The 72,089-nt window shown below is 42.3% G+C and overlaps 1 protein-coding gene and 1 long non-coding RNA gene across 5 annotated transcripts; both read right to left on the bottom strand.

The window, feature by feature from the left end:
• Positions 1-34,643: 34,643 nt before the first annotated feature.
• Positions 34,644-56,755, bottom strand: elac2 (elaC ribonuclease Z 2). 4 transcript variants are annotated; one of them, XM_083779444.1, is made up of 26 exons: positions 56,653-56,753; positions 56,324-56,447; positions 54,532-54,620; positions 53,843-53,893; positions 53,564-53,634; positions 52,578-52,642; positions 52,380-52,437; positions 52,208-52,276; positions 51,425-51,547; positions 50,492-50,547; positions 47,872-47,930; positions 47,704-47,776; positions 46,920-47,032; positions 46,606-46,704; positions 46,233-46,371; positions 45,858-45,943; positions 45,306-45,427; positions 44,754-44,850; positions 44,437-44,575; positions 44,282-44,320; positions 43,595-43,704; positions 41,487-41,583; positions 40,957-41,077; positions 40,005-40,083; positions 38,369-38,513; positions 34,644-36,276 (listed from the first exon to the last, which is right to left on the bottom strand). In XM_083779444.1, the coding sequence occupies exons 2-26, from the start codon at positions 56,441-56,443 to the stop codon at positions 36,025-36,027; spliced, it is 2,472 nt and encodes an 823-aa protein (XP_083635570.1). In that variant the 5' UTR covers positions 56,444-56,447; positions 56,653-56,753; the 3' UTR covers positions 34,644-36,024. The 4 variants fall into 4 exon arrangements, with proteins under 4 accessions (XP_083635570.1, XP_083635567.1, XP_083635568.1 ...); XM_083779441.1 differs by having other exon boundaries at positions 56,324-56,755; XM_083779442.1 differs by having other exon boundaries at positions 54,532-54,593; positions 56,324-56,755.
• A 10,318-nt stretch (positions 56,756-67,073) lies between these two features.
• Positions 67,074-68,182, bottom strand: LOC310869142. The gene is made up of 3 exons (XR_014570131.1): positions 68,083-68,182; positions 67,701-67,760; positions 67,074-67,141 (listed from the first exon to the last, which is right to left on the bottom strand). It is a non-coding gene; the product is annotated as an uncharacterized lncRNA (long non-coding RNA).
• Positions 68,183-72,089: the final 3,907 nt, after the last annotated feature.

Raw genomic sequence — 72,089 nt, 5'->3', positions numbered from 1 at the left:
TCGCCGTTGTCAGCGGTTGGAGAGTCGTCCGAGCAAGCCGTGGTGCTTCCTACAGTGAAAAATACAACTGTTAAGAGAGCTGCTGGTTGTACCTAGCCGCAATTTGCAACACTAGATGCATTTATAATGGGATTAATCTGGAGTTGCAATACCATCCAGTGACAGCCAATTGATGCAAATCGAATTTCCGTTCCGCTTGTATTAAACGACGTTAAACTCACAAACATTGCAGCTGTAGGGCAAGCTATATCCTCTTTCTATCTGGACGAGAGCTTACATACTCCAACCCTTCAAAAAATATAATATATTCACCTGCACAGAATTTCTTTATGAAACAAACGCTTTGCAGATTGATCACTCAAGCTTTCCCGACAGCTGCCATGTTGGTGAGTTTAAGCAGACCGGAAATTCAATTTGGATCAATGGGCAGTCATTGGAGGGTATTGCAAATCTAGATTAATACCATTTAAAAGAAATACAAATAAATCTAGTGTTGCAAATTGCAGCTAGGTTGAACCACCTCAGTGACAATGTCCAAGAGAGCTCGCTGAGACCAAACTACTTTGTATTATTCTATGCCAAATTGTATTTAGCCCATGATGTGTTACTTACAATGAACATAATTTTTTGCGACCCAAGTAAAATCTCCTCCGGAGTCAATTTGTTTGCAGTTGGGGTCATGGAGTCCTCCAAGCAAGTGCCACCTACAGTACAGTGAAAAAGAACACACACACACACACACAATTATGAAATGTAGCCTAGCCATTTTAATAGCTATGAATGAAAAATGTGGTAATAAAAATCAACAAGCCACTCTAAATAGCCGATCTACAAGCTCAGTGTTGTGTGAGCTGCCAGGGTGGTCCCCAAAAAACATGTTTAGCATAAAAATCAGCTACTTTAGGTGAAAATGGCTTGTAGACAATTGTAGATTTTATTATTATATTTGTCTAGCATGGACACTGTTAGCCACAGCACACAAGCACACAACTTAGCATATTACAAAATCTCAGGTTGATCTAATTAACATTCCTCTGTGATCAACAACTCACCAGAACACCAGACATTAAAAACGTTTGCATTGCCAATTTGCTATGCCAAGAAACTGCTCTATTAGAGGTGTAGCCTCTATGTAGCCTCTGTGTAGGCCTATAGGATAGCTAACATTGGTGCCAAAAAGAAGGAAAAAAACCAGGTCAATCTAGACACACAATGTTACATGAGTTTATAATGTTGAGACACACAAAGTTACATGAGTTTATATTGTTGATGTGGTCAACAAGGCACCTCCTTACATGCTCTGCACTCTGTTGCTATGCTGCTAGCAGTTAGCAGTTAGCCTGTGTGCACTGTGTAGCAGCAGCACACATCATTTGCTGGAGAAAGACTAAATGAGTCATGACAGCACAACTAGTTATCAGTAAGGTGGAGGGAACCAAGAGGGTGACTTACCGTATCAGAGCAAAGTTATGAACTTCACATGACTTCATAACTTCATAACTTCATCTTCACAGTCATTTCACTGCTTTTCCCTCTCAAAATGGATGTCATTTTGCGCCCAATCCCACAATGCAGCACTTACAGTAATTTATTGTGATGTCACAGAGGCTGTTGTGATTTCACAGTAACATTACTGAATACAGTATGTTATTGTGAGATGATTGTAAAGTGTTGTGAAATCCTGGTAACAAGTTACAGTAGGCCTACAGTAATTTGTTGTGATATCACAGAGGATGGTGTGATTTCACAGTAACATTCTGAACACAGTATTTTATTGTGAAATAATAATGTAAGGTAGGAAGGCATCCACACCCCCATTTCCATCAAAGGGTCATCTGTCGACATAGTTGATAACTTTAAATTCCTGGGCATACACATCACAGACACATTCACATGGTCACTCAACAACGAGTACATCCTCAAGAAGGCGCAGCAGCGACTGTACTTTCTGAGACAAAAGGACTAGTGAACTTTTATCGCTGTATAATTGAAAGTGTCTTAACTGGCTGTATCACAGTGTGGTACGGTAACACGACCGCTCAGGATTGCAAGAGGTTGCAGAGGACCATTAAAACAGCAGCTAAAATCATCGGCACTACAGAATTACCCAGTCTCCATAACATCTACACCACTCGCTGTATGAAAAAAGCCCATAACATCATGGAAGACACCAGCCACCCCGCTAATACCCTGTTCAAACTACTCCCCTCCAAAAAACGCTACCAGAGCATCAAATCTCGTACCACCCGTCTCAGTAACAGTTTTTACCCCCAGGCAGTCAGGCTGCTGAACAGCTGACCTTGAACTGTATTGCACTTCACTTCACTTGCACTTTTCTTTTCCTGTTTTTTTGTCTTTTCTTGCACTATAGATGTTTGTTTATGTCCTGTGTATGTAAGACGGAGAGTGCTCTGAGCAAAATAAATTTCATTGTATGTATACTCTGTATCTATACAAATGACAAATAAACCTGAACCTGAACCTGAACCTGAGGTATTGTGAAATCCTGGTTAAATTTAACAGTATCCGGAAGCACTTAACGGTGAATGCTGAACAAATGGTACAAATATCTTTGAGTGGTGCAACCACTCCCTGACGGAGCTATGTGTGTGGGTGGGTCTGTACAGTAGAGGGACCACACGTTAACTCTGTCATTTCTCAACCGTTTCGGACGTGGGGCATCAACAACAACCTGCATCCACAACAACCTGCATCCACAACAACCTGCATCCACAACAACCTGCATCCACGGTGGTCTTGTAGATCTTGTTTGATGCGTGCATCAAGTATAAACCGAGCTTATTGAGGCATGAGAAGCTCGCTGAGTTCTCAACCAATTTACAAGCGGTTTGGTTCGTATGATACAGGATTAAGAATGTTTACTTTCTTAAATGGTTGCGTAGATTGTAAAAACGAATACAGCCTAACATATAAAAGAGAACAACCTTTTGTCATTACAGTGAATGGATATGGATCAGCATTTATTATTAGCGTATAAAAATATGTAGTAGTACTTAATTTTTACTCATGCCATTAGTTGTATGTCTTTCACAAATAAACTAAACTAGTGTGATAACATAGTACATGCTATCAGCTTAATTTGTGGTGTAACACTACATGGGGGGGAAATCCACCAGATGCCACTGGCAAACATGTTCACATTATGATTAAAAGCAAGGGTAAGGAAGTGGGTTTTGAGCCGGGATTTAAAAACCTCAGTGGACTGTGCTGATCTAATTGGAAGGGGCAGACTATTCCAGAGCCTGGGGCCAGCAGCAGCAAAAGCGCGGTCACCCTACATTTTACTCCAGAGGCCATTGTGGTGTCTGTGTATATTTGTCTAGGGGTTTAAAACCACTTTAACCCTGGACTCCCTATTTTGATCATGTCATTTATAAGGGAACATGTTCACAAATTCTCTAAAAAGATTTTTTTGTGAAGTACATAAATAGCCTACTGTAAGTGCTTAACAGCAAAAGCTGGGAGATTGCCTTAATTCAGCCTCTCCTTGAGCGAAGCCTTGAGAGACTGACTTGTGTGAGTCTTTTAATTCACTTCAGACTTATTTTTACCATTATGGCATCTCTCGCTTGCCTTTATTCTCTTTGTCAGTGGGGTACAGTTTTCAGCGTCAGTCAGTGCTTTGCTGCATGACACATATAAAATAATCAATGCTTGTTCATCCGCTTGTCACACATCACGGCTCACTTCCTGTAAACGCACTCCTACAGTCTTACAAGGCTGTGTCCTCCTTTTGTCTTTAAGCTCTGGTGTCTGCAACCAAACAGACAACATTTTGTTTGTTTTTATGAGTGAATATAAGAATGCTTTGTTTACGGCTGAAAAACAAATGGTGAAAAGTACTTCTATGACCACTTATTCTCTGGTGTCTGCATGCCACGATTCACGAAGCAGCCAGTTAGTTTGTTTACATCGGACGACTTGTCGTGAATAAAATAATGCATTGTTTCTGGCCGAAAACCCCTAGTTTATTTACATGAAGAGCCAGGTTGTGTGCTAGCACTTGTCAAAGCCTCCAGACATGTCTTAATGTATAGACCAGTCTCAGGTAGAGTAGAGCGATGTCTGACCCTGGCAGTAGATTAGGCTACTGTGTGAATACAAATATCCTCTGGTCGTAAACAAACACAGACCCTTACAACAGCCCCATGTACACAGACCCTTACAACAGCCCCCACACCATGTACACAGACCCTTACAACAGCCCCCACACCATGTACACAGACCCTTACAACAGCCCCCACCCCATGTACACAGACCCTTACAACAACCCCATGTACACAGACCCTTACAACAATCCCATGTACACAGACCCTTACAACAGCCCCCACCCCATGTACACAGACCCTTACAACAACCCCATGTACACAGACCCTTACAACAACCCCATGTACACAGACCCTTACAACAGCCCCCACCCCATGTACACAGACCCTTAGAACAACCCCATGTACACAGACCCTTACAACAATCCCATGTACACAGACCCTTACAACAGCCCCCACCCCATGTACACAGACCCTTACAACAACCCCATGTACACAGACCCTTACAACAACCCCATGTACACAGACCCTTACAACAATCCCATGTACACAGACCCTTACAACAGCCCCCACCCCATGTACACAGACCCTTACAACAGCCCCCACCCCATGTACACAGACCCTTACAACAGCCCCCACCCCATGTACACAGACCCTTACAACTGCCCCCACCCCTATCCGCAATTTGCAACTCTAGATTTTTATATAATGGGATGAATCTAGAGTTGCAATACACTCCATTGACTCCCCACTGCGATCTGCTTGTCTTAAACGACGTTAAACTCATCAACATTGCAGCTGTAGTCCAAGCTTGAATTATCCTCATTATCATAAAAATCCACCGTAGAGATGTTATGAGATACTTTCTGTCAAGACATCCTCTGCAGGTGATTCTTTTTCTAAGTGTTGCAGTTTGGAAGCACTCGTTTTTGTTAACGGGTCGCGCTGCTGCCTCCTGCATTATGTGCAAATTCGAAACAGGTGGTAAGCAGGGACGTTCAGTGACATACGACGAGTGCTTCCAAACTCCAGCACTTAGAAAAATAATCACCAGCACAGAATTTCTTGACAGAAAGTATCTCATAACATGTCTACGGTTGATTTTTATGAAAAACAAGCTCAGCAGATTGAAAGAGGATAATTCGGCCCAGGCCGTAGCGTAACGGTCTGGGCACCGGACTGGTAATCCAGTCGCAGTGTGCCGCGGGTTCGACTCCCGGACCCGACACGGCCTTTACTGCATGTCATCCCCCCATCTCTCTCCCGTTTCCTGTCAGCCTACTGTCTGTCCCTTCAAAAATCAATAAAAGGCGTAAGCCGCAAAAAAATATATAAAAAAAAAGAAGAAAAAAAAGAAAGAGGATAATTCAAGCTTGGACTACAGCTGCAATGTTTGTGAGTTTAACGTCGTTTAAGACAAGCAGATCGCAAACCAAATTGGATGAGTGGGGAGTCAATGGAGGGTATTGCAACTCTAGATTCATCCCATTATAAAAGAATCTAGTGTTGCAAATTGCGGCTACCCCCACCCCATGTACACAGACCCTTACAACAGCCCCCACCCCATGTACACATACCCTTACAACAGCCCCCACCCCATGTACACAGACCCTTACAACAGCCCCCACCCCATGTACACAGACCCTTACAACAGCCCCCACCCCATGTACACAGACCCTTACAACAGCCCCCACCCCATGTACACAGACACTTACAACAGCCCCCACCCCATGTACACAGACCCTTACAACAGCCCCCACCCCATGTACATGTACACAGACACTTACAACAGCCCCCACCCCATGTACACAGACCCTTACAACAGCCCCCACCCCATGTACACAGACCCTTACAACAGCCCCCACCCCATGTACATGTACACAGACCCTTACAACAGCCCCCACCCCATGTACACAGACTCTTACAACAGCCCCCACCCCATGTACACAGACCCTTACAACAACCCCCACCCAATGTACACAGACCCTTACAACAGCCCCCACCCCATGTACATGTACACAGACCCTTACAACAGCCCCCACCCCATGTACACAGACTCTTACAACAGCCCCCACCCCATGTACACAGACCCTTACAACAGCCCCCACCCAATGTACACAGACCCTTACAACAGCCCCCACCCCATGTACACAGACCCTTACAACAGCCCCCACCCCATGTACACAGACCCTTACAACAGCCCCCACCCCATGTACATGTACACAGACCCTTACAACAGCCCCCACCCCATGTACACAGACCCTTACAACAGCCCCCACCCCATGTACACAGACCCTGATTTCTGAGTTTGACACTGACCTTGACTTCTTGATCGATTTCAATCCTCCACAGGGTTCCATTTCTCCATATGGACATTGCTGAGATGACCACCTTTATCCTCTTCTAGATAGTGAGGTACACTTCATAGGCCTCTAAATAGACACTTTCCACAGATTTCCCCTATATCCCCTATTTCCACTTCAATGATTGCCCTTCCAAGTTTAATTTTTCCATACTTCAACCACATGGTTTGTTCCCCCAGCTTTGTCTCAGCTTCTTTTACAGTGCTTTCTATGTCGGCCTCTTGCTTTTTACCAAGAACTGCTTCCTCATCCTCAGCTAGGACAAATAAAGGAGGATAGAGCACGGAGGTGCGGCCCAGTCTCCTGCGGGAGGTTTGCACATGTGCAGTGTAAACAGGAACTGGTGCTAGAGGTGCATGAGAGTTGCTGACCCTGAACTGAAATAATAAAAAGGATATAAAAAAAAAAGAGAATGGTACAAAGTTGATTTTGTTTTTATTTTAAAAAGTATATCAATTGCATAACTGTGGAAAAAATGTTGTGTATAACAGACTGAAAGATAAAGGACAAGTACATTTACTAAATGTTAATTCTTCTTTCTTTTGTGGATTTTCCATATTCTTTAGTACATGTGTCAAACTTTTATTTTTGTGAAATGACAAAGAAACATGGATACTGTTCATTCAAGTGCTGTGGATGATATAAAACATTTGAAAAGGGAAGGGTGACTGCTGTTTAATTCTCAACTGTTCTGGATCTCATTATTTACATCGTGTGGTTACGTGGTAACCTATGTTCTCTGAGTGAAGAGACTATCTCTCCACCCAACATATTTCATATGTATGGGGAATGTCCCCACCTCACTTGTGACGTGGATACCTCTTTAAGACACACCAGTGCACTGGCACGCACGGGTATATAAGGCCCAGGTGGTGCGTGATTACACTGGTTTACTTGATCGACACCGCTTCTGAGCGACATCGAGGTGGAGAGATAGTCTCTTCACTCAGAGAACATAGGTTACCACGTAACCACACGTTCTCTATCGTATCAGAGACTATCTCTCCACCCAACATATTTCATATGTATGGGGAACTCTGTAAGACACCTCGTGAGGAAGCGAAGCAGTCCCAGAACCCCAAAGACAACACCAGTGGGCTTCGACCCAGCACATACTGAATTTGGAATGATTCATCATGTATGTTCAATGTAATGTATTTACAACCCCTGGAACGGCCGGACAGCCAGACGCCATCCGCCGCCAAATGCTCAGGCGCTAGGCGCCACCCAGAGCCCGGCCCTGCAAGACGCTAAGGCCAGAGACCACAGGGGTGAAGGGCCGCCCAAGCCAGCCCACTAGACGCAAGGCTGGCTTGACTGGTGAAGGTGACAATGACACCCACCGCTGAGTAGCATGCGAGACCAACTCCCCGAAGGGAGCGAATGCTGCATGTTCAGCCGGTATAACCGGGTGAATGTACATTAGACGGAGTAGACTATGTCGCCGCTGTGCAGGTCTGTCAGAGACGCACCTTTCCACAGCGTCCCCAGGTGGAGTGTGCCTGCCCTCCAGGCGGCACTGGTACTCCTACCTGTTTGTGTGCTGGATAACCTCTGTGATCCATGCACTCTCACTTGAAGCACTCAAAGAGCTGGTTCGTTACTCTGTGGGCCTTGTGTGGCCCTGGCATACGAATCTAATGCTCCAATAGGGCAGAGTGAGGACCGACTCCGTCTCTGTATGTCTACTGTCTGTATGACGATGGTAGGACAGAGCTCAATCACCTGATTGAGACGTGCCCTTTTGAAAACATTGGGGAGAAAGGCCGGTTTGGGGCAAGACTATACCATCATCCGGCATAGGCCTGCAGAGCTCATTATGGATTGACAGAGCTCGCAACTCCCCCATTTCTCCTTGCAGATGTGACACCGACAAGACTGCTGTCTTGAGCATGTCACGCTCACTGACTAAAGGTCGTAGAGCCTCCGGAGCTAACCCCAGATGGGCCTGATTGGGTCCCTAACCTGAGCTCCTCTGGGCCTCAGGGCACCCTTCAGGAAATGCTCTTCCTTTCTTTGTAACGAGGTTACTGCAGTCTGCAGGGCCTGCGCTCCCGCTCAAGTCAGCCTGCCGAACACTCGGTCAGCTGACTGTTGAAGCCCTGTTCTCTGAACCGGAATGATCCTTATGTCACATCACGGTTTTACAAGTAAAAAGTGGATGGCCTTCGTTTTTGTGCATAGTTCCCATCGCGTTTATGCTGCGGAGCTAAGCACACACCCAGTGAGAAGGGTGCTGGATGCCACACTGATACCACATAATGGTAGAACCTGATAAATGCTGACAGCCTCGATCAAGAGGCTGTCCCACAAAACTCAGATTGGAGGGCATCTCGCCGTAAACCCATGCGGCAGCGAGGCCTTGTGTGGAATGTGCACATGTTCCCGTTGGGGCTGGCCTGCCTGCCCACCTATATGCCTGCTGGATTGTTTCACAAGCCAATGAGTGAAGTCCAGTCTTGGAGACTATCTGCCTAAGACAGTTAGGCCCATTTACCCTGCTCCACCACCCTGCTTATAGGAGGGTGGGAAGGGTGAAAATCAATAGACTGACTGGCTCACACTCTGATCAGGCCGTAGGCAAAATGCAGGGATTGATGGCGACAACACCTAAGCATTGCCATGTAGGAAGCGGCAGCACCCCTCACTGACAGAGACATTCTTGTGGCTGACACTGCAGTGCTAACAGCAAGAATGCTGTCCTGTGAGAAGCCATTGCAGCCCAAGTCTCCACGGGCTTAATTGGCTCATGCCGTAAGGCAGACAATACCACTCCCCGAGGAGGGACTGCTGGCCTATTGTGTGAGGGATGAACGGTATGAGGACCAACTGGGTGACTATTGTGTCGCCCTTGTGTGGGACAGCGGCCCGCCATGTTGCCAGATCCCTGGCCTAGCCACACGATTACCTCTGGATGAGGAGGGAGCTCAACCGGTCTCCAACACACAGAATTACACCCAGGTGTTTAAACGGCCATGCCGTAGTACAACCTTATGGTGGTTCTGCTCACCCCTGACAGTCTCGTCACATTCTGCTGTGTGAACAGCAGTGTGAATTCGCTGGAACAACGTGGAACGTGTAAACTGACGCTGTCAACGATACGCCCACGTAGTGCATGACTGTGAATGACAGATAATGCACTGGCTGCATGTTCAGAAGAGCCGGAGGCACAAAGTGCACCATGATTGCCCTCAGCCCTAAGGGGCGGAGGCACAACCTGAGGGTGGCCCGACTCACTAGAGCAAGGGACAGAGTCCCTGCTTTGCCCTCTAACACATGCCGAGGAGCGCTGCGGACTGTGAGAGTTGACGCCTGCAAGGCCTCTTGTTGAGGTGCCGGCCTAGGTGCCCAAAGTGCTGCAGGTGCCTGGCCACGTTTTTGTGGCACTGCACCTCTGAGCGAGCACACACCATTCAGTTATCCAATTTAGGATGCAAAGGCCCTCCCGCCAAGGACTATGTCCAATCGGGGGGCTAGACATATGCCGAATGGGAGGACACGGGACTCGAAGGTTCTGTCATCTAAGACAAGCCGGTCAGTGCGTCAGACCCGGGATCTGAGAATAAGCATCCCCGGTCGAGCATGGCAAGCCAGTCGCCTTGGAGGATGGCCTGTAAGACCCTCAGCCCTTCCTTGCCGGGAGTGCTGTAAGCAGCACCCCACCCTCCCGAAGACATAGTGGAACCCACCCAGGGGTCCACCTGAATTGTCTTCCAGGACAACCGCTGTCCCGAGAGACAGCGGGTGGGGTCTGGGGCCTTAACTGTCAGGACTGAGGTATGGGCTTAGCCCGCCGAGCACATTTTAGCCATACCCTGCCGGTTGGCCTGTAACCGGACCCGTAGGTCCCTGGAACTGCCAAACCTGACTGGGGTTGCACAGCCTGAGGGGTGACCGAGGCAGGCTACTCATGGCCTTGCCGGAGCATTCCTGCACCTCCTGTGCACCTCCACAGCCTCCTTAGGATGCTGTAGCAAAGCACTGGCCTTTTGGCCAAACATGGCCGGTGGCTCAATAGGCAGCGTGGGGGAGCTTGTCCTCCTATCGCAGCTTGGCCTGGGGCTGCCACAGACGGCACCTCACCAAAGGGCATCAATAGCATGCCTGCTGCCACTGCCTGGGGAGCCTGAAAGCCAGTCGCTGCAGCTCCTCAATAAGGTCCGGGCCCTAATGGTCACATAAGTGCCACATATAAGCCGGTGCTGAAGCAGTGACAGAATAACCCTGTGTTGACTAGCTGTGCCTAGATAGCCATAGTGCATTCTCGGGATGAGAAGGAGCTTACTTTGTGGTTTCGAACCGGTAACCGGATTATACCATGCAAGTTTACACCTATAGGTGCGTGAACGGCCTTGCCGTGATACACCGTACAGAGTATTCCGCCCGACAGCCGCGGCACACTCGAGTTGCCAACATTGGCGAAACTACATCACGGACGCGTGAGCTGACACGGTCAGCAATACGCCGTATATACAGTAGTGTGCAAATGGCTGTGATTTCAGGGCTTGCTCCTGGCAGACTCAGCACGTCCTATACACTGTATAGTGCGCTACTACACCTGAACGCGGAAAGCTGACTGCCACGGCAGCCATACGCTCATCCTGTCTATGACAGAACCCACGGTTCGGAGGATGAGCTTGCTCCGTGGCGTCCCCCGTCGCACGGGTTCTACCACGCAGTCTACACCGGAGTGCGTGAACGGCTTTAGCCGCAATACACTCAAGTGAGCTCTCTCTCACGAGGCGAGGCAAAAACACGGCACTACAGATGCGGAAGTCGCCCCAGCGACAATACGCCTGTATAGTGCGTTTTAGTGCTATAGCCTGGCCGGGCTGTTGTTTTGATTGATTGATTTACTGATTTACTAACAGCTTGCAGAATTACAGTACATTTCGAGTACAACTCAATACAAATACTGTTAACAGAGAGTGGGCGATACCATAAAGCATTACACTTGTTTACAATAGGGCCCACCATCTTCAATTCATCAAAACATTTAGAGACGTACGAATATACACAACTATATTCACTGCGCACTCGCAGGTCCCCTCCAGCCCACAGAATATGCAGCATGGATGCGTGAATTGACGCCATGCCAATAATACACCCATATAGTGCGTTGTATTCCACTGCCTTTAAGGATTACCGGGCCACTGGTCCTGTCTGTGTCACTGCACTCAGATCGACAGACAGGCTACACCACAGGAGCGTAAACTGGCGCCCCGCCAGCAATACCCCTGTATAGTGTGTTATATGGCCGTCGGATTCCTTCATTCCTCCTAGCCTCAACTGGCAAGAGGAAGAAAACCATACAGGAGTCAGGATCTTCATGAGCTGCTATCAGCATGACCAGGGAACCCACAGGTCACCCACTGGTCATGGCCATCCTCTGTGGGCATATGTGCCCCACGCAGCCCCAGAGAAACCCCTGCTGTTTCCATTTAATTCAATACCTATATACACTATTATTTTAATATGTTATATTAAATATATACAAATTTAATTGCTTAAACATGCTCAAAAAACGGGGAGTATAGTAATGTGCTTGAGAAGTGAGGGCACAATTTACCCTATGTGCAATTTACACTGCTGTCTCTCAGTCACATATTGATATTCATGTGTTGTTGTTTTTTTTTTTCTCGGTAACATGTTTCATGTGGACCCCAAAGACTAGCTGACTGCCATGGCATCAGCTAATGGGGATCTTTCCAAATAGAAAAATAACTAAACAACAGCCAGCTGAGTTCTATAGTCTCTCTCTCTCTCTCTGGAGGAGGTTGCACCTGAATTTCCTAGCTGCACTGAGACACAGAGTGTTTGAGTTGGAGACAAACACTCTGCTCCAAACGTTTTGCATTATATAGTGTATATACGTATACCAATTTCCACTGTTTGGTCCACTAGAACAGGGATTTATGAGAGTCTCCCTCGACTTTCCAGGCAACAATTTACCCTACGATATATCACCGTGCACTGGAGACCAAACTTTGTTTGTTGTGGAATTAGCTCGTCCTGTCTATGACTGACAGGACCCACGGTTCGGAGGATAAGCTTGCTCCGTGGCTTCCCCCGTCCGTACGGGTTCTACCACGCAGTCTACACCAGGGTGTGTGAACGGCTTTAGCCGCAATACACCCCAGGGAGCTCTGTCTCTCACGAGGCGAAGCAAAAGAACACAGCACCAAAGACGCGGAAGCCGCCCCAGCGACAATACGCCTGTATACTATACACTAGTGTATAGTGTGCTGTGTTAAATGATAAGCCTATAGCGGGGCTGATGTTTCGCTGCGCCAACGCAGGTCCACTCCAGCCCACGGAATATGCATCACGGATGCGTTAACTGACACCAAGCCAGTGATACAAACGTATAGTGCGATTATTCCACTGCTTTACAGGATTACAGAGCCAATGATCCTATAGCGGGGCTGATGTTTCGCTGCGCCAACCGCAGGTCCACTCCAGCCCACGGAATATGCATCACGGATGCGTTAACTGACACCAAGCCAGTGATACAAACGTATAGTGCGATTATTCCGCTGCTTTACAGGATTACAGAGCCAATGGTCCTGTCTGTGTCCCTGCCCACAGGTCGACAGACAGGCTACACCACAGGACGCGTAAACTAACACTATGTCAGCAATACGCCTGTAACGGTGTTTTGGCTGGTGTTACCCTGTTTTTGTTTGCTATACCTACAAACGAGCTGTGTGACAGCAATCCAGAGAGGAGCGATCCACGCCAGCTCTCTAACCTGCCTCCAGCAGTGGATTAATCCGGCTGCCAGAACTCGTGAGTAGTTGCTTTTCAAAAAGTCTAAAAAATGCAGTTATTGTTGATAACTTGCTCTGCACTTCCGTTGAGGAGACCACGTCTTGGACTGCTCGGTGGAGATCAAAAAAGCAGTGTAATCACGCACCACCTGGGCCTTATATACCCGTGCGTGCCAGTGCACTGGTGTGTCTTAAAGAGGTATCCACGTCACAAGTGAGGTGGGGACATTCCCCATACATATGAAATATGTTGGGTGGAGAGATAGTCTCTGATACGATAGAGAACACAAGTTATGAGCTTTCTATCTAGCACCTCTGCTGGAACACTCCATCATCGCAGTTCCTCTTTACACTGAGCATGTGCAAACCTCTGTGCTCTTTCCTCTTTATTTGTCCTAGACACTCAGTCTTAATGTCAGCCATCTTGCTGCACTCTGGGAAGTGTAGTTGTGATGTTGACCATAATATTATGGAAGATGCCTAGCAAGAGCTCCACTACTGAGTTTTGACTCAACAATACTGACCATAATACTGACATGATATTTACATACTGACGTGATACTGACACGTCTAAAAGACACTTTTGAGAAACTAGAAGTATCAAGAGATTCAACAATCAAAATGTTTGATTGTTTGTATACTTATCGTTGGTAAATATGGCACGCGTCGCTGAGGAAGATGGTGAAGAAAATTGAGATCAGCCAGCACTCAAAATAGTTTTTTGAGGACCACTGTAAAAAAGCACCTTCACCAGGGGAGCAAACTGCATGCTTCAATTGGAGTTAATGGAGAAGTTCACAAAACTTTCAGACTGTTTCAGAATATTGCTGTGTGTGTGTGTGTGTGTGTGTGTGTGTGTGTGTGTGTGTGTGTGTGTGTGTGTGTGTGTGTGTGTGTGTGTGTGTGTGTGTGTGTGTGTGTGTGTGTGTGTGTGTGTGTGTGTGTGTGTGTGTGTGTGTGTGTGTGTGTGTGTGTGTGTGTGTACAGTATAAACACAGTCACCTCTCTCCCGGGGCCTTCCCGCACCATTAACCTTTTTGCACTTGTCCATTCACATTACCCAGCACTTGGATTCATGCTTTATTGTCTTTAGGTTTACAGAGAAAGCACAAAGACACTTCTTCAGCTCACAAATGTCACTTTTTTTGTAGTTTTTCTGCTTCTTAGAACACTTTCCTACCTAAACTGTATTCACACATTACACCACTGGTGTTGATGTGTACACAATGCATTGTACAATATTTATGTTTTAATCTTATGTACCAGCAAAGTACATGCTTGAACCTTAATTGACAGATATAACGGCCTAACTCTCCCTACCCTGTACCCCATTCTTGAAACCTTTTCTTCCAATTGATGCCAGCGATTGACCGAGTTATGGCTACCATGCAGACATATCATGGTCACGTGATCCTCCTGATCGGTGAACTAATAGGATCCACCAGCTGTTTTCGCTGGCTAATTCTAATCCATCCCTCTAGAGAGCAGACATCACACTGGCTGGGGCACTGGGGCAGGCTACTGACCTCCAGACCCTCCTGTCTGGCATCAGGGTCTCGAGCTCTGCAGCTCTGTGTTGTTAGCTCCGCTGCCTGTCATGCCGCAGTGTGTCTAAATAACATCATGTAGTAGGTGGTGCGCCTCTTTTCCATTCTGTCTACAGTATGCCTTGGGTTGGCTCCCACTGTGGCACAGCACTACACAGTTCTCTCTACACTCTATTAATGTGATTTCTTCATTGCCGTGTTCATTGATTATATAATTCATGCTTACTCGCTTATTTTGATCTCACACTTCACTCTGGATAATAGTGTCCGCCAAATTGTAAATTGTAAAGAAGATGGTAAAATCATTTTTACATGGAAGCTTCATTATAGTTTTCAAGAACGGGATGAAGGATCGAGATCAAAATAGAGGAGAAAAAAGGTAGGTAAAAAACACACAAAAAAATCAAATGTGAAAGGAGTTGAGCGGATTGCATAATTTCTGTGGCACTGAGGTGTGATCCTACCCAGACCATTACCATGTAGTAAGTTGAATGTCGTAATGGTCAGTATCACATCACTATTATGGTCTGTATTATGATCAGTATCATGTTGTCAGCATTATGGTCAGTATCGTGACATTATCATGTGTGTCAGTATCATGGTCAGTGTCATCGTGTCATGTCAGTATCGTTGTCAGTATCATGGTCAGTATGATGGTCAGTATCATGTCAGTATCATGGTCAGTAACATGGTCAGTATCATGGTCAGTGTATCATGTCAGTATCGTGGTCAGTGTCATGGTGTCATGTCAGTATCGTTGTCAGTATCATGGTCAGTATCATGGTCAGTATCATAGTCCGTATTATCATGGTCAGTATCATGGTCAGTATAGGTGAGATCCTTTTTTGTGTAAGCTCCATCATTTTGTAGTTTTCAGGAAAGGAAAGAAGGATAGAGACAGAGATTGAGGAAAGAGCAAGGTGAAAAAGCACTGAGTAGAAACAGGTCAAAAAGACAAAAAATAAACCGAAGCGGGCTGCATAATTGCCTGTGGCGCTGAGGTGTGATCCAGCCAGACCATGGAGGTGCGTATGATTGGAGCCGCGGGTCCCACATCGACCCGCTCCATTTCCGTCTGTCTCCCATCTTTAATGATCATTATACATGACGACAGTCACGTTTATGACAACACGTGCCACCGTTTGACAATGTTACATTTTTGTCTGTGGGATTCCAGACTGGAGGGTTGAATGTATAGGCTTGTAAAAAATAAATAAAGAGAGAATGCACTTGACTGGGGATCCATTGATATAGCCTCGTCAGTGCTGTCAGAGTGGTGAGTGTAGTAACATGAGGTCAGTAAAAGCTACCTTATCGTTGTTGTCAGGCAGAAACCACATGTCCATAACAGTTACTTTTCATTGGTTGAATACTCATAAAACCCAGGCACAGACACACTTTCACTCTCACTGTCAAAAATAGTGCATCTACAATTAAGCCCCCAACGTGTTGAGGCACATTGTGAGCTTGTAGATCAGCTGTTTTTGCTCATTTTGTGTGACACATAGTAGGATAAAGGGCAATAATTGAATAGTGGGGGGGGGCTTTAAAGGTTGAGATTCTGCCTGACGTACAGGTATGGTACTTATGCAACTAAACGACTTAACCCCAATAGCGTCCCTATTCTGGGGCAAACATTCTGTGAAAATAGCAGATCCACAAGCTATAGCAACGCATCGCAGCAGATCGGCTCATCTTCTTCCGGAAAATTCTCATCGCCACAGCGGATCGTCTGTTTCCATTGGTTTCATGTCTGCATGTCCCGTCTCTCACCGAATGCATAAACCTCCTCTATGGCCTTCCTGTTCTCCTCTTACCTGGCCCGGCAGCTCCATCTTCAGCATCCTTCTGCCAAAGTGCCCCTCATGCCCCTGTATGTCCGAACCATCTCAACCTCGCCTCTCTTGTCTCGTCCCTAAACTAACCGGAGCTGATCCATTTTAATCCTCGAACGGCTATTTTATAGATCGGCTATTTTCTGCAAAGAGATTAGTGTAGAGAAGAGATAAATAGTGGACTAAGGCTATCGCCCCGAGTACCTCAGTAAACTATAAGTAGGCTATAGTAACAGCATAACCTGTATAGTAGTACAACGGTGTCACTGCCGACAACGCATATGTGTCGGCAAGTGACACCGTCATGCGATGTAACGGCCCCTAATGGACTCCTGGCCCCAGGAGATTCATCTCAACTGCTTCACACTCCACATAATAGAGGTTACACTGTTAAAATCCTGAACTCCAATGAGTGTACAAATGGGTCCATTCGATTCCACTTGTATCTCCTCGGAGTTCAGGATTTACTGCGAAGTTGTTCAATGTGAGGTCCATCAGGGGTCCCCAGTGAAGTGATTTATATTTACTAGGCCTACTATCATTACATTTACAATGTAATGATTACACTTACAATGTAATGATTGCATTTAGTAAATGTAATCATTACATTGTAAATTATTTACAATTGGTTGGGGGGGGGGGGGGGGGGGGGGTCCACAGATTCTTACCCTATCTTTCTGATGGTCGACCATCAGAAAGATAGGGTAAGAATTTGTGGACATACATACTTTTTGTGTCAAAGATCTTTGACACAAAAAGTATGTATGTCAGCCTACACGTTATTTAATTAAACAGAACTTTAACATCAGAAGTTCTGATTCAGAACTAAAAAGTACTGTACTGTACAGCGGAGCTAATAAGTACTGTACTGTACTGTGAATTCTACACAAAAGGTTTAATTTGTACATGTGTAGCCTAATATGTATAAATATATGAAAACATTCATGTTTATATAATGTACTCAGAAATCTCAGAAAAATCTCATTCAATATGAAATGCATGATGACAGTCAGTCAGTCAGTCAGATCTAATGTCATGTACCGCAAGCTCTTCATTTAATCCTAGATGCTATTTATAGTGGACTGACCCTAATCATTGTAGCGGAGTTGGCAATTATGTGCCATTGGCCTCTGGAAGGGCTGAATCCCTTGGTTCTACGGTGTTGCTAACGGGCACACAGCATTCCTGATGCTGCTGCTCCCCCAAGTGGTAGAACGTTATAATGCATACACTATGTCATTATTTTAGTTATTTGGCCTCGTTCTCCCATTGAACCTTGAACCCTAGCATCACATTTGGTGTAGAGGGGAAAAGGAGCACACCTAGTAGCCTATAGAGCCCTCGGGGCCAACTGTATAGTTTTAAGAGGTTATAACACGACTGCTACACTGATATTACACAGACTGATTCTATGAGGCAAAAAAATTAAAGACTGCAACATTTGGTATTTTATTATATTGTTGATTATTACATGTCTGTCTTTCTTACCTGTTTTTATGTTTATTTGTCAGGGACAATAAAAAAAGAATGTATCAAGTTGTGAAAACATGAATGCATTGTATAAATAGCCGAGGCTAATTTGCGACCCCAGTCCCTGCATGTTTAGGCCTTTCTATACTCACAATCCTTTTAACGGCACTATTTTTTTTGACGCGCGATTAACGCACTGTGAAGTTTGACAGAATGGTTGAGAGACGCATGGCAATTTTACACTGAAGAGTTGAATAATTGTTAAACAGCTGCATTACTTAAGTTAATTTAAGTCTACACAATTAGAAAACGTAGAAAACATGTTATTTTGATCAACATGGCCTGTTATCTCTCGTAATGGTACCATTGGCCAACATCAATACAGTTCTTTAGTTTGGGTCTGGAAGGCTAAATGTCATCAAATGGTGGTCCGTGGCTCAAATGCAGAATAAATAATGGACCTTGATATGAAAAATCTTGAAAACCACTGATTTAAGGTATATTTAGAACGGATAAAAAATATGCGATTAATTTGCGATTAATCACAGTTAACTATGGACAATCATGTTATTTTATTTATTTATTTTTTTATATTTTTTTGCGGCTTACGCCTTTTATTGATTTTTGAAGGGACAGACAGTAGGCTGACAGGAAACGGGAGAGAGATGGGGGGATGACATTATGACATTATGACAGTAAAGGCCGTGTCGGGTCCGGGAGTCGAACCCGCGGCACACTGCGACTGGATTACCAGTCCGGTGCCCAGACCGTTACGCTACGGCCTGGGCCTGACAATCATGTTATTAATCAGATTAAATATTTTAATCGATTGACAGCCCTAGTTAAAACGTTTGCTGTGAAAGAATATATATTCAGATTTGCGCCACATTTTCACGATTTTTCAAAAATAGCAGATCTACTATTAATCGATAGCTAAAGTATAACATAATGCTGTTGGATGATGTTGTCCCGATCGGATCACATCATTTTCAAATGATCGGAATCGGATCAGGAACCAAAAAACGTGATCGGGACATCCCTATCAATATTGTATCCATGATATTAGACTGGATATTGTCTGTGATTTGGGATATTGTACTGTTGATATGGCATGAACGTGTTCTGTAAAATATAAACATCGGATCGGGAGAAATCGGTATAGGCAGATGCTCAAAATCAAATGATCGGATCGGGAGCAAAATTGATTGATTTATTGATTGATTGAATACTGTATTATAAATGCAAACAGTAACAGAGTAGGCCTACAGTCACTTGAAGAAGAAAGCAAAAGCAAGCACTTAGTTGAGTAATTCCACGTAATAGTGTAACGGCCTGGTGCACGGTTCTGGAAGATAAGACTACTTGTTTTATTTTGTTTCCAGCAGCAGCAAACAACGTACAGTGTGGACGTCTCGGCCCAGAGGCCTTCCTCAGCGTAGATCTAAACAGTGTACAGTATGCAGCACTGTTTAATGTGGCTTCAATGGGCTAATTAGTGTTTAGTATGTTCAACTTCTTCAGTTGAAGTAGGGAAAGAAAACATCAGTGTTGCCCTTTTTGTTTGAGAGTTGGGTTTCATTTATGTTTGAAAAGTTAAAATTACAAAAGAATAAGACCAAGTTAGAAATGTTAAAATTATTTAAGAATTTAAAAGACTACTACCTAAATTGTGGACAACTAATGATTCAGCATGTTAAAGGTTTAAAATGCCTAATTGAAAAAGAGCTGATCTATACAAGCTCAAGGATCGGCAATTTTTATTTTATTCCATTTAAATGTTGACTTTAATCATTTAATTTAAAATACTTAATTTAGGCATTTATTGTTTAAGAGGAACACTAATTATTTAAAAGACATTTGATTATTTAAAAATATATTTATACAAGAATGGTTAAAGAACTTATTGTTGTGGCTCTATTGTTGGTTCCAAACATTTCCACATTGCCAACAAACCCACTGACCCACACCCAGAGACTTTGGATGTACGCAGATCAAAGAAATAGATTGTCCACAGGTTAAATGTCATTTTTGGTTGCATTTACTGTCTGGTGAAAACCGTTTGTCCACCAGGTGCATGCCGCTTTCCAATCACCCAGGCCTACTTATACCCTCTGGCAAGTAATTAGACCTGGGGAGGCAGTGCCCCTGTTGTCCAAACAATAATTCAATTATAACCCGTCAAACAAAAGCCCAATAATGCCAAATAGCTACAACAATTGTGATGATAATAATAATAATAATAATAATAAATAGACATACAAAACAGTGAGGATGGCTTCTACACTTATTATCATTTGATTGTTTGGCATTGTTGCTAATCCTTGTTTTCGAAGGTTTTCAACCTGACTAAAGACCAACCAATCAACAAATGAATGATGATGAAGTTGGAAAATAAAAAAGTTGGATTGAGTTGGAAATTGGAGTTCGACTCCTTTGGAGTGGAACAGAGTTGAACTTTACACATACATATATTTATTTTCCAACAGGAGGCTTATATTAAAACAAGAAAAAGAAAATACAAAATACACACCATATATTGATACTTTTATAAGATCCATATTGGAAGCACTAAACACGCTGAGGAAGGCCTCTGGGCCAAAACATGCACACTGTTGTTTGCTGCTGGGGGAAACAAAATAAAACAACAATCCTATTGGATACAACGTGAGTGCTGGTATTCATTTCTATAGGCCTACAGTCAAACACACATACAGTAGCACCAAAGAATCTTGCGATCTTGTTTCCATTCGGGTCCTAGACCTATTCAATTAATAAACATGATATGAAAAATAACAACAAAATACAAAATTACAAAATATAAAAACACTGAATGTGGATGGATATTCTGTTTTAATTATCAGTGATTTCAATTCTTATGATCGCTCTTACAGTACGTTTTAACAGTGGGCGATAGCCAGACGAATTTTCCGGAAGTGCATTGTCAATGGGACCCGGCAACTACTGGCGATAGAGGCGATAGCTGACGATGGTCGAAAAGTGGGCGGAGGAACGTCAGCCGAAAAGATAAAAATAATTCATCTTTGGGCGACGTCGCCTGGCGATAGTGGCCGATTGGGCGATAGCCAATGACACTCAAGCGATGATCGCCGTTGGTTTCCCGCTGCGTACTGTTAGTGCTCTTAATTTCCAAAGAGAAAGATGTTAATGTCCAATGGGGCTGTGGCCGGCATCTCTGGACGTAGTCCCAAGAGGAGAATTGGCCCAAGATTAAACAGAAAGATTGTTCAAATGGCCCAGGAACAACCGGAAAACTTCCAAGCAGATCTAAGCTTATCTTCAAAGTTCAGGGCAAAACACTTTCAAGTTTCAAGCACCATTCGTCGTGGTCTGAATGACAATGGACTCCATGGTAGAAGACCCAGGAAGACCCCACTTGTAAAAGCAAGGCACAAAAAAAAGACAGACTGTGCTTTAACAAAATGTATGTCGACAGACTCGACAAGCTATAATCCATCTGGGAGAATAGTGTACTTGGATGTTCAGATGAAACAAAATGAGAGTTTCTTCGGTAAATCACACCAACTCAATGTACACAAATGGGGTCCGATTTATTATCTATGCCGGCTGGTAGGACGGCCCTTGAGGGGCCCGTGGGGGCCCTTGGTTCCAGGAGGTCCCCAGCTAAATGACTGATAGCTAGGAATAGGAACCAAATGGACCCTTACAGTACATGTCTGTAACTATGAGATGATCTAATCAAAACGGATTTACTGTAGGTGTGGTAGATCCACTTTGAGTCAAATCCTATGTTTACGAATAGGTTTATTGAGGAATCGCAGCTATGCAACCTCGAACTCGCACTAGTCTTTGTTGATTTCTCAAAGGCTTTTGATTCAGTGAACATAGCCAAAATGTTTGAAATTCTAAATCCGACGCCTTGCAGTGCGAGACGTTGAGTTTGTAGTTCGGCTATTTCGCAATATCTGTGGAACCGATTCAAACTAAATGTAATGACTACAATTTGTGCCAGTTCAAATATGATTAATTTGGGGGGTCACAGCCTGGGGGTGGGTGATCAAGTACAATACATCATGAAACTATACACAATTCAGAAATCATGAGTCATTTGACTGCAATGTTAATGGGGGGGGGGGAGTCTGGGATGAAATAACACACACACATACACACACCTCCCTCCAAGAGCACCTCAGCAGCCAACCAGGTGAAGCTCCTCTCACTAACGACGTCCACGCTGGTCCCTCTTCCTGAATGGAGACGAGAACAACAGTATGAGCATCACACAGCCAACACACCAACCAAACAATAAACTGTTGATTATGAGGTCATACGGTTGTGCCGTAGATGGTATCATGACATCATATGTATCCTGATTCATAGTGGCTGGTTGGAGGCTCTGATAGGTGGAGTCTGGGCCTGTGGTCTGGCACATGCAGTAGGGCGAAGAGAGAACAGGGAATGTTTCATTTAACCATCCTAACTGCCCAGTGTCGGTCAAATAACAATTAACTACCAGGTAAATCATCCCTAGGCTATATGATATGCATCCCATCACACTATGGACTGGCACTGAACTGCAGACACGCACATCAGGTTGCTGCATGAACAATGTAAATGACAATTTAGGGCATAGTGCCAAGTCCTTACTTCGTGAAGGACATGTACAGTACAGTGAGTATGGGTCAATGTGAATATGAAACTTACATTTCAAATTGCAATTGACTGTTAATACAAACATAATTGACACAAAATTAACAATCAACCTTTATTACATCTCTTCCCCACCCGTGCCGTTTCATACTGACGCACACACAAAGCTCTAAAACATTGTCATCAAGTGCTGTGATATATCACAAATAGATGGGAAAAATAATTACCTCATCACTGTTTGATGGCAGCCTGGTCATGTCGTAGAATAGAAGTGTTCAGTGTTCCTAGATAAAGCATGAAGTATGGGAAGAAGAAGCATGGGATTAAAAGGCGTTTTTGTCACATTCCTTAACCAATAATTTGATGACCTTCGGAGTTTCTACTCAAAGGTCTCCTGTTGACCGATGACCCAGTAATCACATTTTTGGCTCAGGAATGAAAAACAAACAAAAGAAAATCTCCATGAATTCAAGGCTTCATGGGTGTGTGATTGATACAAATTAAATTAAGTATTTTTTGGGGTGAATGAACTACAACTACTCCTTTAAAATGAAACCATGAGTAGACTAAATTCTTCATGATTAATATGGATATATTGTAGAGCAATGTTCTATGCTGGGAAGGTGGTGGGCAAGAAAAAGCTGCAAAATAGTTTTTATTTTATTTTTTTATCTAAATTGGTCTTTTCATGCGGTAAATTACAATGAACCACGCCAGAGCAGTATTCTCTCTACCTCGTTTAGTAGTCAAATACAAAATCAGCATTTTTATTAATCAAAAGAGAGCCATGAGAAACACAAAATAAACACATTATTATAATGTGTATAACGGGCCTTGTTTACCTTGTTTTCTGGGCCAAAGAAAGACAATCACGATAACGCAGCACACCAACAGTACCCCCTGTACAACCACTACAGTGACAAGTGGATCCAACTTCTGACCTGGAATCAGCAAAAATAATTATTGAAACTGTTCATGACTCAAAATATATCAGATCCTTATAACAAGTACACAAGATTACACACACACACACACACACACACACACACACACACACACACACACGTATATCATTTAAAAAACATATCTTACTAATCTCCAGTTTAGCTCCTTTGCCAAATAGAATCTCTCCGCATGCAGCCACAGCACAGTAGTACATCCCAGCATCAGAGGAGACTGTAGACTCCTTGTAGAGACCATAAACACATCTCTGTGGACCTGAACCATTCTCAGTTTCACATCCTCTGCTCCTGTGCCAGTGAGATGAAACCATGCCAGGAGGAGACTTGTTCGATCGGAACCAGAACACCTTGGATCCTGCAGAACACTGCGGTCACCATCTTCTCTACTCTCAGAGAGAACCCAGCACTGGAGGTTCACTGGGTCTCCAAGAGGTACCGATCCGGACACTGGTACCAAAGTCTGTTGGATGGTCCTGTTATGGTCAGACTCTGTGAAAGGAACATAATGTAATAGAATAGATTTTAGAGTGAAGAATTTCTGCGTTTTCTCTGACATTGTACTGTAACCCAGTACAGTACAATGGCACGAATATCAAAAGAAGACTGACACTGAATATGACTTACTTTATCTGTTACTACTAAATATGTGCCGCCTTCATACTTCATACTAACATCATGCATTCCTAATCCGCAGAAGTATGTTGCTTCGTCATCTTTGTGGATATTTCTGATGGTTAGATTAGAGTCAGCAGTGCTTGTGTTCACCGTGAAACGTGTGTTCATAAACGGTCCCTGTAGTTCTGTTCTCTCAAAATTGGAAGAAGACACTAGTTGTAGCGTGTGTCCCAGACTGTACTTGTACCAGTGAAGCAGAGTTGATTCTTTTCGCGGGCATTTTAGCATTACGGTTGCATCGATTTGGACAATTCTCAAAGAAATCTGCTGAGAAACTGGAATAATGGCTGAGGGTCAGATGGCGATGATCCCAGACAGCAAAGACAAAGGGAGAAAACAAATAGAATTAGAAAAAAGAAAAAAAAAAGATCAGGTAAAGCAAAGACTACAAAATAGACAAACACTGAACTGTCTAGTCTCTGGTGTCAGACACATTTCTTGTTGGAAATGCATTCTTCTAGCTTTTATGCTTTTTTTTTTACAAGATACTGTACATAATGCAGTGGGGTTAGCAGCAGGGAGTAGCAGATATACTTACACACTGCTGTAAGAAGAAGCAGAACGAAGATGATGTCTGTCATGGTGTTTTGACAGAAAGCCGATTCAAATGAAAGCTTTGGTCTGATGATCAGTTTACTGAAACACATGCGGGTGGGAGGTACATACAAGGTACGCTTCGCTTCCCGTGCCCTTTCGTATGTGAATGTATGCACCAAGGAAGGAAAAAAGAATACACACAGACTTCTATCTTGCTAGTAATATTCTCAGTGTGTGTAATGAGTATGTGTACCTGGTACCTGCTCAAGCAAATACACTGTCGCAAGTTCAGCATGTGTTCTGTACCTGTGAAAATCACACTTTTTAAGGCATATTGCACATCCTTGTATACTGCTCATTTGTGGTGTCGGTATAAGCAAGAGAGCATGAGAGAACTCAAGATGGCATATAATGATAGTATGAGGTCTGCTGCTAGGAGCTCCAAGAAGCTCCAGTGCTAGTTTGTAAGTGTCGGGTTCCAACTTGCCCTGAAGTTTTGAAGAAACTTGATTAAAAATGTATGTGTAGAGCAGGGGTCCTCAACTAGAAATGATGAAGGTCCACAAATATTTTTTTGAATAAGACAGAGGTCCGGTCCCATGCTCGGCGTCCATCGGAGAGCGGGGCTCTATGCCCGTTTAGTATGGTCAAGCCAAGCTTATACAAATCAGATCCCCTTCCACCCAACTAATAATGGGGTGCAGAGTGCAGGCCCGGAGTGGAACTCCAAATCAGGCCAGGAGTTATACGCCCTGGCAGGCCACACTGTGCGCGCGTAGCGCGCGCCAGATTTTTGGGGGCCCTTGGGGGACATTTTGGGGGCCTTTGCAGCAATTTCACATGAGAAATGTACCATCTGATGTTATTTATATTATTAATTTTTTTTTTTTTTTTGGTGGTCCGCAAAGAGGTGGTCCGCGGTCCGGTCGCGGACCGCGGTCCGCCAGTTGAATACCCCTGGTGTAGAGCAACTGAGTCAGAAAATGACATCATTACTGCAGTTTGTATAGATTCTCTTCCAAATTGTGGAAGCACTGGCGGACTTGTCTGCATGCTAGACATTGAAAAACTTTTCTTTCTTTTTTTTTTGTACTGTACTTTGTGTGATTTGTACTGTTTTATATGTATTTTACTTTTCTGTGATATGGATCTCCCTGGGTATGAAATAAAGCATTGATTGAATAATACATAAAATACAGGGCAATTGAGGAAAATAAACAGAGGGACCTCGATAGGACAGGCCTAGTCAATAGTAGCTATACGAATGATGAAACACGAGATGAGAACATCATGAAAACATCATGTAGGCCTATGTATAAAACAAGAATATGTAAATTATAAAAAGGCTACTCTATGTGTGTAGGAGTGCATTACCAAACCGAGGGCCTACCGGGCCTTGGACCAGATGCCCAAGAGCTTAAGTGACCCCTAAGCTCTTGGTAATGGGGAAGATTACTGTATATGTTTCCGCCCCTGTGTTATCAGTCTGTCTGTTTATGTGTAATGTGTTTGTCTGTCTGGTGGAAAAGACAGAAAAGGTTGAGAACCTGACTGGTCTAGGTCGAATAAGATGACCCGTTTGTTCATTCTTCACAATAGAGCGCCGAAGTCCTGACGTCACTCGCTCCTCCCCTGGTTCACGGAAGTAATTTCTCTATGGAGAATAACATGGGGGCATCTTAAAATCGTCTGATATAAGAATTGTGGTCCAAAAATAAAGAAACTGTCTCTGCGATATCGTCAGGGAGGTGTCTCTATCGTTTACGACAGTCAGTAACTCAAATTTGATAGTCTGTTTCTAGCGAAAATGTAACTAATTCTGTAGCAGTAACATATCATTAGTGTTTTCTTGTAGTCAGTTGATTCTTCATATCCATATGAGTGAAACAACACAATGCAAATAAAAAGTACATGAACCCATGGACTTAGCGCTCTACCGATATTGACTTCAGACTTCAGTGCTCTATACTACTTTACAGAACAAGGACAAAGAGTTGTATGAAGTCCTGAAAGGGGCCCTATATTTCACATATTTAAGTTTGTAATAATCATCAAGGAAGATGAAAGGAAATGTCATTTTCTGTGTACGTGTTTTACTCTGTATGCTTTTTCCTCATCTTTTCTAAGTAATGTGAGCAGCTTCTGGAACCTAAGCTAGCTGACCACAATGTCAGGCTACATATAGGGCCCACCTCCACCGGAGGTCCCTTTGCTTTGTCTCTTCTAAGCACACAAAGCTGTTAAAACCACACTGCTCATGTAAAGCATATTGCTTTTCTCACATCCGTCATGTATTTAGACCAGATAGACTTTCCAACCGCAAAGTGTCTACACTCAGTTTATCTATAGGACTTTAAAGAGAGGTTTTACATGTCAGTTCCCAGGGTTCCAATGTCTCATTTCCTGTGTATGTATGTACATGCATGCAAGCATAGCCTGCGTGTGTGTGTGCGTGCGTGCATATTATTTTGGTTATTTCATGAATATTTACAGTACATGTAAATGCCAAAGGTGTAAGGTGCATTGTGTTGTGAACATCAATACAAGAGGACCAGATATTACTATTTATATAGTAGCTTGGTGTACCGACCATTTCAATGGTGTGTGTGTGTGTGTGTGTGTGTGTGTGTGTGTGTGTGTGTGTGTGTGTGTGTGTGTGTGTGTAGCCTGGGCCCTAGGCTACACTTGAATGTTGGTATCAACAGGATGTGTAGCTCAGGTAGACCTATATCTCTGCAAGAGGCCCAGACAATAGTTTTAGTTTAGCCTCACAGTAACTGTTAGTGCTGTATACTGGAAGCAATAAGTAAATACAAAGTGTACAAACGTTAATACTTTTGTGTGAAATATATTTTAGAGTCCTGGGCTGCAGTTAGTGACTGAGGGGGCTTTCCTTGGGGTGCACACTACTGTTTTTGCTGTATTGTCGTTTCATTCTCTTACTGTTGTTATTGGGAATATATGTGTTATGGGGATTAATGTGTCATGTTGTTTTGTGTCATCTATTTATTTCCCGTTCCCTGTGCTCTGAGTGGACTGAAATGAGGCTGTAAAGCCAGTCCTATAATGGTATGGTGTAAAGGCAGTGGTTCTAAATGCCTTTGTCCAGGAGGTCCCCAGCTAAATGAGGAACAGCTGTAGCCACTTAATATAAGCACTATTTGAAAATAGCAGAATTTGATCTAAAAGCTCACAAGGTGTCACAATATGAAGCCTTGTGAGCTTGTACATTGAAAAATGTCTCTATGGCATGCACAAAATAGGGAGGACTGGTTAATTGTCTCCACCAGGCCGAAGGCATGTGGGGAGAGTATGTTTTGCACTCCGTCCGTCCGTTTGTGTGTCCGTCCGTGTGTCCGTGAACAGCTAATCTCGGCCACCGTTAACCCGGTCGATGGCAAATTTTGCACACACACTCCCTGGATGCCAACGATGAACCTCTGCCCCAAACTTTCCAGAACGGCCTGTTATAGCGCCACCAGGAGGCCGCTTTGTGCAAAACAAGTTTTTGCACAGTACACCTACAGATTTTGTCCAAACATCACGCAAATTGGTACACACACTCCCTGGATGCCAACGATGAACCTCTGCCCCAAACTTTCCAGAACGGCCTGTTATAGCGCCACCAGGAGGCCGCTTTGTGCAAAACAAGTTTTTGCACAGTACACCTACAGATTTTGTCCAAACATCACGCAAATTGGTACACAGTCTCTCTAGAGCCATTCAACCAAACCGGTCTTTCAGATTTCTCAGACTCCATCCTGATTGGTTAAGATTGGCTTCCAAAGTTCACAGGAGTGCTCAGTTTCAAACAAAATGCTGCAAATCATGAACACATCGCGTGATTTCCGTCAAATTGTGCACCCACATTCCCACTAGGCCCAGGACAAAATGCCACATGAACAATTTCAACTTAGCCTCAAGGTGGCGCTATAACTGGCCGAAAAGTGTTTTTACATCTAACTGCACGGATCTGTGGATAACCTGGTGGAGACCTGTGCCCAGAAGGGCACTTTTTCTAGTTGTCTCCACCAGGCCGAAGGCATGTGGGGAGAGTATGTTTTGCACTCCGTCCGTCCGCGTGTGTGTCCGTGTGTGTGTCCGTGAACAGCTAATCTCGGCCACCGTTAACCCGGTCGATGCCATATTTTGCACACACACTCCCTGGATGCCAACCATGAACCTCTGCCCCAAACTTTCCAGAACGGCCTGTTATAGCGCCACCAGGAGGCCGCTTTGTGCAAAACAAGTTTTTCAATGCCATATTTTGCACACACACTCCCTGGATGCCAACCATGAACTTCTGCCCCAAACTTTCCAGAACGGCCTGTTATAGCGCCACCAGGAGGCCGCTTTGTGCAAAACACGTTTTTGCACAGTACACCTACAGATTTTGTCCAAACATCACGCAAATTGGTACACAGTCTCTCTAGAGCCATTCAACGAAACAGGTCTTTCAGATTTATCAGACTCCATCCTGATTGGTTAAGATTGGCTTCCAAAGTTCACAGGAGTGCTCAGTTTCAAACAAAATGCTGCAAAACACATCGCGTGATTTCCGTGAAATTGTGCACCCACATTCCCACTAGGCCGAGGACGAAATGCCACATGAACAATTTCAACTCAGCCTCAAGGTGGCGCTATAACTGGCCGAAAAGTGTTTTTACCTCTAACTGCACGGATCTGTGGATAACCTGGTGGAGACCTGTGCACTTTTTCTAGTTTAATTATAATTTCAGTGTAGTAGCTCGAAGCTAATCCAATGAGAGAATATACTTGTGTAAGAATGACCATCCATAATTAATGTTTGTCTAGTTGAATTCTGTAGTAATCCCCCCCCCCCCCCCCACAAACACAAACATTGCATAAAAACACAAACATTGAAGACGAAGGTGAGGACGCAAATTCAAATTGGCCGGAATGAGGTGGAAAGAAATCGTGAGTGTTACAACAGTTGGTAGGCTACTCTAAACATAGGGATATAGGGACATTGCTGTTCCTTGGAGTGGTTGCACCACTCAAAAATCACAGTCGTGTGAAGTGAGGGGCACCTATGCACTCCTATACACAAACATTGTACCCTAAACAAACATTAAAAGTCCATAGAATTGGCTGGGGTCCTGTTGACATAATTGCTGTTCTTTTTTTACATCATTAAAAGTCCATAGACTTGGCTGCCATATGACGTAATTACCGAAAGCCAGACGTTGGAGGAGATAGCGCCCCTCAAAAGAATCTGCCCAACAGTCTGGATTCGAGGCTATATGGGCATTGCACAGCCAACAACAACAACCAATCAATTAAGTGATGATTATGAGCTGTAGATGGTGTCATGACATCATATATATATATATATATATATATATATATATATATATCTTGATTCATAGCTCTGATAGGTGGACCTGTGGTCTGACAAATATAGAGAAGGGAACAGGGAACATTTACATTTACACACACACACACACACACACACACACACACACACACACACACACACACAAATTATGTTTTTGACAGAAAGCTGATTCAAATGACATATATATAGTCTAAAGGTAGTGGTACTTGAAAGGTGCGCTTCCTGTGAAATTTGGCCAGCCCACAAATAACCCTGCAGAATAGGAATCGATAACGATATCGATAATTAAACAATTACAGTATGCCAAATACCGTCACTTGATACAGGACCGTTATAATAACTTCATTTATGTACTGTATATAGCACCTTTTCAAAAACAAGTTTACAAAGTGTGTAGGAGCCAATTCCTTATATTCAATTATATTATTTATTTGCCCATTAACTTCCAAAATAAATATATTCCACAAAACGTCAGTCAAAATAGAACTGTTTATTAAATAAAAAATAGTTACTACTACTCTGAAAAGCAGCTACAAAAAATTACTTTGACTCTTTCGTGTACACAAGACAACAATAAAGATCACCTAGCTTGTAACCTTGTATGTACGGAAGTGCAAGTGAATGGAAAATAAAGAAGGCACTGATTTAAAGCTCTGGCAAAAAATAATTATCCTCTGCTTGATTCTCGCCTTGATGTCTAGCACGTGGCCTAAATGCAGGCATAAGATCTGCACACTCACAATGGAAAATAAAGAACATAAATGATAACAAACAAACAAAACCAGGAGCACATGTGGGAGCAGCCAACCAGGTGAAGCTCATCCCTCTAACGACGTCCACGCTGCTGCCTCTTCCTGAATGGAGACAAGAACACAACCAGTAATATAACAGTATGAGCATCACACAACCAACAAAACAACCAATCAATACACTCTTGATTATGAGGTCATACTTTTGAGATTGTGCTGTAGATGGTATCATGACATCATATGCATCCTTCCCTGTGGCTGGTTGGAGGCTCTGATAGGTGGAGTCTGGACCTGTGGTCTGGCACATACAGTATACAGTAGAGGAAAGAACAGGGAATGTTTTATTGGTCAAATTTGTACACACCCAGAATTTAACCATCCTAACTGTCCTGGAAACAGTTATGTTTCAGTGTCTTGATAAATGAGACCATTGTGTGTGTGTGTGTGTGTGTGTGTGTGTGTGTGTGTGTGTGTGTGTGTGTGTGTGTGTGTGTGTGTGTGTGTGTGTGTGTGTGTGTGTGTGTGTGTGTGTGTGTGTGTGTGTGTGTGCCCTCATCAAACCCTGTACACTCAAGACACTGCCACCCTTAGATCTCCATATATGGAACTGACCTGTTCTGACATTCCATATGTCCTCCTCAAACCCTGTACACACACACTCCACATATGGCCAGTACAGAATTCATTCCATAATATGTTGATCTGACCCCCCATGCCAAAGTACCAGTGCTCTCCCAGCAGTCTGCTGTCACCCAGGCGGATATGTTGATCTGACCCCCCATTCTATTAATCTAATCTAATCTAAACCTTAATTATAGATTCAATATGATAATCTAATATTTAGATATCATCATATTCTTATTTTAAAGCTGCATCCACCCATATGGAGCCATTAGATTAGACAGTTAGACAGTGATACCAATAAATCAAATAATGTGGAGGTAGAATGAAATATAGAGAGAGACAATAATGTTTTTGACAGCTTGGTGGTAGAGTGAATATTCATGTTTGGTCCATAAATGACGTGATAACCATTCAAATGATATGAAACACTTACAGTACCAGTCACGTCATGTCCAGCCGTCATTTGATGAGATGAAATATCCAGAGTGCCTACAGTAAAAAGCATGGAATTAGCATCAAGTAAAACATATTGCCTTTATAAGGAATGTTGCTCGACATTGTGAGTCTGGACCAAAAAATGTGTTGCAATATTATTATAAGAATATTGTGTCATATCAAGTCAACAATAGAAAATAATAGTGGGTCCCCGTGCAAAGGACCTGGTTGAATTTAGCTAATTGTGTGATGTTTCACTTCAAGCTGGCATAAGGCGGTATTTCTTGTTTTATGCACGCACGCACGCACGCACGCACGCACGCACGCACGCACGCACGCACGCACGCACGCACGCACGCACACACACACACACACACACACACACACACACACACACACACACACACACACACACACACACACACACACACACACACACACACACACACACACACACATCAGCACTTTCCTTTTATAATAGAATGAACATACTGCAACAGCTATGAGAAAGTAAGAAACACATAATGATGCTAATGCATATAATAATATTATATAATAATAATAATAATAATAACCACATTTACCTTTTCTTCTAGTGCAAATAAGAACAACGAGCATGATCACAGAGCACACCAACAGTAAGCCCTGTACAACCACTACAATGACAAGTGGATTCAACTTCTGACCTGGAATCAGAGACAAACAATTGAGTAAAAATGTTTGACTGAAAATATATCCTTTTACATCTACTATACAATATGAATATATGCAATCATATAGATTGTAATATATGAATTCAATTTCTGACTTTCACAATGTTTCCTTTTAAAATTTCAGCAAAATCACAATCATTCAAAAGTTAACAAAGTAACATTTTACCATACAAATTACAAATAAAATGGCAATGTCAGTATTGTGGAAAACCACTAGTTGATCACTATCAGTCTGTTTCTGGAAGAAACTTTTTATGATCTCATAACTTGTGTACACATGTGTGACTTTTGTCTGCTTCATACTCAAATGGTGGTGATATATGAGTGCATTAAAGGTACAATTATCCTACTTATGTCCAGTTGAGCTCTTTTGCCAAAGAGAATCTCTCCACATGCAGCCACAGCACAGTAGTACATCCCAGCATCAGAGGAGACGACACTGTCCTTGTAGAGACTGTAAACACATCTCTGTGGACCTGAACCAGCACATCCGCCACTCCTGAACCAGTTAGATGAAACCATGTGAGGAGACTCGTTCGATCGGAACCAGAACACCTTGGATCCTGCAGAACACTGGTCACCATCAGCTCTACTCTCAGACAGAAAACTGCACTGAAGGGTTGCTGGGTCTCCAAGAGCGACTGAAGTCTGGTGAATGGCCCCCACTTGGTCTGTGAATACAATACAATAGAATAGAATGCAATAGTGTTCGCTTGTGTGATGTTTGTATTCTTCTGTGTGTATTGTAACAGTGTTGCATGCTGCTGTCTCATGGCCAGGTGACTTTTGGAAAATAGATGTTTATTTCAGTATTTTCATATCAAAAGATATGATGAAATGTCAGTCTGGTAATGTGGTGAGATGCTATAGTCCGACATATACAATCAAACTTCAGTTTATATGTTTTTGTGCTTTGCTAATGCACACCAGAACAATTCATCATGGCACATAAGTGGTAAAGATATCAGAATAAGACATAATACATGTGGAATACTGTACCTTTTACAACCAAATATGTGCCTTCTTTAAATGCCATACTAAATGACGTTCCTACTCCACAGAAGTATGTTGCTTCATCGTCTTTTCTGATATTTGTGATGGTTAGACTGAAGTCAGCATAGCCTATGTTCACAATGAAGCGTGAGTTGTTAAACTGTCCATGTAAATAAGCGGAGGCAGAAACCTGTTGCAGCATATGTCCAGCACTTTGCTTATACCAGTAACGCATTGTTCCTGTATTTTGTGGGCATCGTAAAGTGATGGTTTCAGTGACTCCGACGATTCTCAAAAGGAGCTTCTGTGGAACGTCACTCATGGCTGAATAATAGGAAAGAAAAAGAGAAAAAACAAAAAGAATGACCAGTTCAAAGATAGAAATTGAAAAAGAAAAAAATTGAATTTTCAGGTAAAGCAAAAACACAAATAAAAGAATAAGATCGTTTTTCATCTATGTTTGATAGGCTGATTTGCAGTCAATGCAATGGAGTATACAATAATATATTATCTACCGTCGAGTAGAATAGCTTATTCTGGTACAATAGCAGTTGTACTTACCTACTGTTGTAAGAAGAAGCAGAACTAATTTGCCAATCATGGTGTTGACAGAAAGCTGCTTCAAATGAAAGCTTTTGTCTGATGATCAAGGTTTAAGTGGTAGCCTCTTGGGTAGCCTCATAGAGTATTGGGTAGCCTACATGAAAGTTGCACTTCCTGACTGTGAAACCTGGCCAGCCCACAACCCGGCCTTATGACTCGATTACTTGCTGAAAAGACCAATAGACATTTTTACACTCGTTGAAATGTCCATGTTTCATGACTACAGCAGTGTAGCGTTTTATGTTTTGCCAAACAATATCAGCCCTTTTCTCCCTTCAATATGCAGTACAGATAAACATAGACTGCATGAAGTGAGGTATGTGGTATTGCTTTAATCTTTTGAAAACAAAAACAATATGCCAATGACTTATTCTATAAACACGGCAATGCAAGAAATATACATGCTTTCTGAAGCCACACATACGAAAACAAGTCTTTTAACTATACCACATTTGTCAGGTTTTCCAACATAATTAATTAAATTAATCAAACAAAACAAAACAACTCATGTGATTAGTAAAGTAAAAAAGTAATTGTAAAGGATACGTTCTCTGTTTTTCAAGCATATTGCCCTGTTCTTTGCCTGTATATTATAAATAAAATCAGCCAATCATAGACTTGTACTGAATGCTGTAGAATAAGCAAGGGGAAATCTTTTTTTCTGAGACATTGCACACATGTCTGACACTACAAAAACCAATGAATCAGTGTTCCCACAAATTAAATATGAATTAAAATATGAATGTCAGAACATAGGCCACATAGGATATGATGTGAGCTTGTAGATCTGAATTTTTTGCAATTTTTGGACATTTTTGCAATGAGCCCAAAAAAGGTGAAAGTGGTAGAAGTGTTTTGTTAGTCAGAACTTGATGCCAACAAGTATTACCACAATGACTTCCTGGTGAACACACTCCGAGAAACATAACTCTCTGTTGCATCTTCTCACTATGTTTAACCACATGAACCACACACACAACACCGACAGCAGAAGCTACATGTAAAGTGGAGGAGCCATGGAGGCCGCAGAGAGCCAACACGGCAATTTCAAGTCAATCAGATTGAGCTCACCCAATGACGTGTTGTGAGCTTGTAGTTCAGTTTTTTTTTGCGCTAAATGTTAGCCCCATAATAGGGGCACTAGGGTTCAAGTGGTTAAATTTACATGTTTTGAATAGCAGTGGTAATCACATTTTATTTGGAACTACTTTGTGCAATCGCTGCAGCACATCCCAACCATGTGTGAACCAACTGCCACACTAGATCTTCAGAGCCACGGGAATGACAGCATGGGTTTGTGATCATTGTTTTGGAAGAATATAGGAGACATTTCTTGACTATACTGTGAGATGTCCCTGTTGGTCGGACGGGTACGACTTTCATTAACTACCCAGGATTCGAGTGCAGGTACACTGCGAGAACGCTGCCATTTTCACTGTTGAGCTGTACTGGAAGGTGAATTGTCTCCATTCGAGTTTCATACTGCAATACTTCTCATTAACCAGTAGGTGTCCTACTTGACAATAGGTCAACTATAACCACCGCAATGAAGACAAAATAATAATCATTTAGTTATGATTGAGCTTTTAGAATGGCTGTTTTCAGCACACTGACACACAGCCCAGCATTAATCAGGCGTAAGGGATAATCATTTTGGAAAAACAGCGATCCTATCCATTACATTGAAACACTGCTAGGTAGCTTTAAGTCTCTTGGCCTCTGTGTTCTCTGGCACTGGTTCCTCCTGCTGGCGTTTGCCACCGTGTCCCTTCTGGCCCACCGCAGACAGGGGCGGCTCCGTGCCGCTGGCCGTGGCGGCCAGCGGCACGTCTCGTCTAAGCTCCCTCTTGTCTCTGCGCTCCTCCATCATGCCGATCTCTAACGCAAAGAGGGCTTTGAGGGCCGGGATGAGCCTGGGGATGAGGCCGAAGTCTCTGAACCGGATCTGAGTTGGAATCGGGGTGGGGAGGAGAGGTAGAGGAGATGGAGAGGGAAAGGGTCAAGAAGAATTTAGAGCTGTGGTTTTCAACATGGTTGTGGCCAACGTACACCTACTGTATGGGAAATTCAAAGTTTAGATTATATTTCTTAATTTGGTTGTTTGCAAGTTTATTTGTAAACCAAATAAACATGCCTAACAGGTGTTGGGGCACCTAGTGGTTCTAGATGTGGTTCTTATAAGGGTCTTTAACTCAGAGAGTACAATTGGATTACAGTTCAACAAAAATAGTATCAAATTGGGGTCTGTGCTAATATCAAACTGGGGGTCCTTGGAATTAAAACTGTCACTGTCTTAACCCCTTAAGTTCGGGAACTACTGACTTAGAAGGCCTTTGTAGAGTCTGCCCCGGGTCTTAAATTAAGGCCCCTGCTATTTTAAACATTAGCTTTTAAAATAGCAGATCTACAAGATCATAGCGCGGCACCAATTGCTGCCCTACAAGCTTGTAGATCTGCTATTTTCTTTTCATTGATATTTTTATTAGAAGTTAGGCATCAGTATATAGTGTCATTTCAAACACATCATATATACAATGTTGTTATTTAGATATACATGGAATATCCTGGTCACTAAACTGCCTCCCCCTGGCCAGCCGGGGCGCCTGATGGTTGGGGAAAGGAACTGGTTGGAATAACGTGTTCCTCCACGCGCTACGTCCAACCAGGGAAACTCCCCCCTGTCAGGTGTAAAGGAGCAACTTGGACACTCAGGCATGAAGGAAGCATGAGTTCAAGTCCGTTGCTCTCCCCTTGTCCCCCATATTATGGGGACTAGGTTGGTGGAGGGTGTGTAGAGCCCAGGATCACATTAGATGATTGACACAGGGGTGAAAAATGGGTTACAAAATCGTGGGTTAAAAAATATATTAAAAAAAAGATATACATGGAATAGAGCACCGAAGTCTGACGTCACTTTCAGTAGAGGGCGCCAATACACAGGTTCATGTATTTTTTTATTTGCATTGTAATCCCGGGCGATATTAGGTCGCTTCATATAAGAACTGTGTTTGAAAAATAAACCGACCACCCCGGCCTTTCTGTCAGGGGAGTGGCTGTGCGTCGTTAATGATGTCCATTCATATTTGATACAGCCAGTTTCTGGAGAAAATGGAATTAATGTGGCCGCAAAAGCCATGAAACTACATATGAAGGCAATGTCGCTGCTAATATACGCCCAGCTGTCAACACATTGCGTTCCTGAGATTCCTTGTTGACGTAAGACTCGTACTAACCACGAAACATTAAATATCAATAAAATAAAAATAAAAATAAACTTAATTAACATTCAGTTTCTGTTGTGCGACGGGCAGATGCAGCAACCCCACCTACCCGGAAATGTAGGTGGGGTTGTTTGACTCGTTTATAACGCTTATTTTGTTACTCTTTGGGTATATTTGTACATTTCCACCTTCAGTCGATGCTTCATATCCATAATGAGTGAAAAGGCCGGGGTGATCGGTTTATTTTTCAAACACAGTTCTTATATGAGGCGATCTAAAATCCCCCTATGGAGATTACAATGCAAATAAAAAGTACATGAACCTGGGGACTGACGCCCTCTACTGACAGTGACGTCAGGACTTCGGTGCTCTATGACAGCCTTTATAACATTTCTGATTAAACCATCGTTTATGTATGGTTTTTTAAACCAATACATAAACGAACAAATAAAAGGTGCAAAAAGAGCATGGTACAAAATATTTTTTTAAATAAATAAATAAAAACATAAAAAATAAGAACTGATAGAAAGAGAAGAAAGAGGGGAAAGTATAGAAGCACGGGTAGAGAGAGGGGAGAGAGAAGAGGTACAGTAGATCTGCTACTTTTGAGAAATAGTGACGTGAAATCTTTGAATATATATTCTTCCACAGCAAACGTTTTAAGATGGGGGGTCCATGGCCAAAAACATATAATATTTGGCGTCCTTGACATGAAAAGGTTTGAGAACCACTGACATACAGTAGAAACATAAAACTGTTTAGAAGACATTTGTAGAATCTGGTCTGAGGTCTCAGTGGGTTAATGGGTTAACTCACCCTCATGTGGTCGAAGGATATCCCCACTCGGTCATTGAAGTCCTCACTGAACAGAGGGACCTTGGCGTAGCGCTGGCTGAAGTGGTTCAACATGATGAACTCTGCCTTCATCTGCATGCCGATGCCGATGGCCTGGGAGGTGGTGCTGTCCAGGAGAGGGACACAAGCATGCAGGCAATGAGACTAACGCACCGTCACGATCAGGTGGACACCTTGTACAGTATACATGTACATTTTAATGATGGGAAAAAGAAAATCCTGTTCCAGTGCATCTAATGGAGTTAGTCACAAGCTCACAAGCTCTATGTTTCATTGGTTAACAACTTGGAGTTGCACCATGGGCAAATAAGCGGAATCTTTCAAAAAATAAAATAAATTAATGAATTCCAAAATTTGCTAAAGCAGATGCATTGGCAAGTTTTTAAATTTATTTTGAAAGAATAACGTAGTAACTAATTGTTAACCAAACCCACTGGGAGACATAAAGTGTGATTGATCCATTAAAAAAACAAAAACAAGACAAATTGTACGGGGGAAACACAAGTAACTGCAACCCAACAACAAAAAATCTTTGCAAAAGCCAGTTGTCCAAAACAATGCATTTCTCAGAGGCATTCTCTCTTTTCTTGATTTGAGAGGAGAAGGCAGCTTCTTGCACAGCTTTGATAAAAAGACACAAATAAAAAAGAAAAGAAAAAGGGAAAGAGAAATCAAAGGCAATCCTGGGGGAGAACGTACTGTAGCAGGTAACAAATTTGCCAAAAAACATGACCGCAATCTTAAAACAGCAGTGAGAGCATTTCTATTGTCCGCTGCAATAGAGCTTTATCTCCATGGCAATAACAACTTTTTATTTCCTTGTGAGGGGAGGGTAATTTACATTTCCAACGGTAGGGTGTTAATGCATTTGTGAACACAATTTCTCGTCGACACTCTGCTGCTATGGCTTCTTACTTTCCAAATAAAATAACTAAGTGAAGCGTGCTTCACAATTTCACAGCTTCAGGGTTTGCTCCCAAACTCTATGGATCATTTTCAGAAAAGGTTCTCAGACCCCTGCTCGCCCTACTAGCCTGAGTTCTGGGACACAGGAACCAGACACTTTAAAACATGCTCAAAAATAGCCAATCTACAAACTCACAAGCCGTTGGCCGACGTGTTATCACGGTCAGCTTGTAGATTAGCTATTTTGGAAAAAGTCTGGAAAAAAGTTTTGGACACACAGGGTTTTCGTGACGAAACTCCCTCTTCAGGGGTGGTTACAAATCAGTATACACTGCTTTGCTTATTGTGTTTTGCTTTGTATATGAAGTGAGACCCCTGTTTAGGGTGATGTTGCACTAAAAATAAGAATTGAACAGAACTGGTTCTGATTCGATTTCGAATGGAAACGTAAACATCACAAAACTTCATGGGTTCTGGAAAGTTTCAGGTGATGGAGGGTTCTGGGTTAAGGCCTATTCATACAAAAACAGAGATGTGTTGTTGGTGGGCGGTGAATCGCTTATCACCGCGGGGTGACGCCATGTTGTCGTTTTTGGTGGTCACCTTATCACCTAAAACTGGAGTATGAATAGGCCTTTAAACCTTCGTAGTGGAGACGTGCCATCAGACATGAACTGTGACATGTACATACCTATGTCTCTTCTCCACAGCCTCCTCCTCCAGGCCGTCTTCCAGTGTCGCCTCGTGAATGAGTAACGTTGCATTCTTTCCTTAAAATAAGGGAAAAAAAGAAAAACAAACTAAACGGAGGCATGAACATGAATCACAGAGCCGGCTGCATGGACCAGTAATACAATCTGACTCATACAAACAGTACCACAGTGTCCAGTTCTGAAAATAGCTGACTATAGTTAACTATTCATTTTGAAAACAACTTCTAACCTGCCATCCCTATTTTGGGAGATACACACACACACACACTGCCCGAGTGCCCGTCTTGTCCCAAAGGAAATCAATAAAGCAGCCTGTGTGTGTGTGTGTGTGTGTGTGTGTGCGCCAATCTGCATGAAGAGCTGATCCATCTATAATGATCAGACATGGGACTCGCTACTCGGCACGGTCAGGATTTAATTGGACACAGTCCAATCCGGTTATTGACACAGTCCATTCCCGCTATTTAGATGTAAGAGTCAATGAAGTTTCGTCCCGTAGGAACGCTTACGAGACCCAAGTGATTCATCGTCTGCTTTGAGAGCCGATCGATGGCAAGGAAAAGATATTTGCGCAATTACGTAAAGCAGTGGTTCTCAACGCCTGGTCCGGGGACCACGAGAGGTTCCAAATGGACACGTATATGTTGTAACTCTTGAGAGTGTACATTTGTACAGTCGCAGAGTTAAATTAACACTGGTCCGTGACCTAATTCATATCAAAATGAGGTTCCATGAAATTACAAAGGTTGAAAATCACTGGTCTACTGCATTTTTAATTTAACTCGGAATATACTAAACGGATACGTGAAGATTTTACTGTGTATGTGGATCTCTGAAATGACAAATGTAACACTCCGTATACGGTTCTGTATCTCTAAATGCAGACGGAGTAAATTGCCAACTATGTTGGGTTGAGGCGTACTGACTGACCCATGTGCACCAAGGCATCACAGGGCATGGTGTCCCCAGAAAACACCAGCTTCCAACCCGACTGGTGTGTGATGCTGCAGGCGTAGGAGCTCCAACAGTGACGCACCAGGCACGCCTGGACCTACGACAGGAGGAGAGACCGGTTTGACGTTTTACAGTCATGGGAGAAGTAGTACTACTCCGATTTTACTTAAATAAATAAAAGGATAGCAATACCACAATGCAGAAATGCCTGGCACTATTTTACTTGGGTAAAGTACAAAAAAGTATTGGCGTCAAATCAGCTTACAGTACCAAACGTAAAAGTATTATTACATAATGCTCCATTAGTAATGCCTTAACATGTTTTAATATGGCAGCTGGGAAAGGTGGGGCCGATTTTAAGAACGTTGCCGTGTTGCTGGGTAGATTAACCTATAATAATAAATCATCATGAATTCACTACAGTACTTGAGTACCATGTTACAAATCAAATCTGCACTTTGATCAAAGAAAAGCGATGAATGGCTCTGATGTTCCACAGTCCACACCTTTTCCAGGTTGTTTTTCTTCAGCAACTCTTGGATGATGGACTCTGTCTTATGGCTCACCTCTGCTCCTTCACACAAAGACTTGTTCGGGACAAAGCTGAGAAAAAAAGAAGCATAAAATCTTAAAATGAATGCACGGAATCTGTGTACATTATGTGCGGTTGCATGTCCACTCCATCCGTCCGTCTATTCTTCATGTATCTCGAGAACCACCCATATAAACGCCCATATAAAGGCATATACAGTATGAAGATCAGATTGTCCAGAGCCACAGATCCGACCACTATGCCCATATATGGTCAAGTGCATATACGTGCCCAAATGACAGTCAGGCACCAAATACATTATAGATCTTTACAACTTAAGCCCTATTTATTTTATTTTATACTATGTCCCCCAACGGTGAAAAAAGATCTACAAGCTCACTACACATGCGATGTGTTGCGAGCTTGTAGATGTGCTATTTTCAGGTTGAAATGAACTAATAGTCAAGTGAATTGTTGTTGTGCAAAAGTATTGAACAAAATATACCTACAGAAGTGCAAATACTAACTAGTCCATATCTAGACAACAATATCCATAGTCGTACATGGTATATCAACATTTGGTACAATATTGGCATATAAATATACATTGCAAATGTCTAGCATTGAAAACCAGCTGCATGAGCAATGCTCGGGAAGCCACTCTGTTGAATTTAGGCCTTTAGGACACTCTGTGACACTCTGCTAGGAGTGTCACAGAAAAGGTAAACTTTTAATGCACTTGTCTGGAAAGATTTATTACTAGAACAGGACAAACCTTAACCCATTTAGACTGTAGGATGTGTGGAGCCGTTGTAGCTAATCCAACCGATGGATTGTGAGGACGTGTACGGACGTCCTAGCGCATTTCCATTTATATCAAACGAGAGAAAAATATTCCGATTTTTGTTCGTGCATGCGCGCTCCCGTTCACTTCCCCGTTTACCGCTCAGAAAGAAAGGCTCGTATCTCATAATCAAGGGAGCTCTCCGTGGTTTTGACCAGATGGATATACTAAGCTCTTCATTTCTGACTTCAACATGCCTCTCGTTTAAAATATGATCACGAGGGATTATCGAGCGACTTTATCGTAATCATAGCGAGGTAAGCAAGCAACATTATTTATCCCGGTATTTGTACGGAACGGAAAGGGGGGGGGCTTTCAGAGTAAAAGCTGCCATATCTGCGCGGCACACTGAGCTGCTATTTTGAAAGAAATCCCGACGCTGATTGTGTTAATATCAAGCCCTGATCACTATGCTTAGATTCCTTAAACCCGCATCACCCCAATTCCAGGCTCTTGTAAACTGTCTCCCTGTTTTAGAACTGACTTTAGGTATTACTTTTAAAGGTCCAGAAGGGCCAGAAACCTGCCTACAATTCAGAGCTTCCATCACTGCAATAGGTTCATACAGAACACTCTTCCCTGTGTAGACCAAAATCTACGGGCAATCGTATTTTTGCCATAAGGCCCCATGAAGGACTTGGCTAGTTTTGAAAGTTTTAGGGCTTAAGTGATTAAAATAAATAAAGTTCAGTTTATTATATGTGCATCTTATATTAACTTGCTTGCTTGTTCATAGTATGATTAAGGTCACATGGTTTAGTTTGTATACACATTAAATATGTTATCAATCCAGGAGTTATTTTATTTGTGTTCATTTTTGAGTGGTGCAACCATTCCCTTACGGAGCTATGTGTGTGGGTGGGTGGGTTGCTGTATATATGGTGATTTCGGGTGTGCCAGTACAGTGACAATACAGTACAGTAGAGGGAGCCCCAAACGGTCATTTCTCAACCGTTTCGGACGCGGGGCGGCTCGCCGGAATCGAGGCCGGCACCCTGGGTGCGTTCATGTAGGTCAGGACCCCCCCCCCCCGGGCACCCCCACACAGAGTTGCACCACTCACTTCACACGGGTGTGATTTTTTTTATTAGTTAAATGTTCTTCTTTAAAACAAAAATATCGGTAAAGGCATTGGTACTCAGTGGTCTCTAGGACTTCTACAGAAACATGATTGGGTCCAAACATCTTGCATGGGTCAGGCTTCTAGCCTCTAGTTATACGAGTGTGTGTCCACCTACTTGATATGGCTGAGAATCTCCTCACAGTGGTCGTGGTACTGGTTGAGCCAGGTCTTGATCTGGTTCGGGCCCATCAAGTATATGGGCCTGAAGGGCTTCCCTAGAGTCTCCTACAGCACACATCACCGCGTCACTCACATGTAAAAGACCCACTTATATCACCACGTCACTCGCATGTAAAAGACCCACTTATATCACCACGTCACTCACATGTAAAAGACCCACTTATATCACCACGTCACTCGCATGTAAAAGACCCACTTATATCACCACGTCACTCACATGTAAAAGACCCACTTATATCACCACGTCACTCACATGTAAAAGACCCACTTATATCACCACGTCACTCACATGTAAAAGACCCACTTATATTAGTGATACACCAAAGCCGCTCTGCCGGGTCAAGACGCTACGCCCCACGATAGGTCTTGACTATGTTTGGCACATGACTTATGAATTAAGGATCGACCAATTGGGATTTTTGTCAAATACTAGACTTACCGGTAGTTAAAGTAATAGATGTTCTTTATTCTATTAAAATATTATTATTATAAAAGCTATTTACAAGGGTTTATACAGGGTTCAGAGAAGCTTATTATCATATATGCACGCATATGGAGCTGGAACATTAGATTGTGCAATACACTCATTATGTGTAGGATTTAAAAACAAAAGTGAACTGACCAGCGCTCTTTTCCTCTGGTAGAGCAAGTTTGGCAGTCCCTGGAATAACACACACACACACACACACACACACACACACACACACACACAAGGAATGCAATGAGAGTCGGCCAGTATGAAAATGATTACTTCAGAATTGGTAAACGGCTCCCTACCGTGTGATGGTCAGCGTGCATGTGTGAGATGAACACCGTCGACATGGCGGACAGAACTTGGTCCACGTTGTCCCCGTAGTGTCTGCACAGCTGACCGAATATCCCCTCACCACAGTCCAACATCAGCGACTGACTTTGGCTGGATGGACAACAAAGTCACCATCAGTAGTGAAAGAAGAACTCAGATTTTTGTACCACAATATTTCGTCCCTGCCGAGAGCTTTGCATTCTGTACTTTTATTTTAAAGGCCTAATGCACAACAAACTGGGGGTGGTCCTTGAGGTGACAAAAGGCTGAGTGAATATGTCTGCTGTACCTGATGTTGACTAATGTGCCGCTAACATTCCTCAGTTTCGTTGGGACTGCAGATCCTGTTCCCAGGAAAACCACCTCTGGATAGCTCTCCGCTTTTCCTGCATGAGAAACAACACGGTAACACAAACCTTACAACCTGCTCCTCAAAAGGACCACGACCAACGGTACCATTGTCCATCAATGATTCGAATTAATGAAGCCTGCTCTGTAGTTCGTCGTATTGCTGTTTGTCGCATGGCGTAAAATTACTGAAATACCACATCTACAAGATTGTGAGCTTGTAGATCTTGTATTTTAGTAAGTAGGTATCTGGTACTTTTACCATGCGACACCGTTGTACAATGGAGTATAAAGTATTAAGTATAATACCTGTAGGGCTAGTTTATATTTGGACATTTCCGCCAGTAATGACATGCCCAAAATATGGACGCCAACAATGTTTTAGTACATAACGTGGTGGCAGTGTGCAGGTGAGGAGCCTGCTTATCCAGGGCGAATAGATGCACCACGTCTGGAGTATGAATAGGCCTTTACTGTCCAAAACACAACTCACCAGACAGCAGTGCAGAGTCAGTGGAGCAGAACTGTCTGCACTCCTCCACTTCTCGCATAAAGTCAGGGACCTCTGCAGCTTCTTTCACAAACTCCTCTGTGTCACAAGAGGGGATCGCATCTCTACATATGCACGCACACCCACACGCATACGAGCAAACACACAGTCACACACACACACACACACACCACAAAACATTGGGGGAAAAGTGACTCTTAAAGCTGCAATCCATGTGATTTATTTAGATTTGTCAAAAGGAAAGCAGGGAAACCACCTCCACGGGTAAAATAATATTTTCATAATCATCATCATTAATTTATTAGGTTAAAATAATGAAAATTCATTAAAATAGTGTATTGCAGCTTTACATATCTCATTTGACCTTGGCAGGACCTTTCTCCTACTTCTCTTGAGAAGTATGACAAAAGGAAAAAGGTCTGAGGGTGAATTCACTCAATTCAGTGTTCCACAACGTTTTCCGTGACTAGACCCACCTCGGAGTTGTGGAGAAATGTTTGTTAAACAGCCGGTGGACGAAAGTTCAATACCAACCTTTGCCATTCCATCACAGGTCTGAACTGGAATTTCAACAGGCACTCGGCTCTGACGGTGGGGACGTGCATGTCTGCCTGGCTCTCCTGGGGAACAACAATAGAACTCAGTATCTTACAAAAAAAAGAAAGAAAAAGAGCACACCCAATCACTGGGTGTGGGGACAAGTTTTATGGGTCCATTTTTGTAATAATATCATGAAGACATAAAAGAAAAATCTAAGAAATTCCATGAAGTGGAAAACAAATGTTTAAAGAAGTAGTGAAATTAGCCGATCTGCTATTTTCACTAGTGTGGGTCCCGGGTGAATAACTCATCTCTGTTTTGGGTCACGGGCTAAATAATACTAATACTAAGTCCAACTCGGTGCATTACCGTTGCTTTGTAAGGCTGCAGGTTTGGAAAGATTTCTGGGTGAATCATATTGAGCTGGGCCTGAATCTTGTGGCTTCTGACGTTGTGGACAGTGCAGGTCTGCTCGTTGAGTAGCAGATGCTCTGTGGTGGAGGGGAACCTAAATGGTAAATGGTGCATTTATATAGTGCTTTTATCAAAGGCACTTTACATAGATTTTTGCATTACATTCACCCCTTCACCCATTCACGGCACCAACCTGCTCATTGGGAGCAATTATGGGGTCAGAGTCTTGCTCAAGCACTGGTTAGCTTGTAGATATGTTCTTTTGGCCAGAGACAGCATTGTACGACGCAAAAACTAATTAGGTGTTACACTGTAAGAAAGAGTGTACCTCTCCATCCACTCCTTGTATTCATCCGTTTTCAAGATGGATTCCGGAGTCATGTGGACCACCAACGCAGCAGGGTCCTCACTCCCCCCGCTTTGGTAACTACACAAGACATGAAGACAAACCATTTATTTACTTCATAAATAATAACAGTATTAATAATAATGAAATAAAACAAATCCAATACCAATAAAAGCTACAATAACAGCATAGGAAGAACCACACACACACACACACACACACACACACACACACACACAGTCAGGAAGCACTCAGGGGAAACCTGTCCCTTCTGTGGACTGCACAGCGTTGTTTACCTGCCTAGATGCTGATCGTTGCAGATGGCTGTGAGAAACTCCTTAGAGGGACACTCGACAATGATGAAGGCTGGTCCCGGGTCAGTGGGAGTGCAGACCTGCTCGGGCCGGATCTACAGAACAACAGATATGCAAGCATTAACAACATGAATCCTTGTATTGCTATTCTGGGCATGGCATAATAGGTGAACATTCTGAAAAAATAGCCTGCATCCAGGGATGGAAGAGTTAATCGAACAAATCGATTGAATCTATTATTAAAAAATAATCGATAATTGATCATTTAATAACAATCCATTAGAACTGCCAGGTATTTAATAATTACGCCACTGCCAGTGTTTTTCAGTGAAAACCTATAGTTTATTTTGAAGGCCCCACATGACCCACGATGTGAACTGGATGTAAACAAAAGCTGTGTGGAGGAGTGGTGATCGTATTTTCTTTCACCCGGAAAATACATTTTGAAATGGTTTCTTTAGTTATGGGCTGTTGAATACAACTCATTTTGACCAAAAACACAATCTGGGAAAATAATCTGAGATAATAAATGTATTTTTCTAGACGGCTTGCTCAGATGAGTGCTCATTCGTGACATCGAACACGATAAAACAAAAACAAAAGCAATGGCATGCTTCTCTACAGACAGTGAGAAAGGAGTAAATTTGAGAAGGTTTTTCCCACGTTTGGAGAAGGAAAGAAAACACCAATTTAGGTAGGGAAAGGGTGTTAGGACTAGAAGTCCTGTTACCGGTATATAAGATGTTAAAAAAAACTAGATCACTACCTCTTTCCCTTCGTAAATGACGCTTTTCCCATTCTTAAGCTGTTTAATGAGTAGGCTGATGGCTGCTGTGCCACTGCAAGAGACAGAGAGAGAACAAAATCCAAACGTTTAGTGAGAGAGCACATTAAACAGTAATGTACTTTTGTATCTAAAATACAGTCCACTTACACAGGCAGACCAAGCTTCTTTGCTTCAGGGACCAAAAAGTTTCCTTTCTTGGGGTGCAGCTGAACATGGGGAGAGAACATTCCGTTCAGAAATGTAAATGTGTCGCAGCGGATCCATAAGCTCACAACGTGTCGTGTGAGCTTAAACAAATTGGCTATTTTCAGCATTGCGACACCATCATTACAAGGATAATTTCTGTGTGTACCTCGTTTATACCATGTAAAGGCCTTTACACACTGCGGTGTGACAAATAAATGATACAAACATGCTTAATACTAGTGTTGTTTGTTTATGTGTTGTGTGATTCCTGTGTCCTGGTGGCTGCTTGTTAGCACAAAGAACATTTCTGTAAGGACTAATATAGAATTAATCAACCTACTTACACACTTTTGGGCAAATATTTCACCTCAACACTATTCATATAGCTGATGCACCATTCATACAGGTTGATATATGTATGTATTCACAAGTGTTTTGCACAACACCATTGTGCCAGAAAGTAGAACATTTGTTTATATGTAAACATTCAAATAAATATAGTGGCTAAGAAAATAATGGACAGTTAAACTATCTGTTCTGTTCACATGGTATCTGTGTATATTGTGGATATTGATGACATCTGTCCCAAATAAACAATGAACAACTGTTCACAAAAATATATTTTGGGCTAATTTAACAGAAAAGAAATAAAAGAAATTTAAAAAACTGCCCACGATGTGTAAAGAGTAAAGACCATGGGCCTGATTCTTCAACGCGTTTCCGCTAGCGTGACGCGTCACGTCAATATATCAGCGGAAAGGCATTTACGTGGATTTACCACATTAATTTGGAATTCATGGAAATGACCGTGAACTTGACGCTCACATAGGTTGTTCGGAAACTCCGCCAAATCCTACGGGAACTCTTTAGGTGGCGGAGAAATCTACGCAAGCATACACTTGCGTATAGATTTATTCAGAAGGCTTTAGTCTTCATGCTGAATCAATAAATTGTTCCCAAATCTCAGATAAAATATGTAGGCATGTGTCCCCAACATATTGGTCGATCAGCACATAAAAAAATGATAGCCTATATATATATATATATAAAAGCCGAGTGCACTTGTATGCCTAAATGCATGCATTAGGATATTTCTATCATGCGCGATTGGGGCTGCTCACTCGGCAGCCTTCTACTCGAAGTGCAACGGTTGTGAGCTTGTAGATCGGCTCTCGCGGACTCGTGCTGCATGTTAAAAAACAAACTCACAATTATAATAAGAACATAGGCTTATCTGCATTCTGCACAGTACGAATCCAACATTGTTTAGTGTAGTAATGCCTGCAGTAGGCGGCAGGACTATTGAAATTGTTTTGTTACGGAGCTCCTTGAGTTCACTGTCGGTGTGTGTGTGTGTGTGTGTGTGTGTGTGTGTGTGTGGGGGGGGAAGGGGGGGGGCAGACAGCAGCGTGCTGCCGATCCGATTCACATTGGAAAATGAATAGGGCTAATTAGCCCTATATAAAAAATAGAAGACCACATTAGCCTAATGAATGGCGTCAGCGTGTTTGAAAGTCGGCCAGTCATATCATATTTTTAAGCCAGCTCACATCCACTCGCGCTTGTTCACAAACATGACGGACAGACAGACAGAATTTATAATAATGTATATTGATATTGATCGCATGGATGCCACACACAGAATAGTTTAACTCACTGGATAAACTCACTGGATTATAATTTCTTCAGACAAGAGGATCCCAGGCCTACGAGGTAGGCCTATAATTATTCACTTATGAATGTATAGGCTACTGTTCTTTATCGCGCAAACCAGTGTCGAGGGCCCATGCCCCCCTCCCTCTCTCTCTCTCTCTCTAGCTCTCTCTCAAAAGACGACTTTTGCATTGACAATTTGACATATATCCGATATTTTAAATATCGGATATGTTTTACCTCTGCAAAGGTGTGAGTGAGCACTGAGCACCCGCCTTGGTCCCGAACTTAATTAAATAAATTATAATTATATTGCTTCAGCGGAGCACGCACCGTTGTAAGCTTGGAAATATTTTAATTTCCTTTGGTGTCCTTTGATGGATTGATGTCAGTTTGTACATATATAGTAGCCTACAGTGGTAATACAATGGTGCAAAAACGACATAACATAAAAGCCTGTCCTGCTCCTACATGTGTAGAATTATTAAATTAATAGAGTGCGGGCTATATTCATAGCAGTGACCGCGGCTGTGATTTCTTTCCAGCAATCATTTTTATTTTAGGCCTAATTTGTGAAGCCGCTATGTCTGCAAAGCCTTTTTTCTTTTTTTGACGGACGGATCTCAGACAAACTGCTGTTTGCTGAGTCATGCTTGAAGCCTTTTATGGTATGAAATTGGGCGTGGATCAATGCAAATGAGGTTGTCGGGTGCTTTTCCGATCACTTTGCACCAGCTGAATTCAGTATGACATACACCTGCGATACGCCAGCGCACCCGTGTTACACACCACTCTTTGAATAACACGTCATCTCAACGTAGCTTGATCGGACGGATAAATACGATATCTGTTTCCGCCACTGTTACACTCTGGCGCATTTCGTTTTTGAAGAATCAGGCCCCATGAGAATAATTTTGATATTCAGTACCTTGCAAACAAATGCCACCACCAAGGATGCATCTCTGGTTGTTATGGGATTTCCACCTACATTCAAACAATATTAAATATGCATAAAACATTATGTATACGTATTACACAACAGAACAGTGGTTCTCAAACATTTTCATGTCAAGCACCCCCAGATTGATATGTATTTGGCAGCAAACCCCCATCTGAAATGATGGGTTCGGATGTTGTGCCAGGGACCCCCTCAAAATATATAATTTTTTTTGAAAATAGCACATTTCCACCTGACAGAGACAATATAATATTTGTGTTCAAGGCAGGTCAGGTGGGTTAGTGGTAAAGGTCCATGCACACCACCACGGAGGTTGTGGTTTCGAATCCACCGTAGTGCTTTGTCGGGTGTCTATGCGAACACAATTGGCCCGTGTTCGGGGGAGGGTGATATTTGTCACTGTTTGTACGTACTCCTATGGGCTGGGGGCGGGCGGCACCTGTCAGTGTGGAGTGTTGGGCAGAAGGAATAGGACGAAGGCTCTACAGTCTACATCCTCCTGGTGGGGGCTCCACACTGGCTAATGCGTCAGTAGGATATGGCAGTAGTGACAACAAAGAAATGTGTGTGGCACTGGGGAGGAATCAATTGGCATAATGAATGCCAATTGATTCCCCCTCTTAATTTATGGGGGGGGGGGGGGTAATAATATATGCGTGCATTATACCATATATAAGCATCTTCGTGCATGTGTGTAATGTGTTCATTATTTATTTGTGTGTAATCTTAACATGTTAAGTGCCAGGTGCCTGTGTATGTGTGGGGTATGTTTATTTAAATATTATTTACATATATGCAAATATACTGTGTGAGGGCACACAGCACCATTGGCATTAAGAGATAAATCACAGTGCTCTAGAAGTCAAAAGCATTGAGGAGGACCATGAGTCCCTTGGTGCTCACCTGGACTGCCAGACCTCCTGTCCGTGCAGCTGTTGGTATGAACATCCTGGTCTCCTGCCTTCGTCTGGGATGTGCTGTTCTGTGTCCTGGCTGAGAGGTTTGTGCCGCTGTCTGTCGACTGAGCTGCAGAACAATGGCGATGGCGACACCGACAGATTCAGATTCTTAAAATATCCACACACAGCCATGGCTGGTGGTAAATGGTGCATTTATATGGGATTGGCTTGAAGTGATTCTCAATGTTTCTTTTTAAGGACCCCCCCCCCCAGATCCCATTTTTTTTATCTGTAGGACCCCAATGTACACTGTAAAATCTTCAGTCTTATTATAACTGTACAAATGGAATCAAATACACCCGCTGGGGTGACGGGGTCCATTTGGTTAAACCAATGACAGTCCATTTAGAACTACTACAGGGGTAGTCCGGACCCCCTGTTGAAGACCACTGTTTTAGTGGTTAAGCAGTGAGATATATATTACAGATATAAATACAGTTTAGGTCCATCCAGACTCTTAGAAAGGTAAAAGCTAGCATAATGATGTAATAATAGATAATTAACTTGCACCCAAAGTGTATTTACACCTGTTACAAGTGTCTCTTCCAACATGAGAATGGCTCCACCTGCAGGGCATGAGTGGTGCTGCCATTTGGGATGAACGTGGGCACATGAAACGGTTTGTTTACTAGCATTTACTTACTTACTACTATCTCCAGAATCCTTGACATTGATCGATGCATTTACATTTAGATATCCCTCATTTACACCAGGCATTATAACTCACCAAATAAGGGCACTTGAAAGACCGTCATTGTGTCATCCGAGTATGGCTCTTCGGTATACGGTCGAACCGCTGGGAGATTATAATAAACACAGTAAATAAAAATGGCATCATCCACCCAACAGATCACTGTTGATGATGGACCATCATACGAGTCTGATTAATGTTAACATACATAGTTTGATGTCTTCCAGTGATCCCGAAAACACCTTGATGGCATTCAGGTACTTCTCCTTTTTTATTGAAAAGGGACAGGCAGACCATGAGGAGAAAATATGACATTAAATTAAAAGCAAATTTGGTGGAAACTAAAACTATATGACGTATATTAGTAACATGAAAATCCTCCCCAGAAACACGCTCATTGACTCACCAGCTGCGGGGGTCCAGAGAGCACACACTCTGGGACACCAGTGTCCTTCAGGGTCAGTATCATCCCTGGAGCAAAGAAAACACAAGTCATCATCACACAGCTGGAAGGTGGATGCCATCAGAATGTTTAACAAGCCTGTCGCTGTCCTGATGACACATACAGGATTATTATTTCTGTGTATACTGCAGTGCTTCCCAAACTATTTAGCTCGAGACCCAAAAAAGGAATAAGACGTTTGCCCGGGACCCAATCTAGTGAAAATAGCAGATCTACAAGCTCACAATGCAGCGCGTTATGAGCTTGTAGTTTGGCTATTTTCATGACTTCTTGTTATCAAATTTATGGAATTTATTTTATTTCTTTTTTTAAGATATTTATTTGCGGCTTACGCCTTTTATTGTTTTTTTTTTTTTTTTAAGGGACAGACAGTAGGCTGACAGGAAACGGGAGAGAGATGGGGGGATGACATGCAGTAAAGGCCGTGTCGGGTCCGGGAGTCGAACCCGCGGCACACTGCGACTGGATTACCAGTCCGGTGCCCAGACCGTTACGCTACGGCCTGGGCCTTTATTTTATTTCTTAATCATAGAATTTAGTTTTTAATTTGTTTTTGGGAATGTTTTTTTTTTAATGTTTTGGAATAATGTAATTAAAAAAATATATGGGAAAATATGGAAACAAAAAATAAAGGGACACAATGTGTCCGCGACCCACATGTGGGTCTTATACAACAGAGAATTTCACAATGTGACAAAAGTACATTGAATTGGTATTTCAAATATAAGCCTGATTTATACTATACTATACAAAAATGTCGCTTGCCAAAAGTAGCCGATCAACAAGCCCACAACACGTTCATGATGCGCTGTGAGCTTGTTGATCTGCAAATTTCCACACGAGTATCACCACCGTATAACGAGAATAACTTCATCACAACACACAGCAAAACTGTGGGGGATTTAATAAGTGTCGGGTGTGTGCCAGACCTGATAAACCCCCAACATTCGGCCAGCTCACTCTGGTCAAGAAGATGTTATCCAGACGAGCAGCTTTCAACCTGTCAATAGCAAAACAACACGGAAGCCATTTTGTTAAGTGTCTGACGGGTTCATGGTGATTTCTTTGCATTCACGGGTCCATTTGGTTCCATTTGTACACTGTCAGAATTATGGGGGTCCAAGCATTATATGCATTATTATACCAAACCGGGGGTCTTGAAATTAAAAGGTTTGAGAACCATAAACTATAAATCAAAGCAGGCTTACTTGTGTTCCTGCATGAGCTTCTGTGTGCCTTCACCACAGTTGAACAGGTACCTGAGGTAGTGCAGAGGAAAATAAGCATTTATCAGAGGTGGACAGAAACTTAAGAGGTACTTTTATGTTACTTGAATATTATTTGATTCTTTATACTTCTACTCCACTACATCTCAGAGGGACATATTGTACTTTTTAGTACTTAACTATAATAATGATTTGACAGCGTCCTTTACTAGTTAATTTGTAGATTATAAATACAAAACATACATTTTGATTATTGTAGTACAATTCTGAACTGTTTGTAACAGTATTTCTACATTGTGGTAATGCTACTTTCACTTAAGTAAAAAGTAAAAAGTACTTTTCCCACTGCTGGTAATGGTAAATGGTGCATTTATATAGCGCCTTTATCCAAGGCGCTTTACAATGATTGTGCATTCACCCATCCACACACCGATAGCAGAGGAAACCATGCAAGGCACCAACCTCCACATCGAGAGCTTTAGGGTAGTGATTTCAGTGTCTTTCTCAAGGACACTTCGACAGTAACTCTGGGGGAGCCTGGGATCAAACTGGGAAGCTTCCAGTTCCCAAAGCGACCGCTCAACCTCCTGAGCCACTGCGTTAATAGAGCCATTGTGGTACCCAATTTCTATTTTACTGATGTAAAACAACAGAACAGGTGATATAGTTACCTGTTGAACTCTGAGAAGACATAGAGTGCTGCAGCGTTGCCCCTGCTCCCTGAAGACACCACCTGCAAGTTAGTCAAGTTTATGTGCATCTGTTAATCAAACTGATCAATTTACTTTGATAATTGACTTTCACAAAAATAAATTAAATATTGATGTATTATGGATTTAACAACGTTTTAGCAGGGGTCATCAATTATGTCCGTACACGGACAAATGTGTCTTGGACACTGAAATGCACTGAATGTTAGTTTTTTTCTTCAGAATATGTATGACAGTATGACACTGATTTACTGTATGTACAGCACAGTATGGGTGCGTTCGGAAAATTCACACTGAGCACACTGGTGTGCCCTTTTGTCGTTCAGTGCACTTTTCAGTGCGTGTTGTCGTTCGAAAATCTAGTGTGCTGCACCCCGGGTGTGTGAGTGAGTGCCCGCACTGACCGACCCAACTCAGAACTTGGGGTTGTTCAGTGTGAGTACACTGCAGTGTCTTGAGCGTTCCCCGGGAGCGAAAGCTAAGCTACTGTAGCTAAGCTAAGCATTTAGTACATCACCACCATACAAGTGTTCATCATCGGCCCATGTTTAAACTGGTTAAAACGACCAGGTTTTAACTGGTCGTTCGTAAATAAGCCACACTCTGACTGTGCACTCTGACTGTGCACTCTGTGACGTGAGCACAGCACACACAAAAAACTGAGCACATCCCCGGTGCGCATATCCGAATGCACCCCAAGGCACATTACGAAAATGAAAGCCTGGGTACAGAGGCTAGGAGTCAACTAGTACTAGTCGTGGTTCTTAAATGTTTTATTTGCAAGGAACCCCATAACTCTGAGAGTGTATAAAATACAAATGCAACCATTTTAACACTCTCAGAGTTAAATACCTATTATGGTCATTCATATGCTGCTTTGTCATGTGTTTCTGGTAATATTATTGTCCACTGTCGGTAGTGCTGTCGCCTCACAGCTAGAAGGTCCTGGGTTTGATTCCCGCTGGGGATGCTGTGGGCACTAGGGACGTGTTCCCTCCTCCGCGTCATCAGTGCCCATACCCGAGGCAGGGTTAGCGAAAGGGCCTTTCTGTGTGGAGTTTGCATGTTCTCCCCGTGTCCCCTAGGGTAGGTACCCTCACAAAAACATGCCATAATCCTGGTCTCTAAACTACCTTCCCCCTGGCCAGCTGGGGCGCCTGATGAAGGGGAAAAGAACTGGTCGGAAAAATAACGTGTTCCTTCCACGCGCTACGTCTGGCCGGGGAAACTCTCCCCTGTCAGATGAAAAGAAGCAGCTTGGACTCCTCGTGCATAGAAGGAAGCATGAGGTCAGTCCGCTGCCCCCCCCCCCCCCCAGTTTGGCAGAGGAAATGTAGCGCCCAGGATTACATTACATAATTGACACTGGGTGAAAAAATGGGTTACAAAATTGTGGGATAAAACATTTAGAAAAAATAAATAATAATAATGACCACCACACCACAGGCCAGCTAGCATGGTTATGACCTTTGCTTTTTAGATAGAGGTTTGAGTGCACATTATAAAATGTATTTTACTCTTGCTTGCTTTTTAATTTCAACTAAGGACCCCCACACTTTCGCATGCATTGTATATCATGGGTAATGGGGGCCCCACATAACTCGAGTGTATCCAAATGAACACTTTCTCAGCGTACAGACCTGTAGGGGTCCATCTATAAATCATCTAGCCGAGGATCCCCAGGGGTCCTTGAGAAGCTCAAAGACCCCTCGGGGTCCCCGGACCCCATATTGAGATTAAGCAGTGATGTTACCTGAAGGTAGACAGTGGACGGGCCATGCATGTCCCCACCGCCAAGCCTCCTCTTCTCCTTGGTTTTGACATGCCGAAGACTAGTCTCTTTGATCTTCTTGCCTTTCTTTGAATTCATCATAGTTCTGTTGTCATTAGTCGCCATTGATCGTAAGAACAAACAGTTGAGAAAACGATGGTGATGATCAATGCTTGATCGAAGACTGATTGTTTTCACAACATGTAGCAACGCGTTCATAATAAACAGCGCCCTCACAAACACACTCAACAGGGTTTGGCCTTCAACAACAATATCACACACGACTTGCTCTCAAATGTCATCATCATTACCTATAAGCGATAAACAACTATTCTAATATGCACTGTGTGACGTGTGTGTGAATCATCAGAGTAATACAAGTTTAGAGGCTGAGGTGTGAATGTGAAAGGAGAGAGAAATGGACCCATGTGATGTTGTGGACGGTTTTTCCGGCGACTATTGATGACGTATACACTTCTGAAGGCCAATCAGGAAAGCCTGCAGCTACCTACTGGCCCTGGATTACTGCATCATGGTAAGTATTATTGTCATTTGTCTCCAACAGGCCGAAGGCGGCATGGGGACTAATCATATACTCTAAGGGACTAATCTCTGACACCGTTAACCCGGTCGATGCAAAATGTTGCACTGGATGCCACAACAAACATTGGCTTTCAAAGTTTGCAGGATTGGCCCGTTTTGAACAAAAAGCCTTTCCATTATAGATTATTTGTCCTGGTACCAACAGAAGCCTGGAGAAGCTCCTGAAGCGTTTTTGATTGATTGATTGAAATCTTTATTAACAGTTTGTAGAATTTACAGTACATTTTAAGCACGAACTCAATACAAAGACTGTCAACTGTGAGTGGACGACCCAATTAAGCATTACACTTGTTTACTACTTACTTGTTTACTACTGTATGAGTCAAGACTATATCAACAGTGTCTGGTTGTTCACACAGTGATACAGAGTCGTACAAAAACCTCCCTTAATAAAAGAAGAAGTGACTGTAACAGTTGATATAATATTTCTACAACAAAATATATCAAAGGAGTCATATTCATGTGAACTGAATGTCAGGGCTTTATTTATTCATGTGTATGATGTGTTTTAATTATCTTGATCTTGAAGTTATATTCAAATATAATACAAAATATAATAACAGTATAGTAGTTAAGTATTGTATCTTTACTCACTATGTAACCAGCTTTTGAATGGATAAAATGACATTTAGTCCAATCTGTATGGTAGAATGAATGTGTTATTATACGGTACGACCACTACATGAGAATAAAGGCCTATTTCATACTCCAGTTTTAGGTGATATGGTGACCGGTGGTTAGTAAAAACAGAGAGATGTGTTTGGGTGAGCGGTGAATCGCTTATCACCGCGGCGTCACATCGTTTTGTAGTTTTGATAAGGTTTTTGTAATAATAATAATAATAATAAATAATAGTATGAATGTGCCCAGATGGAAAGTTGCAGCAGATAAACACCACTGTTCTGTAACCAGCTGGATAAAATGGGAACCACTATCACGTGATGCTGACACTGATGTGATGTCACATCCCCACAGAAAGCTGCAAGAACAGAGGTCAGACCTTTGTTGGGGCGGCGGTGGCTCAGGGGTAGAGTGGCCGGATGGAAACCGCAAGGTTGCCAGTTCAAACCCGGGCTCCCCCAGAGTTAAGGTCATTACACACTGGCGAATTGGCGACGCGATTTATTCGTGCGAATAATTCGCATTTTATTAAAACCAATTGAAGTCAATGCAAGCTTCCACATCAGTGGCGAATTTGCGAATGTGCGAAAATGCGACAGTTTTCGCTCTTTATTTGTTCGCTCTGGTGTCGAATTTTGCAGACATTCGCAGGCGAACTGCAGCACCACTGACCAATCAGAATGCAGCCCAAACTTGTTGCTGTAAACAGCGGCGTTCCGTACAGTAGCTGTCAACAGAGCAGCCGTCGGTCCGGCTACGCAGGTCGGGATAGCACAGCGGCACACACTGTTGTACACCTCCCCTCCTACAACTCGTTGGGTGTGTGTGCGCTCGCGTGTGCGTGCGTGCGTGGCGTGGACATGGCACATGGGTGTGCAACGCCAACAGAGCAGCAGTCGGTCCGGCTACGCAGGTCGGGATAGCGCAGCAGCACACACTGTTGCACACGGTCACACCTCCCCTCCTACAACTAGTTGGGTGTGTGTGCGCTCGCGTGTGCATGCGCGCGTGCGTGCGTGGTGCGTGGACATGGCACATGTGTGTGCGTGTGCTAACAGCACGCAACGGCAACAGCGAGCAACGGGCTCCGCCAGACTTTGGTCTGTATGTAAGGTGGTCTCAGGTAAAGTGGGCCATCACTAAGGTAAAATGAGCCAAGGTTTCTGCCTCCTAGACCTTTGAGTTTTAACAGCCAATGCTGCACATCATGTGCACACAGCACATATGTCTTGACACAGCTGTACTTGACAAAACAATTGATTTGATTGGTCTATTTTTTATTTATTTTTACCATGGCAGCCATTTTTCAAAATGGCCACCAGCAACAACTGTTTTCTTATGAATGATGGATATAATATGATATTTCAGACTCATTTACCATATAGTACTTGGTAAGTGTCTTTTGCATAATTGAAAATTGTCATTGAATATTCAAGATGGCCGCCATCACTTGTATGATTGTCTGATATGGGTGATCTCGGTGTCAAATCAGTATTTTTTTATGATCCAGAATTCAATCTTTGGAATTGGCCAGAAGCTTCCTTCTACCTCACAAATGAATATCAACAGGGCATGTGTATAAGCTCAGAAGCCCATACAGCCCGCGCAGTCTTTTTCCCGTGGCCAACATGCTTGACACAGTGTCACAACCCGTCAATGCATGGAACACTGGTATAGTTTGTGTGCTTTCTCCTGCCATATCCCTGCTGCAATTTAATGGGCTGCTATAAGTATCGGAAATGTCTTATGGTGCTGACTATGTTCATGACTTTTATTGACACACCCAATAATAAAAATAGGTATTCCATTGAGTATCTCATGGTCAGAAACCATGAAATAGATACCAAGTTTGCGTTTCTAGCTCATCTGGTTCAGAAGTTCAAGCCAAACATATTTTCTGCGTGCTAATATTGTGGCGGCCATATTGGATTTCATGGAAACTTTCAATGCAAAAAATGTTCGTATTCATATTATTGATCAACCTGTGAAGTTTCGTGGAAATATCTCTGTTAAAAAAATTGCCCTATTCACCCCCCATTATAACTAATAGGGGCTAATATTGGGGCGGCCATATTGGACTTTCGCCCAACAATTGACCAGGTTGTCCATATAGGTTGTGATCCTACTGGGTCATAGATATTATTTCTGGTGGACAACTTTGTATGTTATGACAAATGCAGGTCAACCCCCTTTGCCCCCTGGGTAAGTTATTAGTGCAGCCACACCCGGCAGCCAGCAAAAACTAAAGTCCTCAATGGGCCCAAAAGGTAAGGGCCGGCCCTACCTGGGCCCTCATCACACCATGTACACTCAAGACACTGCCCCCGCTGCCACCCATAGATCTCCATATATGGAGCTGACCTGTTCTGACATTCCATATGTTGATCTGACCTCATCTGTACACTCAAGAAAGACACGCTCCATTTATGGCCAGTACAGAATTCATTCCATATGTTGATCTGATCCCCCCATGCCAAAGTGCCAGCGCTCACCCAACAGTCTGCTGTCACCCAGGCGGATACATGCATGCTCGCTTCTTGCCCTCAGGGTGTCTTACTGGTTTTATTAATACAATGTAGGGCTAATGACATTATTGTGGGAATGTGGGTATAGCCCCTCCTATATTCAGCTATAGTGTCGATTTTTGTCCTAACAAAAACATGAAATGCCATTCACAATGAATGGAGAATTTACGTCATGTGTCTGAGCAAATCGCCGATTTTTGTCCTACACAGACTAAATTCCCATTGACAATGAATGGATAATGTACGATGAAAAGAGCACCCCTCACTTCACACGGATGTGATTTCTTTTAAATCAGAAATGACTGTTTTTCTTTGCAGCTTGAGTGGCCCATTTTAGCTGAAAATAAAAAAAATAAGTCGGCTAAGCAGTATACGTGATCACCTTATCATTGACAACTGAGATTGCTTTCACCCATGGCATTTACCCTGAGTAGTCATATATGACTGATATTATTTCATCTGTTGCATTGCATCTCCCGCCATAACAACCATAGACTGTTTTATGTCAAGTACACTTGTAGCGAGAATCATGTGCATCCATTGGCTGTTCAACTTTAAAAAGCAAGGCTAAAGAAAACGGTGGCCCATCTTAGCTGATCAGGTGGCTTATTTTACATGAAAATGCTACATCTTAAAAATATGTGACAGCTTGTTTCAGTCAGAGGCTGTAGGGACTAAACTATTATTTGTTATTAAATACATTTAACTTAAACATGATATTAAACAGTCAATAATAATCATATAACCCCAATTTAGTGTCATGCATTGCTTTATCTCAGTTTAATTACCAAATTGCCAAAAAGTGGCCCAAATTAGCTGACATCCCCCTATTCATTTATTTTATCGACGGCACGGGTGAGCAGCCGACCGGCCGTCGATCCCAAATGACTCTGGACTCCACTTCACGGTAGTGAAGAAGACAAGAAGTGGTGGAAAGGATAGTAGGATATACCAATACAAACAAAAGAGGTATTAGCCCACACGGAAAGGACTTATATGAAACTTATATGTTCATATATGTGCATATATGCAACATATATGTCATATTCAGGTACATATATGTGCATATATGTATATAAGCATGACATATATGGCACTTATATAGTGCATATATGCCACATTTAGGTCCATATATGTGCATATATATCTATAAGTAGGACATATATGCAACATATACGTCATATTCAAGTACATATGCAACAAATATGGCACTTATATAGTGCATACATGCCACATTCAGGTCCATACATGTAAATAAATATCATAATTATGCATAATATATAGCTCTATTGAAATTCAGGTTCATAATATTGCATAGCCATAATACACCATGTAAAGCTCATAGACATGTCACAAACAGGTTAATAATGCATACATTATGTAAAAATGACAACATGAATAGATTGTGTTTAAAACATTTATTTGCAAGTTAATTCACTCACACAGGCGCGTGTATAATACATGTGACAATCTTGGGACTAACTTTCCTTTTCTTTATTTTGACTGTCTACTAAGCAGTCTTCATCAGGGCAATACTGCAGGGCATTATGTAGCCTACATGCCTGTTTGCAATTCAGATGGACCAAGCACTATGCACTCCACATGAGGAACCACATGTACACCTTGTCTGATATAATTTCAACTTTAAAGGCAGAAAAAAAGAAACAAGCTGCGATGACAAGCGTGGATATAGCCAGGTCAAACTCACATCATTCTATTTTTCTTCTTGTAATATTACCACATGGTTGAGGACAACCTGGAACCCCATCAACGCCTTGTGGCCAATTATGTGTACCATAAATTAACTGCTGCATGACATTAATCTGTTTGGAAGGCATATCTATCTATCTATCTATCTATCTATCTATCTATCTACCGGTATCTATATTTATATAAAGCATTACATTATGAAAGGGGGGGGGGGAATTAAAAAGGTAAAAACAAGACATTTATCTCATCGTATTTTGCCGCACAGTCTAGCTGAATGGTCTAGCAGCTAGCTAGTGGACCAGCATAGCCCAGCATCACCAGCTGGTGAAACTGGCCTATGCTGGTCTATGCTGGTTTAGCTGGTCTCATTACTTTGTACATATTTATGCTGCCAGTACAGTAGTCATTGTATCTTTGGTAGACCACCCCCCCCCCCCCCCCCCCGTCAATTTATCTATTTGAAATACTTTAACATATCTGCTTACACATGTACAGTAAAAAAGGTCAATTTTAGTTAATTTAAGCATTTTTATATCACAATGACAATGATCCAACTGTCATTGTGTAGGCCTATGTAATGTATTTTGGAGGGTGTTAAACATTGCAATTTATTATTATTAACTTCTACTACACTTACACTACATCTCAGAGACGAATATTGTACTTTAACTCCACTACAATTATTTGAGAACTTTAGTTACTAGTTAATTTGTATTTTTATTACAAAACCTACAGCAATCTGGGAACCCATCTGCAAAAATAAAGGGAAAATGGCACCCCCTTGAGTCAACAGTTTGTCTCAAGAGACTAAACATACAGTAGGGAAACCACCTTAGATATAGGCCATTTGAAAATGGCCAATCTACATGTTCCCAATTGTGAACTTGTAGATCCATTTTCAAAATGTTTTAGACATTTTAAGCATTTCTACATAATGAGTACTTTCTGCTTTTGGTACTTTTAAGTGCATTTTGATACACTTTACATTTTGATACATTTTACCTACACACAATACTCTTACTTAAGTTGATACCAGTAATCTTACCTAAGTAAAGTTTTATTACCATACTTTACAGTATTTCTACATTGCAGTATTCATACTTCAACTTAAGAAATGTTTTCCACTACTGCTCACATAGGTTTAAGCAATGTAAAGACAAAGTAAACTGTTCAAACCGCAGCTCATCAGTTTCAGCTTGCAGCTGGTGCTTGATTACTAAACGTAATTGTGAACTATATGACTGAGATAGGGATGGGAATGATCAATTAATTGATAACCTTATCGATTAACTGGTTAGTATGTCCAACATAAAATATGTTAGACATAATATTTGCTGATATAAATACAAAAGGCATATTATATTCCTCAATCAAGTATTTATTTGACCATTTGAGATACAGGGCCAGTCAATGGCATCTTTGTGAGGAATACAATGAAATGGAAAAGTCACACGCATACATACATATTATACACACACATCCTTAAAACACAGGTACATTGTTTTGGCGAACCCACATTTGGGTGAAATTTCAAAGTTGAAATAAAGCACATTAAAAATAAAGCATATTGAATTGTATAGGTTAGAAAATACATTTACAATGCTGGGATCCCTGATTGTGTCTAACGTACAAAAGTGCAAAAACACAAAGGTGTTTCTGTAGGCTGTCGCCAGAACCTTAAAAAAAAAGAAAAAAAGAGATTCCATTCACATAATATGCCTTTCAAAAATCAGACCTGTCTTTATTGAGTGGTGCTGACGTGCTGTACAGTACTTGTGCTGTACATATGTACAAGCCCTCCTCCCTGGCCTGTGTGTTAGGCTGTGCAACAGTGACACTTGGTGGTGAACAAATGCTATAACGCTATTTTCGTGCTCTGACACAAGGACCTGTCTATAGGAGTGATTGCACCACTCAAAACAGCCTAACCAGTAAGACCACTGAGGGCAGGAAACGACCTCGCCACTGGCCATATATGGAGCATGTCTTGGGTGTACAGGGTTTGATGAGGTCAGATCAACATATTTTATGTTAGAACAGGTCAGCTCCATATATGGAGATCTAAGGTTGGCAGCGGGGGAAGTGTCTTGAGTGTACAGGCTTAGGTAGGGCCGGGCCTTAATTTTCAGGCCTGTTGAGAACACAAATAATGAGATGCACAAAACTTTGGGGCAGGCCTATCTAAAGTTTAAATGGACAGGCTATCAGTCAAAAGGGAGACATCAAAGAGGAAGGATAGATGTAGAAGGATCAACCTTAATATGGAACCACAAGGTTCTGACATATATCCATATGCAGTACTAATATTGATCAGGGATCTCTATATATGGACTCAATTGCGACAGCAGGTCGCATTTATGACATCAGGGATCTCCATCCCGGATGTCACGAGACCTGGTCACCATACAGTTAGTATGTGGGGGCTTTTGAGTGATTGACTGAATAAGTACTTGTACTCTGAAAAATAAAATAAAAGGTATCGGGACAACTCTAGAGCAGAACAGCTCGATGTGATTCATTGCAAACTTTGATGAAGAATCTCTTAATGATCGATTAACCCATTTAGGATAGAAAACGTATTCTACAAATGTCTTCTAAATATGACAGTTTTCTGAAGAAACCTATGTTTAAAACACCAAAAGGGGTTCCTGTCCTGAATGGGTTAAAACAATAGACTAGTCTCGCTCATGTGCATTTGGGAAGACACAAATGTACACCTCATCACCGGATTTTAAAACAATGCATTTCTGCTCTATCTGGTCTATGGAAAGTAGACACACAGGCGAAAAAAGGCATTGATTTACACGTCTGATGTGTTCCACAAAACTAGGTACAACGTGAAGCCTTTTCAAAAGTACAGCAATTTATGTACTTCCTGCTGGTGAAGGAAATGATACTATGTCCTGAATTTCTCCATAACCACCACCACCACTCAGCTTTGCGAAAAAGTCTTCACGTCTCTTACTGAGGGTGTACCTTTTGCTGGTATAAATCAGTCCTTTATGTACCATTCTCCTATGCACTACGACTTCATCTGGTGCTGTTCTTTGTGCAGAAATGATGGCACTTTTCTCATAAGCGGTAGTCTCTGTCACCCTGCCATTATCTAGAACAGTTGTATCATATTTGGTAAAACACTTTACTCTTCTGTCGTTTGTCAATTCCAAACAAAACTCCTTAACTTGTTCACTAACTGCATACTTAGTGGTGATGAATGGTACTGCTCTGTGCAACAGGAATTTGTTGACTATCTTTAGAGCTACACACTTAGTTCCATGCAGCCGTTTCAAAAGACCACCATTTGCAGTCTTAAACACAAATGCTGAATGTGCCCAGAGTGGCCCCCACAATTTTAAAGACTTTGCCAGGTGAGTTAGCAGATGTACATTAAATGTCATAGCTGCTTCCCAATACAGCAACTGAACCTTGGTGACAAACTCAAACAGCATGTCATCTGCTTTGTTTACATCTTGGAAGCTGATGTTTTCTTGCAAAAGCAAAAATACTGCAGACACCAGAAGGCTTAGATGCTTCACATAGCATGGTTTAAGTATTCCATTCAGGACTGGCAAGCTGTAATATAGGAGCCATGCCCGCCACTCTGAAGCTTTCCAGTATTTGCACTCTGCAAGGGGCCTGGGTAGTCGTGTTATCAGGTGTGGAGGCTTAATATCCTTCATCCTGTTCTCAAGCCTCCTCAGTGTTGGGACTTCCAATGTAGTATGGTTGACCACTTCCTGTCAAAAGTAGCTATGTGGGCCCAGGCCGTAGCGTAACGGTCTGGGCACCGGACTGGTAATCCAGTCGCAGTGTGCCGCGGGTTCGACTCCCGGACCCGACACGGCCTTTACTGCATGTCATCCCCCCATCTCTCTCCCGTTTCCTGTCAGCCTACTGTCTGTCCCTTCAAAAATCAATAAAAGGCGTAAGCCGCAAAAAATATCTTAAAAAAAAAAAAAAAAAAAAAAAGTAGCTATGTGAATTGTCTAATGACACCAAGTAAAACAGCATGCATATAATCTGGTACGAACCCCCACACTATATCAAAATAAGGCATGTTTATGACACTTTTGTTTTGTGCTACTGCTTGCTCCATGTCTAACAGCATTGCCTTGGCCTCTCTGTCTGCATAGACTGCTGGAGTCACCTGTTTCTCTACTAGAGTACCAGGATGTAAACAGAAGCCACAACCAAAGTAGCCATTAAACTGGTGGTGTTTTGTCTGGATTTTCAAGAAGTGCCTGAATTTGAGGTGCAATTGGTACGTTGATAAAGAAGCTTGCACTGTTCATGGAAGAACAGACTGCACAATGCAAAATGTTTGCATCGGTTATTTATTTTTGCGTGCCAATGTACATTTACAGCTTTTGCAGTAGAAGTGGAACTCCACTATGTCAGAGTTGTTTTTAAAGACCTTGTTGAACTAATATTTTGATCTTGGCAACACCTCTTTGCCAAACAACATATTAATTAGCTTTAACAAGTCCTCAAGTTGTGTTCCAGTTATATTATGCTTTGCTGCATGACTCATTAGCATGAGAAGAGCTTCAGCCTTTGAACCTGCTGACATTAGTACTGAATCCATATTTATGTCAAACCCGATCTGTCCGAATGGATCATCTTCTGGAAGCTCTTCCATTTCTGAATCAACTTCACAAGTACTGCCCTCTGACTCACGACCAGATTCCTGGACCACTTCAGATTCAGCACTGCCCTCTGATGATGACTCACAACCAGATTCCTGGACCATGTCACTTGGTTGCCGCTCAGATGGAAGGAGAAAGAATCCAGATGGATTCATGACCTGCAAAATAAAACACCACATGAGTGCATATGTCTGCATAGGACAGTGAACACAGCTTTTCTCATAGGTTTAATATAAAATGTGGTACCTTTTTCAAAAGGCAGACGGTATAAACATGCAAAAGTAGTTATTTTGCCAATTGCCGTTAACCATCATTATGGTTAATAACACTAGTTAGCCATGTGCATAGCCTTAACTGACACACATCTTTTTTTTTTTTTTTTAAGATATTTTTTTTGCGGCTTACGCCTTTTATTGATTTTTTAAGGGACAGACAGTAGGCTGACAGGAAACAGGAGAGAGATGGGGGGATGACATGCGGTTAAGGCCGTGTCGGGTCCGGGAGTCGAACCCGCGGCACACCGCGACTGGATCACCAGTCCGGTGCCCAGACCGTTACGCTACGGCCTGGGCCACTGACACACATCTTTAATGAAACGCACCTTAGGCGTGGTTGGTAGAAGGACTCACCTGGCCAGTCATATCATCTGGATCAGATGGAAGATCTTGGTCATCAAGGTCAGATGAAGACGTGAGCTATAAATGACAAAACATTCATAAGTGCTCCAATATACAGTATGGGCACAAAAGGTAGACAGACAAACAGTTACTCTGACAACGGGTGGGTATAACGGTTATTGCATAACAGGGTGGGGATGCAGCCTAACTTTCCCCAACCAGCATCACTCTCGAGTAGGCTGGTGCCCGACAGGCACAGGTCTAGTTATTTTTTATATTGAAATCAATATCAATCAAATAAAAATATGTAACCACTTAACGATTTAAGACTAACCACTTAAGCCCCATTTTATACTTTGTCACACAACAGTGCCATACAAGAAATAGTGAAACTATCAGATCTACAAGCTCACAATGCTTCACATCAGACCTTGTAGATTTACACAATTTTTGTTTTGTTTAGTTTAGCCTGTAATGACATGCCCGATTTTTTCTTTCACCGAACCCCTTTGCCAGAAATAGCCTTGCAACGCATCACGCTGTGAGATTTTAAATCTGCTATTTTTACCAAATACACAAAAACAAAATATAGGGACTGCATGAGAATAATGAAGGTGTGGTTGATAGAAAGCCTTACCTGGTCAGTCATGACGTCTGGATCTGGTAGAGAATCTCGGTCGTCACGGTCATCAGATGGCTATAAATGACAAAACACATTGATGCTTTTTTCACTAATATTTTGTTAAGTTTCGCCTGTAATGACATGCCCGATTTTTTTTCCTTCACCAAAACCCCTTGCCGGAAATAGTCTCACCTACAATCACAACACATCATGCTGTGAGATTTTAGATGCTATTTTTGCTAAATATTCAGCAACAAAATATAGGGACTCTAGGGTGCATGAGAATAATGAAACCACCTTCAGGTGTGGTTGATAGAAAAGCTTAGAGATAGGATCCAGAAGGAAGCACACACATCTCCAGAAATTATACAGGTGCTGGACAAAAAAATATACGTACAATGAAAAGGAAGGGATGTCCGCACACAAACGTTTCGACCCTTACAGGTCTTCGTCGTATTGAACTGGTAGAGAATCTCGGTCATCAGATGGCTTAGGCTATAAATGACAAAACACATTGATGAGTCCTTGTGCCTACATACATTAACAGTGAAACCACAGCTCGTGTCCTCATGGGTGCGTTCGGAAATGCGCCTTGAACGCACTGGTGTGCTCTCTTGTCGTTCGTTTATTCAGTGCACTCTGTGTGTTGTAGTTCGGAAATCCAGTGTGCTGCACACCGGGTGTGCCGAGTGCTATTTTTCAATAGATAAAGTATAACATAATGCTTAGTTAAAACACCAAAAGGGGTTCAATTTTAACGGGCCATGCCTTCGCATTATTTCATTTTGTTAATACCTGTTGACTTCTATGGAATCCAAATAATTGAACTCAGTCATGGCGAATTTGAATCCATATGTGTCGTGTCATGAACTCACCTCGGCATTTGGACCTGGTCCGACTTCATCTTCCAAGCGGCTGGCAGCAGTAAGAATTACCTGAATGCAAATTACGAAATAATGTATTTAACAAACAGTAGGTTGTTTAATAATAAATACAATTAAATTATTATTAATTTAAAACAAATCTATGTTTTCAATAAATACAATTTTAATAAAAACACGTCCAAAAGTTTTGATTATACTATATTATAATAAGTAGTACAACGGTGTCATGCAATGAATAGTGAAAATAGCAGATCTACAAACTCACAATATTAATCTCTCACCTCAGCATCTGCAGTGTGCGAAGAGTCCGAAGATGAACTGATTTTGTCACACTGAAAACATTTTCAAGACAAATAACATCAGGTAAAACATCAGATTATGTCTCATAATTGATTAATTCTGAATATGGGGTATTATTCTACATTTCTCATAAAGTGACTTACATCCAAATGTCCTCTTTTCAGTCTTGGAGGAGGCAATTTTATTTTTCTGTTAGGCTCCAAGTACAATTTGTACTTACGTCTAGACATTCTTTAATTTTTTTAAAAAGGAGAAAAAAAGACGACATTAGTAACTGACAGATTCTTTAACAGAATGTGAGTTTACACTTAAAAAATAAACTAAACAGAAGGGTGTTATAGCCTATTTTCCCCCCATTGTTCAATAGGACATCCTGTAATGCTCAATAAAGTTTTAATGTGTGCTTATTACCGCCTAAAGTTAAAGGTCTCGAGCACGCAGTAGTATGCACCAATCAGAGTGGCGAATAGAACCTACTCTACACCGACACAAGCCACGGAGCAAGTCCAATTTACCTCATACTTTGTTCTCAGACTCGACAATTTATATCATTTCACTTTTGCTATAGACAGTCCGGCGTCTACTAGTTCACACAGCAAAAATGTTTGCTTATGTAAAATATTTAGATGAGAATTGTAAAGCAATAGTTCCCACCTCTGACATTAAGGATTTTGACAGCAGCAGTGCATATTGCTACGGTTTATTGGGTGCGCTGGCAGGGGCAAATTTTGTTGCTGAAAGGTGAGTCATACTAAAACACTCAAAGTAATAACTAATAAGTATTAAAAATATACCTAACTTAAGTCTTTTAATTTGGAAAACATGCATTTGGGGGTAGGTAGACAGTCTACCGCCCGTAGACGGTGGAAAATAGTTCACTAGTACGCTCGAGCTTTCGGCGCGATACCATGGTACGGATAAATATAAATCATGCTTGTAACTTGTGTCAAGCTAATAGCTATATTTTCATAATGCTGACGAGCCTATAATACGCACATTAGACTCAATACATTCATATACACGTGAAAGGACCGCAATGGAAACAAACCGCTGGCTTTGTGTTGTATACTTGTATACTATGTCTACGGGAATTCGGAACCGGGAGGAGGCGGTAAATGTTTGGGCTAAAGCTAAACCAGAGCTAGCTTAGAGCTAAAGCTGGCTAGCTAAAGCTGTCCCACAGCTAGCTAGCTAGCTAGCTGGTTAAGCTAACGTGGCTTCAGTATATGGCCACAAATGGACAGACAGTATGCCGACGTTATAGTTATAGGTCGTTTTCTGTACTTACATCTTATGTGTTTTCAGAGTCAAGAGAAGAACAACTCCTCTCTCGAAGGGGAAAAGAGTTCGAGTGCAAACTTTGAAAGAAAAATCACACCACAGCAGTCCGGGTGCACCGAGAGAAGATGCTAAAAACAAATAAACAATGAATGTACGTACGTCACTTCCATTGAAATGATTAGCGGGGGCGGGGCTGTGATCAAAATAGGGACACTTCACCCTTTTTGCAAAAAAAATTATGTTAATGACGTTTAGAAGCTTTAGAACACTTTCCTGGAGATCTTTATGTGTGTAATATGTGGTTTTAGATATTTTAGATTGTAGCAGTGAGCCTGTTGTCTCTGATGTCATGGACACTGGGCTCACTAGCTTCCTTCCTGGACTACATGTTGTCTCAGTAAGACAGCTCTCCCCCTATCCACAAGGAGGAGCAGTGCACCAAAGAATTATGGGAATTGTAGTCCAGGAAGGTAGTGAGACCAGTGTCCATGACATCAGAGACAACAGGCTCACTGCTACAATCTAAAATAACTAAAACCACATATTACACACATAAAGTATATATACAGTTGGAGGGTACAGCATTTTGTAGACAGAGCTATATCACATTGCATCGTTTTATACATTTTTTGAAGAAAAAAATAGCATTTTGTTTTGTAGTCATTTAGACAAAGCAGCATTTTTTCTCTCAAGACTAAAATAAGATGTAAGGTTTATAGCTCTGTTTTACATGTGCAGTAGGTCTACTTAAGGTACAGATACATCATACTTGGATTGGCCCTCTGGATTAATATAGATAGATATATATATTAAAAAAAAGTCTAGCCTGTAACGATGACATAAAATAAATATGGTAAAACACTACATTTCCTTAACTGTTTTAACTGGATAAAAAATAAAAATAAAATCCCACTAGCTATTTATAAATTGTAATAAGCTGTATTGCCTATAGGCACAATGCACAATGCAATGGTGAAGAAACATTATTTGTCATTGTCATAATGGACATACATTTTAGCTTCTTATTACTGATACCACTTTAATTTAATTGTGTAATTTTGTTGCATATTATCTGTCTAATAAGTCCATAGACATTCTAAAGCCAGTTTAAGACACAAACTTCTCCCATAATATATTTATGATGCATAATGTTTAACATAATCTTTTGCTTTGTTCTCTTTCTAACTGTCACAGATGCAGTGTTATCAAACCCAAAGACAAAATCACAAAGTAAGTGGAAAATAAAAACATTACGCACACATTGAAAATGGCTACTGATCAAACTGGTATAAGTGAATAATAATGTTTACATTTTGCTGTACTATATGTAGTTTCAGAGTCTGAGTCTGGCAGTGACAACGCAGTGGAATCATCTCCATCTGTATCTCCAACAGGAGACGAGGTACACACACACACACACACACACACACACACACACACACACACACACACAAAATACTGTAGGGTGTAGGTATACATTGCCACTACAATACAAATCAACTTAGATCTGTGTGGATTGTAAGGATGTCCCCGAACATTCGGGGTTCGAACCTTCGCTCGTTAGGGTTGGCACTCGAATCTTAATTAATGGCCTAATCAGGGGGGCACACAACCGATGTGCCAGTGCGCATACGTCGTCAAAATGTTTTCTGTGCGTAGATCAAAGGCATGCAAGGCGCATTTGCGCACCAAAGCTGAGACAGTTATGTAGAGAAATCTGACAGGCATTCAAAAGGAACTCAAATGTGATGTTAATGTCCTGTAAGTAGACTTAAAATAAAACTAGTGTTGACTAATCATTACATGTTGCTCCTATTTTGAAGAGGAAGTTAGTGCACAGGAAGTCTGTTTCAGCTGTAAACAAGCTACTATGACACTTTCCCAAAGTTATGTGCTAGGGTACAGCCTTAGTGGATTGGTTAAATGTGCTGTAGGTATT

Source organism: Protomyctophum parallelum (assembly GCF_964188405.1).
Source record: "Protomyctophum parallelum genome assembly, chromosome: 13".
Lineage (NCBI taxonomy): Eukaryota > Metazoa > Chordata > Actinopteri > Myctophiformes > Myctophidae > Protomyctophum > Protomyctophum parallelum.
This window is presented reverse-complemented; position numbering and strand designations above follow the sequence as displayed.

Bases quoted from the DNA above. Each gene is read 5' to 3' on its own strand.
- elac2 (XM_083779441.1), bottom strand. From the start codon at position 56,560: ATGAACGCGTTGCTACATGTTGTGAAAACAATCAGTCTTCGATCAAGC. The intron at 47,777-47,871 runs GTAAGTGGACTG...TGTCTCTTGCAG, and splicing joins AAGAAGCTTGGTCTGCCTGT to TGGCACAGCAGCCATCAGCC. The intron at 46,372-46,605 runs GTACACTCTTTC...TTTACCATTTAG, and splicing joins TACAAGGAGTGGATGGAGAG to GTTCCCCTCCACCACAGAGC.